The following is a 72,089-nucleotide window of genomic DNA, read 5'->3' as shown; positions in this document are numbered from 1 at the left end:
ACCAACATTTGTTATTGAAGTAGAAGTCCTGGGAGTGCATTCTGACGAAGAACAGCAAAGGTAATAACATTTTTCTTATAGTAAATCTGACTTTGGTGAGTGCTAAACTTGCTGGGTGTCTAAATAGCTAGCCCTGTGATGCCGGGCTATCTACTGAGAATATTGCAAAATGTGCTTTCACCGAAAAGCTATTTTAAAATCGGACATAGCGAGTGCATAGAGGAGTTCTGTATCTATAATTCTTAAAATAATTGTTATGTTTTTTGTGAACGTTTATCGTGAGTAATTTAGTAAATTCACCGGAAGTTTGCGGGGGTATGCTAGTTCTGAACGTCACATGCTAATGTAAAAAGCTGGTTTTTGATATAAATATGAACTTGATTGAACAAAACATGCATGTATTGTATAACATAATGTCCTAGGAGTGTCATCTGATGAAGATCATCAAAGGTTAGTGCTGCATTTAGCTGTGGTTTGGGTTTATGTGACATTATATGCTAGCTTCAAAAATGGGTGTCTGATTATTTCTGGCTGGGTACTCTGCTGACATAATCTAATGTTTTGCTTTCGTTGTAAAGCCTTTTTGAAATCGGACAGTGTGGTTAGATTAACGAGAGACTTGTCTTTAAAATGGTGTAAAATAGTCATATGTTTGACAAATTGCAGTAATAGCATTTCTAAGGTATTTGAATAACGCGCCACGGGATTCCACTGGCTGTTACGTAGGTGGGACGAAATCGTCCCACTGGCCCTAGAGAAGCTAAGTATTCAAACCCTTTGCCATGAGACTAGAAATTGACCTCAGGTGCATCTGTTTCCATTGATCATCCTTGAGATGTTTCTACAACTTGATTGTAGTCCACCCATGATAAATTCAATTCATTGGACATGATTTGGAAAGGCACACACAGCTGTCTCTATAAGGTCCCACAGTTGACAGTGCATGTCAGAGCAAAAGCCAAGCCATGAGGTCGAAGGAATTGTCCGTAGAGCGCCGAGATAGGATTGTGTCGAGGCACAGATCTGGGGAAGGGTAACAAAACATTTCTCCAACATTGAAGGTCCCCAAGAACACAGTGGCCTCCATCATTCTTAACTGGAAGAAGTTTGAAACCACCAAGACTCTTCCTAGCGCTGGCCGCCCAGCCAAACTGAGCAATCGGGGGAGAAGGGCCTTGGTCAGGGAGGTGACCAAGAACTGATGGTCAGTCTGACATAGCTCCAGAGTTCCTATGTGGAGATGGGAGAACCTTCCAGAAGGACAACCATCTCTGCAGCACTCCACCAATCAGGCTTTTTTGGAAGAGTGGCCAGAAGGAAACCACTTCTCAGTAAAAGGCACATGATAGCCTGCTTGGAGTTTGCCAAAAGGCACCTAAGGACTCTCAGACCATGAGAAACAAGATTCTCAGTTCTGATGAAACCAAGATTGAACTCTTTGGCCTGAATGCCAAGTGTCACATCTGGAGGAAACCTGGCACCATCCCTACGGTAAAGCATGGTGGTGAAAGCATCATGCTGTGGGGATGTTTTGCAGTGGCAGGGACTGGGAGACGAGTCAGGATCAAGGCAAAGATGAACAAAGTATAGCGAGCTCCTTGATGAAAACCTCCTCCAGTGTACTCAGGACCTCAGACTGGGGTGAAGGTTCACCTTCCATCAGGACAACAAACCTAAGCACACAGTCAAGACAATGCAGAATTGGCTTCGGGACAAGTCTCTGAATGTCCTTGATTGGCCCAGCCAGAGCCAGACTTGAACCCGATTGAACATCTCTGGAGAAACCTGAAAATAGCTGTGCAGAGACGCTCCCCATCCAACCTGACAGAGCTCGAGAGGATCTGCAGAGAAGAATGGGAGAAACACCCAAAATACAGGTGCGCTAAGCTTGTAGTGTCATACCCAAGAAGACTCGAGAGTGTAATGGGTTTCAAAGGTGCTTCAACAAAGTACTGAGTAAAGGGTCTGAATACTTATGTACATGTGATATTTACTGAGTTACAGTTCATAAGGGGAAAAAAATAATTCAGTCCTATTCTATAGATTTCACATAACTGGGTAGGGGTGCAGCCATGTTAGGGGTGCAGCCCTTGGAAGGCCCACCCAATTGGCAGCCAGGCCCACCCATTGGGGAGCCAGCCCCAGCCAATCAGAATGAGTTTCTCTCCCACATCTATTTACAGTGCATTCAGAAAGTATTCAGACCCCTTGAAATTTTCCACATTTTGTTACGCTACAGCGTTATTCTAAAACGAAATAGTTTTTTCCCCCTCAATCTAGACACAATACCGCATAATGACAAAGTGGAAACAGGTTTTTAGAAATGTTAGCAAATTTATAAAATAAACAGAAACCTGGCACCATCCCAAAGGTGAAGCATGGTGGTGGCAGCATCATGCTGTGGGGATGTTTTTCCAGTGGCAGGGACTTGGGAGACTAGTCAGGATCGAGGGAAAGCTGAACGGAGCAAAGTACAGAGAAATCCTGCTCCAGAGTACTCAGGACCTCAGACTGGGGTGAAGGTTCACCTTCCAACAGGACAACAATGCAGATTTAGTTTCGGGACAAGTCTCTGAATGTCCCTGTCACTGTAATCAGTGCCAAATGTGCTTCAACAAAGAACTGAGTAAAGGGTCTGAATACTTAACTAAATGTGATATTTCTGTTTTAAATTTGCAAACATTTCTAAAAACCTGTTTTTGCTTTGTCATTATTGGGTGTTGTGTGAAGAATGATGATGAAAAAAAAAAACGTTTTGAATAAGGCTGTAACGTAACATAAGGTTACGGGGTCTGAATACACTGTGTGTGGATTTATTTATTAACTTATTTCTAATTACAGGAGCTTTGGTCCTCCACACCTACAAGCCTTTCATTGTAATAGTAATATATACTGCTCAACAAAATAAAGGGAACACTTAAACAACACATCCTAGATCTGAATGAAAGAAATAATCTTATTAAATACTTTTTTCTTTACATAGTTGAATGTGCTGACAACAAAATCACACAAAAATCAATGCAAATCCAAATTATCAACCCATGGAGGTCTGGATTTGGAGTCACACTCAAAATTAAAGTGGAAAACCACACTACAGGCTGATCCAACTTTGATGTAATGTCCTTAAAACAAGTCAAAATGAGGCTCAGTAGTGTGTGTGGCCTCCACGTGCCTGTATGACCTCCCCTACAACGCCTGGGCATGCTCCTGATGAGGTGGCGGATGGTCTCCTGAGGGATCTCCTCCCAGACGGGCGGGCCAGTCCATAGCATCAATGCCTTCCTCTTGCAGGAACTGCTGACACACTCCAGCCACATGAGGTCTAGCATCGTCTTGCATTAGGAGGAACCCAGGGCCAACCGCACCAGCATATGGTCTCACAAGGGGTCTGAGGATCTCATCTCGGTACCTAATGGCAGTCAGGCTACCTCTGGCGAGCACATGGAGGGCTGTGCGGCCCCCAAAGAAATGCCACCCTACACCATGACTGACCCACCGCCAAACCGGTCATGCTGGAGGATGTTGCAGGCAGCAGAACGTTCTCCACAGCGTCTCCAGACTCTGTCACGTCTGTCACATGTGCTCAGTGTGAACCTGCTTTCATCTGTGAAGAGCACAGGGCGCCAGTGGCGAATTTGCCAATCTTGGTGTTCTCTGGCAAATGCCAAACGTCCTGCACAGTGTTGGGCTGTAAGCACAACCCCCACCTGTGGACGTCGGGCGCTCATACCACCCTCACGGAGTCTGTTTCTGACCGTTTGAGCAGACACATGCACATTTGTGGCCTGCTGGAGGTGATTTTGCAGGGCTCTGGCAGTGCTTCTCCTGCTCCTGCTTGCACAAAGGCGGAGGTAGCGGTCCTGCAGCTGGGTTGTTGCCCTCCTACGGCCTCCTCCACGTCTCCTGATGTACTGGCCTTTCTCCTGGTAGCACTTCCATGCTCTGGACACTACGCTGACAGACACAGCAAACCTTCTTGCCACAGCTCGCATTGATGTGCCATCCTGGAGGAGCTGCACTACCTGAGCCACTTGTGTGGGTTTTAGACTCCGTCTCATGCTACCACTAGAGTGAAAGCACCGCCAGCATTCAAAAGTGACCAAAACATCAGCCAGGAAGCATAGGAACTAAGAAGTGGTCTGTGGTCCCCACCTGCAGAACCACTACTTTATTGGGGGTGTCTTGCTGATTGATTAATAATAATTTCCACCTGTTGTCTATTCCATTTGCACAACAGCATGTGAAATTTATTGTCAATCAGTGTTGCTTCCTAAGTGGACAGTGTGATTTCACAGAAGTGTGATTGACTTGGAGTTACATTGTGTTGTTTAAGTGTTCCCTTTATTTTTTTGAGCAGTGTATATGTAAACTTCTGACCCACTGGAATTGTGATACAGTGAGTTATAAGTGAAATCTGTCTAAACAATGTTTGGAAAAATGGCTTGTGTCATGCGCAAAGTAGAAGTCCTAACCTACTTGCAAAAACTATAGTTTGTTAACAAGAAATTTGTGGAGTTGTTGGAGTGACCGCAACCATGTGATTGCCTTTCCCCTTACTTAGCAACATTCCAAGACCCTGGCACATATCCAACCTCCACTGACCCCACCATATACAGTTGAAATCGGAAGTTTACATGCACTTAGGTTGGAGTCATTAAAATTCGTTTTTCAACAACTCCACAAATTTCCACTTTAATTTTGAGTGTGACTCCAAATCCAGACCTCCATGGGTTGATAAATTGGATTTCCATTGATTATTTTTGTGTGATTTTGTTGTCAGCACATTCAACTATGTAAAGAAAAAAGTATTTAATAGGATTATTTCTTTCATTCAGATCTAGGATGTGATGTTTAAGTGTTCCCTTTATTTTTTTGAGCAGTATACTAAGTTGACTGTGCCTTTAAAAAGCTTGGAAAATTCCAGAAAATGTCATGGCTTTAGAAGCTTCTGATTCACTCAAATGATGTCAATTAGCCTATTGGAGGTGTACCTGTGGATGTATTTCAAGGCCTACCTTCAAACTCAGTGTCTCTTTGCTTGACATCATGGGAAAATCTAAAGAAATCAGCCAAGACATCAATTTTTTTTTGTAGACCTCCACAAGTCTGGTTCATCCTTGGGAGCAATTTCCAAACGCCTGAAGGTACCACATTCATCTGTACAAACAATAGTATTCAAGTATAAACACCATGGGACCACGCAGCCGTCATACCGCTCAGGAAGGAGACGCATTCTGTCTCCTAGAGATGAACGTACTTTGGTGCAAAAAGTGCAAATCAATCCCAGAACAACAGCAAAGGACCATGTGAAGATGCTCGAGGAAAAAGGTACAAAAGTATCTATATCCTCAGTAAAACAAGTCCTTTGTCGACATTACCTGTAAGGCCACTCAGCAAGGAAGAAGCAAGCCACTGCTCCAAAACCTCCATAAAAAAAGCCAGACTACGGTTTGCAACTGCACTTGGGGACAAAGTTCATACTTTTTGGAGAAATGTCCTCTGGTCTGATGAAACAAAAATAGAACTGTTTGGCCATAATGACCATCGTTATGTTTGGAGGAAAAAGGGATTGGGAGTCTGGTTCATCCTTGGGAGCAACCTTTTTTCCTCGGCTTGCAAGCCGAAGAACACCATCCCAACCGCAAGCACGGGGGCGGCAGCATCATGTTGTGGGTGTGCTTTGCTGCAGGATGGACTGGTGCACTTCACAAAATAGATGGCTTCATGAGGTAGAAAATGACCGCAAGCATACTTCCAAAGTTGTGGCAAAATGGCTGAAGGACAACAAAGTCAAGGTATTGGAGTGGCCATCACAAAGCCCTGACCTCAATCCCATAGTAAACTTGTGGGCAGAACTGAAAAAGCGTGTGACTCAGTTACACCAGCTCTGTCAGGAGGAATGGGCCAAAATTCACCCAACTTATTGTGGGAAGCTTGTGGAAGGCTACCCAAAACATTTGACACAAGTTAAACAATTTAAAGGCAATGCTACCAAATACTAATTGGGTGCATGTAAACTTCTGCCCCACTGGGAATGTGATGAAATAAATCATTCTCTCTACTATTATGACATTTCAGATTCTTAAAATAAAAGTGGTGATCCTAACTGACCTAAGACAGGGAATTTTTACTAGGATTAATGTCAGGAATTGTGAAAAACTGAGTTAATGTATTTTGCTAAAGTGTATGTAAACTTCCGACTTCAACTGTACATTGCTCCTACACATAACCATTAACTTCTGGTGTAGCAAGTATTTCAAATTTACAACCCAACAACTGAAACCAGACTGTGGCCCTTCTCTCCATTGGATACCTAATAACTAACAATAACATGTTCTGACAGAACGTAAACTCTCTGCATTCTCCTCTCTCCCTCTATAACATGAATAAGGATACCAGCTGTCAGAGCAGCTCAGATCACTGCACCTGTACATAGCCCATCTGTAAATATCCCATCCAACTACCTCATCCCAATTCTGTATTTATTTATCTTGCTCCTTTGCACCCCAGTATCTACTTGCACATTCATCTTTTGCACATCTATCACTCCAGTGTTTAATTGCTATATTGTAATTACTTCACCACCATGGCCTATTTATTCCCTTACCTCCCTTATCTTACCTCATTTGCACACACTGTATATAGACTTTTTCTATTGTATTATTGACTGTATGTTTGTTTACTCCATGTGTAACTCTGTTGTTGTATGTGTCGAACAGCTTTGCTTCGTCTTGGCCAGGTCTCAGTTGTAAATGAGAACTTGTTCAACTAGCTCAACTAGCCTACCTGGTTAAATAAAGGTGAAATAAAAAATATTTCAAGTTTAGAAGTCAGAACATTAACTCCATACTGTTCAACATTATATAAACTTGGAAATGACTTATAATTGAAAAAATATTCACAGTTGATTATTAGGTTTACACTTCCGAAACTTATGGCCTCTGATCTATTATTACACTATGCACACTTATTTCCACCTCTGACAACCGATAATGATATTTCAGCTGGAGCTTTTGACTTAATTTTCATCTTCTGGTTCCTAAGGGAGTGATAACACAAGACTTTAAAAGCAAAGAGAAACACAAAACATATGTATTAATAATGTGTTAAGCTATACATATGCAAAGAAAAACTGTTTGTCAACATGATGATTCCCAATCTCTCCTGATTCTATGCCTTCGGGATACTTTTTCTGCTGGGTTCCACAAAAATGAAGGCCCCAAAAAACCTCCTGCTTTCATCCAGTCTTCCCCCGTCCGGCCATAGGTTCCAAAAAGGTGTTCCCAAGCCATGTTATTTTATCTTCACTCCTCCTCTCCTATTGCCTTCATGGTTTACTGATAGATCTAGGACTGAACCTTTCCTACCCGTCTCCCTACTCATACCCGGTTCCCTAGCCCCCAACATCTCCAATGGCATCCTATGTACTGCTACAGTCAGAACCTGTGGATAATATTTTCCTGTGCTCAGTTTAGGTACAACACTATCTCTGCTACTCCCACCATGATCTGGGTATGTGTGACATTCAATTTAACTTCATAGTACTCGACGAGGAATATTAAACTACCAACAGGATATTAAAAACTAATATATTATGCTTCACGGGTCGTGGCTGAACGACGACACTATCAACATACAGCTGGCTGGTTACACGCTGTATCGGCAGGATAGAACAGCGGCATCTGGTAAGACCGGGGGTGGTGGACAATGCATATTTGTAAACAGCTGGTGCACGATATCTAAGGACGTCTCAAGGTTTTGCTCACCTGAGGTAGAGAATCTCATAAGCTGTAGACCACACTATCTACCTAGAGAGTTTATCTGTATTTTTCGTAGCCGTCTACATACCACCACAGACCGATGCTGGCATTAAGACCGCACTCAATGGGCTGTACTCCGCCACAAGCAAACAGGAAAACACTCACCCAGAGGCGGCGCTCCTAGTAGCCGGGGACTTTAATGCAGGGAAACTTAAATCTGTTTTACCAAATTTCTAATCAGCATGTTAAATGTTAAACCAGAGGGGAGAAAAAAATAAATAAAAATAAAATAAAATAAAATAAAAACTCGGGACCTCCTTTAGTCCACACACAGAGACGCGCACAAAGCTCACCCTCCAAATCTAACCATAAGTCTATCCTCCTGATTCCTGCTTACAAGCAAAGTTAAAGCAGGAAGCACCAGTGACTTGGTCAATAAAAAAAGTGGTTAGATGAAGCAGATGCTAAGCTACAGGACATTTGCTAGCACAGACTGGAATATGTTATGGGATTCTTCCTATGGCATTGAGGAGTACACCACATCAGTCATTGGCTTCATCAATAAGTGCATCGATGATGTCGTCCCCACAGTGATCGTACATACATACCCCAACCAGAAGACATGAATTACAGGCAACATCCGCACTGAGCTAAAGGATAGAGCTGCCGCTTTCAAAGAGCGGGACTCTAACCCGGAAGCTTATAAGATATCCCGCTATGCCCTCCAACGAACCATCAAACAGGCAAAGCGTACATACAGGACTCAGATCGAATCGTACTACACCGGCGCCAACGCTTGTTGGATGTGGCAGGGCTTGCAAATCATTACAGACTACAAAAAGGGAATCACAGCCGAGAGCTGCACAGTGACACAGGCCTACCAGAAGAGCTAAACTACTTATATGCTTGCGTCGAGGCAAATAACACTGAAACAAGCATGAGAGCACCAGCTGTTCCGGAAGACTGTGTGATCACGTTCTCCGCAGCTGATGTAAGACCTTTAAACAGTTCAACATTCACAAGGCCGCAGGGCCAGACCAGGGGCGGAAATCCCGGGGGGGGGGACACGACCCCCCCCCCCCATCCTGGGAAAAATATGATTTGTCCCCCCCAATATATCACTGAAACATAACTATGTAATTTAAATAATAATAATAATAATAATAATAAATAATAATACGCAATGAAAGCAATTGTGCTGATTATAGACACTTAATAGCGCGTTTAAGTTTCAAAAGATTGCGACCCCCCACCCTTTGCCTCACAATGGTTTGATCCACTGCCAGTTCCTTAGTTGGCAAGGTAACAGAGGGGTCGTGTCTACTGTCTGAAAGGCACTCAATGAACGTAACTGACGTGAGGTTAATCCAGTCAATCGCGCACACACACTAGCTGAATATGCAGAGCTAGCGCGCAAATATTAACTATTAAGCTAGCTAGTACCTATTCCATTTATTTGGCGTCGTCAAAGATGGAATCTTTGCTATCGTCAATTTATTCCAAGATCAGCATGCAGATGATGCAAGTTAGTGCTTCAAAGTCCCTGTGATAAGGTTAGCAATAAACTGAAGTCCAAACTGAACAGAACTACACTCTTCTACCATTGTCTTAAATATATTTAATGGTCTCGTTGCAAAAGCTAAATTGTCGCAAGGGAACTTTTATTTATTTTATTTCACCTTTATTTAACCCGGTAGCAAAGATTTATAGCAAACACCACTGAAACGGAATTGGTGCTCGCTAGCTTTGCAAATTCAGCTATTGTTGGAAGCCAGCCAATATGAAACAAACTTAAAATTACAAAAGGTTGCAGCATATGTTGTGTAAATGGTGAACTCATACAGCTGTCAACTCGTCATTTTAATCCGTTTCACATTTGCTAGCTACCTTTTAGATCGAAGCCCAAATAGAATGATAGAAGATAAGATGATAGAAGCCCATCTCCTACTGTAAATAACCTACACACTGTGCGTGTGTGTAGCCAGCCAGCCAGCCAGGTAGAAAAATGGCAGAAAAATAAAAGACGGACATCAGAGTATTTTGCAGTACACCAAAACGCAAAGTAAGAACACTAGTAGCCTAATATCTCAAAGACTAGTTGATAAAATGTTCATAAGAAAGAAATGAAATTCTAATGGAAATGTTTCACAATGATGTCATTAGGCAGAGCAGGCAACAGATGGCACACAGACAGCAGAGTTGGGGACAGATATGCAGGGACAGACTGGCAGAGACAGGGAGTCTCAGGTAAGTTTGTTGAGTCTGTTTGGCAACATTATGAAAGGTTATCAATTTTCTTGACTTGTAAAATAGGAACATAATTGGAAAATGCCGTGGATACCCCCACTCTCAACTTAAACTGGTGACTGAACTAAGATTTGTTAAAGGCAATGGTATTGCTGTTATGATTAGTTGTGTAGTTTTGGGTACCAGTAGTTAGGAGTACGGCAAACACCTTATTTCTTTGGTTCCTCAATATACATTTACCATATTACAATGTAGGTTATGTGTTACAGCACTACTTTTGGTGTCCCCCTCAGGAATTGCTCTTGAGAAAATGTTATGTAATTGTCCCCTCCAAAGTTGATATCAGATGTTTGCCCCTGGGCCAGACGGATTACCAGGACATATACTGCGAGAATGCGCTGACCAACTGGCAAGTGTCTTTACTGACATTTTCAACCTCTCCCCTGTCCGAGTCTGTAATACCAACATGTTTCAAGCAGACCACCATAGTGTTTTTGGGCACAGGGACTAAGGTAAACTGCCAAAAATGACCACCCGACCCCGTAGCACTCACGTCTATAGCCATGAAGTGCTTTGAAAGGCTGGTAATGGCTTACAACACCATTACCCCAGAAAACCTAGACCCACTCCAATTTGCATACCACCCTAACAGATCCACTGTTGATGCACTCCACACTGCCCTTTCCCACCTGGACAAAAGGAACACCTATGTGAGAATGCTATTCATTGACTACAGCTCAGCATTCAACACCATAGTGCCCTCAAAGCTCATCAATAAGCTAAGGACCCTGGGACTAAACACCCCTCTCTGCAACTGGATCCTGGACTTCCTGATGGGCCGCCCCCGGGTGGTAAGGGTAGGTAACACATCCATCCTCAACATAGGGGTGAGTGCTCAGTTCCCTCCTGTACTCCCTGTTCCCTCATGACTGCATGGCCAGCACCATCATTAAGTTTGCCGATGACACAACAGTGGTAGGCCTAATCACCAACAATGATGAGACAGCCTATAGGGAGGAGGTCAGAGATCTGGCCGTGTGGTGCCAGGACAACAACCTCTCCCTCAACGTGATCAAGACAAAGGAGATGATTGTGGACTACAGGAAAAGGAGTACCGAGCACGCCCCCATTCTCATCGACGGGGCTGTAGTGGAGCAGGTTGAGAGCTTCAAGTTCCTTGGTGTCCATATCACCAACAAACTAACATGGTCCAAGCACACCAATACAAGTTGTGAAGAGGACAAGACAAAACCTACTCCCCCTCACGAGACTGAAAAGATTTGGCATGGGTCCTCAGATACTCAAAAGGTTCTACAGCTGCACCATCGAGAGCATCCTGACTGGTTGCATCACTGCCTGATATGGCAACAGCTCGGCCTCCGACCGCAAGGCACTACAGAGGGTAGTGCGTACGGCCCAGTACATCACTGGGGCCAAGCTTCCTGCTATCCAGTACCGCTTATACCAGGCGGTGTCAGAGGAAGGCCCTAAAAATTGTCAAAGCCTCAAGCCACCCTTGTCATAGACTGTTCTCTCTGCTACCGCACGGCAAGCGGTACCAGAGCGCCAAGTCTAGATCCAAGAGGCTTCTAAACAGCTTCTACCCCCAAGCCATAAGACTCCTGAATATCTAATCAAATGGCTACCCAGACTATTTGCATTGCCTGCCCCCCTTTACACCGCTGCTACTCTTATTATCTATGCATAGTCACTTTAATAACTCTACCTACATGTACATATTACCTCGACTAACCGGTGCTACCGCACATTGACTCTGTACCGGTACATGTATATAGTTAGTTATTTTACTGCTGTTCTTTTACTACTTATTACTTTTATTTCTTATTCTTTAAACTGCATTGTTGGTTAGAGGCCTGTAAGTAAGCATTTCACTGCAAGGTCTACACCTGTTGTATTCAGCGCATGTGACTAATAAAATTTGATCTGATATATTGTGCAGTTATCCGTCCTTCCTCTCCTACGAGCTATTCAATGATATCACTATACACAGCGTAGTGGTATTGTTCCCCAGATTCTACTAACCACTTAATTTATGAGCCACACAGATCTCTGGCCCACTCACATTCCATCCCACTCTCCCAATACCCTGTAATGTTAATACCTTGGTTTTTGGGACTCCACAGAATACACTGATATCGGTCCTGCCAGACTTTGCAATTAACACCCTTACGCAAACATCTGGTCTGCAACATGTACCTTACTTCCGGCCACAAATACATATGCACATAAATCATTCCATCTAACCCGTAACACATTAGTTACCACTATTAATCCACTTCTATACATACAAAAACATTCTCAAGTCAATTAGTCAATTTCCAACAATCCCTTTTAATATATTTGTTTTAGAATATAAAGTCATAATGTTAACATTTTACATTTAGTGTACATTTGTTACTATGTTATTACATATCTTTAGTTTACCTGTCAAAACAACATTGCAGTTACACTGGAACAGCTATGTAATTGCAGTAGAAGTTATAGGTAGATAGACGGTAAGGACTGAGTATAATCCGATTGGTGCATTGGGAGCTGTTGTGCCTCACATTTATTCAAATTGGACATGGATAGTTTTCCAGGTGATATTGTCTGGACCTGGGGGCTAGCAATCATGTGTACTTTCGTGAGTAATCGACTCAAACACTAGTGTGAAGGTGTCAGGTTTCACAGTAGAACTGTGGGGATTGTGTGTGGAGACCTGTGCCCCGTCACTCTTCTGATTAATTGTCCTGGATGCCTGGAGAGCCACTAAAGCCAGTTGTTTTTCTGTGTGTGTCTTGGGGTCACCTACATCACACGTGCTAACCCAACAGATAGGTTAATACATAGCAATTCCATCTACAATTTTGTTACTACAGGTGTTGATATATACTTACAGCATAGCTAAAACACACTTAATGTAAAGTGTGTTCAATGTTTCAAGGTCACGCAGCCATTTGAACTACTTGGGATGGACCTTATCGGCAAACTGGACAGACAGACAGCGGACACCAGTATATCTGTGTTATGATTGACTACCTCACTAAATGGCCACAGACATACCCCCTCCGCACAAAGTCTGCTAAGGAGGTCACAGACTGCATAATCAAATTTTTCTATCAGTTTGAGGCACCCAAACATACAGTTGAAGTCAGAAGTTTACATACACCTTAGCCAAAAGCATTTAAACTCAGTTTTTCACAATTCCTGACATTTAATCCTAGTAAAAATTCCCTGTCTTAGGTCAGTTAGGATCACCAATTTATTTTAAGAATGTGAAATGTCAGAATAATAGTAATGAAATGATTTATTTCAGCTTTCATTTCTTTCATCACATTCCCAGTGGGTCAGAAGTTTACATACACGCAATTGGTATTTGGGAGCATTGCCTTTAAATTGTTTAACTTGGGTCAAACGTTTTGGGTAGCCTTCCACAAGCTTCCCACAATAAGTTGGGTGAATTTTGTCCCATTCCTCCTGACAGAGCTGGTGTAACTGAGTCAGGTTTGTAGGCCTCCTTGCACACACACACACACACACACTTTTTCAGTTCTGCCCACAAATGTTCTATAGGATTGAAGTCAGGGCTTTGTGGTGGCCACTCCAATACCTTGACTGTTGTCCTTAAGCCATTTTGCCACAACTTGTGAAGTATTCTTGGGGTCATTGTCCTTGGAAGACCCATTGTCCATTTGGAAGACCCATTTGTGACCAAGCTTTAACGTCTTGACTGATGTCTTGAGATGTTGCTTCAATATATCCACATAATTGCCCCTCCTCATGATGCCATCTATTTTGTGAAGTGCACCAGTCCCTCCTGCAGCAAAGCAACCCCACAACATGATGCTGCCACCCCCACAACATGATGCTGCCACCCCCGTGCTTCACGGTTGGGATGGTGTTCTTCGGCTTGCAAGCATCCCCCTTTTCCTCCATACATAACGATGGTCATTATGGCCAAACAGTTCTATTTTTGTTTCATCAGACCAGAGGACATTTCCCCCGAAAAGTACGATCTTCATCCCCATGTGCAGTTGCAAACCGTAGTCTGTCTTTGATGGTTTTGGAGGAGTGGCTTCTTCCTTGCTTTTCAGGTTATGTTGATATAGGACTCATTTTACTGTGGATATAGATACTTTTGTACCAGTTTCCCCCAGCATCTTCACAAGGTCCTTTGCTGTTGCTCTGGGATTGATTTGCGCTTTTCGCACCAAAGTACGTTAATCTCTAGGAGACAGAACGCGTCTCCTTCCTGAGCAGTATGGCGGCTGCGTGGTCCCATGGTGCTTATACTTGAATACTATTGTTTGTACAGATGAACGTGGTACCTTCTGGCATTTGGAAATTGCTCCCAAGGATGAACTAGACTTGTGAAGGCCTACAATTTTTGTTGGCTGATATCTTTTGATTTTCCCATTATGTTAAGGAAAGAGGAACTGAGTTTGAAGGTAGGCCTTGAAATACATCCACAGGTACACCTCCAATTGACTCAAATGATGTCAATTAGCCTATCAGACACTTCTAAAGCCATGACATTTTCTGGAATTTTCCAAGCTGTTTAAAGGCAGTCGATTTAGTATATGCAATCTTGACACACTGGAATTGTGAGATTAATTCACTGTCTAAACAATTGCTGGAAATATTACTTGTGTCATGCACAAAGTAGATGTCCTAACCGACTTGCCAAAACTATAGTTTGTTAAGAAATTTGTTTTAATGACACCAACCTAAGTGTATGTAAACTTCCAACTTCAAACTACAGATACTTAAGACTCCAACCCCCAACCTATTAAGGGGGCTAAACCCTCCTGAACACATTGTGCTCCAGTCTAACCTAGTATATACAGTAGGCCTACTAAACAAACTCAGGCTTTTCTAGGTCCGTATCCTTTAATTGTTCCATCTACGATTCTCATCTCCCCAAGATGTCAGAATGAGTGGTATCTTTGCCTACCTTGTTTCTGGTGCTAGCTCCTTTTTCACTGATTCGGACTCCATAGTTCCACTGTAAATCGTGGTGAACCCTGCTCACAGCACCAACTGTTAGGTTCTAAATAAACATAGTAAAAACTCAGACAACTAGTAAAGCTCAAACCAAGTTTATTCACCCACTGGGTCACACAGCTGCATAAGAAAAACATGTTTACACAAGCACATATATTTATAACTTCCTCCTATGCTGAGTCTCCTCACACATCTGGACAGCCAATACATCTGTTGCTAGGCAGGAAGTTAAGTGATATGGGTAATAAACTGTTCCTTCTCCCTTCATGTGACCTGACTTCGGCCCCATTACTCACTAATCAACAGCTATCCACCCTTAGTGACCGGAAGCATGCGATTGGATATGGGCCAGGGTCTTGGAATGTTACTAAGGGGAAAGCAACCTCCACTGACCCCACCATATGCATTCCTCCTACACATAACCACTAACTTCTGGTGTAGCAAGTATTTCAAATTACAACCAAACAACTGAAACCAGACTGTGGCCCTTCTCTCCATTGGATGCCTAATATCTACAATAACATGTTCTGACAATGTAAATTCTGCATTCTCCTCAGTAACAATATTTCATATTCATGTTTATAAGTCAGAACACAAAGTTCTTGAAATCAGCCTAAAATATGCCAATTTCAAAACTTTAAATTTCTGTGAAACTGTGTACACTGTGGTATTTTTCAAATGAAAAATCAAGATATCAGTTCGTCTCAATGCCATTTTAAAAACAATGCAGCTATTGGAGGAAACCCATTTTGGGTTAAGACAAGTAACTATAGCATGAGTAAGGGCAAACTTCATGTTAAGCTTGCACACTTTAATTGAACAAGACAAAATAAATGCATGTCATATCAACCCCGGCAATTACAGTCGTGGCCAAAAGTTCTGAGAATGTGGAAATTAATATTTGTGTCAAAGTTTGCTGCTTCAGTGTCTTTAGATATTTTTGTCAGATGTTACTATGGAATACTGAAGTATAATTACAAGCATTTCATAAGTATCAAAGGCTTTTATTGGCAATTACATGAAGTTGATGCTAAGAGTCAATATTTGCAGTGTTGACCCTTCTTTTTCAAGACCTCTGCAATCCGCCCTGGCATGCTGTCAATTAACTTCTGGGTGGGCCACATCCTGACTGATGGCAGCCCATTCTTGCATAATCAATGCTTCGAGTTTGTCAGAATTTGTGGGTTTGTTTGTCCACCCGCCTCGAGGATTGACCACAAGTTCTCAATGGTATTAAGATCTGGGGAGTTTCCTGGCCAAACAACCGTTGTTTTGTTTCCCGAGCCACTTAGTTATCACTTTTGCCTTACGGCAAGGTGCTCCATCATGCTGGAAAAGGCATTGTTCGTCACCAAACTCTTCCTGGATGGTTGGGAGAAGTTGCTCTCGGAGGATGTGTTGGTACCATTCTTTATTCATGGCGGCGATCTTAGGCAAAATTGTGAGTGAGCCTACTCCCTTGGCTGAGAAGCAACCCCACACATGAATGGTCTCAGGATGCTTTACTGTTGGCATGACACAGGACTGATGGTAGCGCTCACCGTGTCTTCTCCGGACAAGTTTTTTTCCCGGATGCCCCAAACAATCGGAAAGGGGATTCAGAGAAAATGACTACCCCAGTCCTCAGCAGTCCAATCCCTGTACCTTTTGCAGAATATCAGTCTGTCCCTGATGTTTTTCCTGGATAAAAGTGGCTTCTTTTCTGCCCTTGACACCAGGCCATCTTCCAAAAGTCTTTGCCTCACTGTGCGTGCAGAATGCACTCACACCTGCCTGCTGCCATTCCTGAGCAAGCTCTGTACTGGTGGTGCCCTGATTCCACAGCTGAATCAACATTAGGAGACGGTCCTGGCACTTTTGCTGGACTTTCTTGGGCGCCCTGAAGCCTTCTTCACAACAATTGAACCGTTCTCCTTGAAGTTCTTGATCCGATAAATGATTCATTTAGGTGCAATCTTACCGGCAGCAATATCCTTGCCCTTTCTGTGCAAAGCAATGACGGCACGTTTCCTTGCAGGTAACCATGATTGACAGAGGAAGAACAATGATTCCAAGCACCACCTTCCTTTTGAAGCTTCCAGTCTGTTAACAAGAGAAATCACTGACATGTCAGCTGGTCCTTTTGTGGCAGGGCTGAAATGCAGTGGAAATGTTTTTGGGGATTCAGTTCATTATCATGGCAAAGAGGGACTTTGCAATTAATCTGATCACCCTTCATAACATTCTGGAGTATATGCAAATTGCCATCATACAAACTGAGACAGGAGACTGAAAATTTATATTTGTGTCATTCTCAACTTTTGGCCACGATTGTAGGTCGGCATACGCATCATCACACTCCATAATCTGATTGGTTGAGTATGCGTACACTATGATTTTGTGGCTGTGGTAATTAGTAACGATCCCATTTCAGGGGGTCATAGGTACAAGTGAAAATGGCAGAGTAAAATGTTGAGCTTCATTTGAGATACCTGTATCGGTTTAAAAACGGCATGATTGTGGAAATTAATACACCCACTATAATACATTGCTTGCAACATTCTAAATATTTAAAACATTCATGGATTTAAATTTGGACAATTCAGTAGGAATATATCCTGTTCTACAACAATGCTCTTGCTAACCCAAAAGTCCCAAAATAATTAAGTGTAGGCCTCTGAGGTGAACTCAGGACTGTAATCATGTAACACTGCCGTTACATCGCTCAGGCCTGTTTCAAGTGAGCCCTACTCTGTTGGATCTTGGATGCCCATTTATTAAAAAAAAAAAAAAAATTAAATAATAAATAAAAATAAAAATAGTCCCCTACCCCCTATGCATGTGTAGATTATATCATTTTTTACCTGCAATATAGCAATACTAGGATTCAGAACAGTGGACAGCATATAACCAATTTACACGATTGGTTAATCATGAACTGGACCACCATGTAGGAGAATCTAGATGCTCTTTAACACACGCTGGTCCCCCCCCCCCCAAAATGAATAATCGCTCCAAGTCAAGTCACTTAATATTTGCAGATCTGTAAGGTCTGGATAGCTATAAGCAGTGCAGTGGTAAAGCTCTCACCATATTGCTTTACACCTTACAGATCTGCAGAAACAAAGGGTTACAGAGCGATTTGGGAACATCCACTGATTACATCTCCATTCTCCAGCTTCCTTTTGTAGACACCATTGAGTTATCATAACTCAACCAAACCTCACTACATTGTAGTCTATGACCTACAGGTAGTGGACAAAAAAACGGAATAAATTGGGGACAGTAAGTATGCCAGCAAGATTCAATCAAAAAGCTGATTGATTTACTCATGAAAGAGGTGCATTCCTCCAACAGTATTCCAGACTATTCAACCGTGCATAATTTATAGACCCTGAAATTCTCCACTTATTTTAGTACCAAGAGGTAAAGCATGGCCTCTACATTGCAGTCTCCTTCCAGAAATCACAACGCCTGGATAAGGGTTTACATATTAGCTAACCACATATGATAGCAATCTCATGCCTGACTGTGTACATTCACAACGTTGCATGCAACCTTAGGTTGCTTCATGCAGCAGGACTGAAAAATAAAAATCAGCCTGGAACGAGACCAGTATATTCACAAGCTACTTGTCACAATCACCACACCTTGCTAATAACCACTGGTGGTCCAGTTTGGGGTAATCAGTAGTCCAAACTGGTTAGATGTCCATGGAGCTGAACCTCCATTTAACTACTAGAAAACACTTATGGGACGGTTTCGGAGACTCATTTATTTGTTTAATATTTTTTTTTTACCTTGATTTAACTAGGCAAGTCAGTTAAGAACAAATTCTGATTTACAATGAACGCCTAGGAACAGTGGGTTAAATGCCTTGTTCAGGAGCAGAATGACAGATTTTTACCTTGTCACCTCGGGAATTCGATCTAGCAACCTTCTGGTTACTGGCCCAATGCTCTAACCACTAGGCTACCTGCCACCCCCTCATTAAGCCTAGTCCTGGACTAACAAGCACTCGCAATGGAAATTCTCCACTGAAATCACTTATTCCAGGACTAAGCTTTATCTGGGTCTGGAAAACCGGCAATATACACTGAGTGTACGAAACATTAAAGGCACCTGCTCTTTCCATGACAGAGTGACCAGGTGAAAGCTATGATCCCTTATTGATGTCACTTGTTTCATCCACTTTAAAATCAGTGTAGATGAAGGGGAGAAGACCAGTTAAAGAAGGATGTTTAAGTATTGAGACATGGATTGTGTGTGAGGGTGAATAGGCAAGAAAAAAAGATTCAAGTGCTTTTTAACAGGGTATGTGAGTAGGTGCCAGGTGCACCGTTTTGTGTCAAAACGCTGCTGGGTTTTTCACGCGCAACCATGCGTATCAACAACAGTACACCAGCCAAAGGACATTCAGCCAACCTGACAACTGTGGGAAGCATTGGAGTTAACATGGGCCAGCATCCCTGTGAAACACTTGACACCTTGTGGAGTCCATTCACCGACAAATTGACGGTGGAGGCCGACTCAATATTAGGACAGTGGTCCTAATGTTTGGTATACTCAGTGTATGTCCTCTTCTAAACCTAAAAGAAAAAAAACAACCAATAGGCATATCAAATCTTTATTAAATCTTAACAAAAAGTTAAACAATTTCATTTGAATCTGTTACTTATTCCATTTATCTGTGAAATCCCATTCCATTTGTGTCTTCCTTTACAAATCTATCCCGTCACGATTACGTAGCTCTGGAATAAATTTTTGTCAAAGTCAAAAAGTTAGATTAAATTACCTGAAATGAGACTTCAATACAATTTACAGCCATTAGCAATGTGACATCAAAACACTTGCTCCACATCCTGACTTCCAGACTAAATGGAATTGTAGTCCTGCAGGAGGACATACCAGTTAGCAATTATTATTCCAAATGATCTGAGAATCCAGATTTTTATATGTTTACCTCTAAAGAGTATGGCCACACAGACACATGAACACATATTAATATGATGTAGTACATCATTGTTCGTCATAAATGTATTGGGATTTTGTGTCCGAGTATTTTGGATGCAGCCAATGCTTTCTCAATGGGAGTCATCTGTTCCCAAATGAATAACAACAGAGATGATTGTCTGCCCCAAAAAATAATTGAACACAACTTTACGATGAACTCAGTAATCAGGGTTCCCGCCGTTCAACTGTAGGCTATAACCCCCCCAAAAAAATAAACATGATAGAAATGTTCTATTTGAATAATATCTGCTCGCAGTCTCATTTTCTTGACGACACATCTCCAGTTTTTGCTGAAGTAGCAGAGTTTGGACACCCTGCAAGAAAATCAAGAAAAATATTGATCATTTTGTGACTACTTGTGGGCAGAACTGAAAAAGTGAGTGCGAGCAAGGAGGCCTACAGACCTGACTATTACACCAGCTCTGTCAGGAGGAATGGGCCAACATTCACCCAACTTATTGTGGGAAGCTTGTGGAAGGCTACTCAAAACACTTGACCCAAGTCAAACAATTTAAAGGCGTATTTAAACTTCTGACCCACTGGGAATGTGATGAAAGAAATAAAAGCTGAAATAAAATCAATCACTATTATTCTGACATTTCACATTCTTAAAATAAAGTGGTGATCCTAACTGACCTAAGACAAGGAATTTTTACTAGGATTAAATGTCAGGAATTGTGAAAAACTGAGTTTAAATGTATTTGGCTAAGGTGTATGTAAACTTTGACTTCAACTCTATATAAATAAAGATATGGATGATACGGTGCTTGTGGAAAGCTATGGCTGGCAACAACACCTGACTCGGACTTCAGGCCGCTACCACAGATCAAGCAGTACCAGCACTTCTTTGGCCTGAATGCCAGCGTCACATCTGGAGGAAACCTGGCACCACCACTACGGTGAAGCATGGTGGTGGGGATGGTTTTCAGCAGCAGGAACTGGTAGACTAGTCCGGATCGAGGAAAAGATTAACGGAGCAAAGTACAGCGAGATCCTTGATGAAAACCTTCTCCAGAGTGCTCAGGACCTCAGACTGGGGAGAAGGTTCACCTTCCAACAAGACAACGACCCTACACAGCCAAGACAACACAGGAGTGGCTTCGGGACAAGTCTCTGAATGTCCTTGAGTGGTCCAGCCAGAGCCCGGACTTGAACCTGATCGAACATCTCTGGAGAGACCTGAAAATAGCTGTGCAGCAACGCGCCCCAGCCAACCTGACAGAGCTTGAGAGGATCTGCAGAGAAGAATGGGAGAAACTCCCCAAATACAGGTGTGCCAAGCTTGTAGCGTCATACCGAAGAAGACACAAATCAAAGTTTGTCACGTGCGCTGAATACAACAGGTGTAGACCTTACAGTGAAATGCTTACTTACAGGCTCTAACCAAGTGCAAAAAAGGTATTAAGTGAACAACAGGTAAAGAAATAAAAAACAGTAAAAAAGACAGTGAAAAATAACAGTAGCGAGGCTATATACAGTAGCGAGGCTACATACAGACACCGGTTAGTCGGGCTGATTGAGGTAGTATGTACATGTAGATATGGTTAAAATGCATATGTGATGAACAGAGAGTAGCAGAAGCGTAAAAGACGGGGTGGTGGGTTGCGGGACACAAATGCAGATGGCCTGGTTAGCCAATGTGCGGGAGCACTGGTTGGTCAGGTCAATTGAGGTATGTACATGAATGTATAGTTAAAGTGACTATGCATATATGATGAATAGAGAGTAGCAGCAGCGTAAAAGAGAGGTTGGGGGGCACACAATGCAAATAGTCCGGGTAGCCATTTCATTACCTGTTCGGGAGTCTTATGGCTTGGGGGTAAAAACTGTTGAGAAGCCTTTTTGTCCTAGACTTGGCACTCCGGTACCGCTTGCCATGCGGTAGTAGAGAAAACAGTCTATGACTGGGGTCTTTGACAATTTTTAGGGCCTTCCTCTGACACCGCCTGGTTAGAGGTCCTGCATGGCAGGCAGCTTAGCCCCAGTGATGTACTGGGCCGTACGCACTACCCTCTAGTGCCTTGCGGTCGGAGGCCGAGCAATTGCCGTACCAGGCAGTGATGCAACCAGTCAGGATGCCCTCGATGTTGCAGCTGTAGAACCTTTTGAGGATCGCAGGACACATTCCAAATCTTTTTAGTTTCCTGAGGGGGAAATAGGCTTTGTCGTGCCCTCTTCACGACTGTCTTGGTGTGTTTGGACCATTCTAGTTTGTTGTCGATGTGGACACCAAGGAACTTGAAGCTCTCAACCTGCTCGAGGCTATAATCGTTGCCAAAGGTGCTTCAACAAAGTACAGAGTAAAATGGTTGATGATAGAGAGAAAGACTGCGAATTCACTGATTTAAAGCATCAATATTCGAGTGATGGGCTGTTTTAAAACGCTTACCATGATGATAAGTAGGTCTACATGCATTGTGAACTGCACTCCATATTGAGATGGGCTGTCTTTCCCCAACTTGAGCGTTGATTTAACAGTTCCATTTCTCGCCATGCTGTTCAAGTAAAGGTATTATAATTTACTAGTTTCTCGCAGCCATTTATCCCGGGAAAAGGGAGTGGTTTTGGGTGGAAAATCTCAGTAATCAGGGTTCCCGCCATTCAACCGTAGGCTGTAACTCCCCCCACCAAAAAAAAAATTAGAAATGTTCTATTTGAATAATACCTGCTTGCAGCCTCTCATTTTCTTGACGACACATCTCCAGTTCTTGCTGAAGTAGCACACACTTTGGACACCCTGCAAGAAAATCAAGAGAAAGATTGATCATTCTGTGACTACTTGACCAGTGGTTACAGAGTGCATTGATGGCTTTTTGGGAATAAACTTAGTCTTCCCATCTGTGGTGTAAGGCCGGTAGAGTGACCCTGAGGGACCAGTACCAACAACCAACGTGTTTCAGATGGGCTCGGTCTCAAAAAAGTGCATGGAAAGTGAATATGGAAGGTGCGTCACAATTGCTAAATGTAAAACACCTGGAGACAAATATTGATACGGCAGCATTGCTATTGTAAAATAATGCTAGAAGCAAGAGTAGCATCTCCTGCTTGTTCAGAGTGAGCGGTCGGTCTACCAGAAGATGGTTGATGACTGCAAGACCACCTGTCAAGATCTGCAGTTGTCTCTGGGGGGCCCTACTGAACCAGCAAGCAAAGACATCAGGATGCATTACAGCTTTGATTTTGCTCAACAAGCAAGCAACATTTCCTCCTTTATACTGATTAATGACAGGTGGCTAGACACAGTTGAAGTCAGAAGTTTACATACACTTTGGTTGGAGTCATTAAAACTCGTTTTCAACCACTCCACAAATTTCTTGTTAACAAACTATAGTTTTTGCAAGTAGGTTAGGACATCTACTTTGTGCGTGACAAGTCATTTTTCCCAAAATTGTTTACAGACAGATTATTTCACTGTATCACAATTCCAGTGGGTCAGAAGTTTACATGCACTAAGTTGACTACCTTTAAACAGCATGGAAAATTCCAGAAAATTATGTCCAGGCCTTAGAAGCTTCTGATGGGCTAATTGACATCATTTGAGTCAATTGGAGGTGTACCTGTGAAGATAGGCTTGAAATGCATCCAAACTCGGTGCCTCTTTGCTTGACACCATGGGAAAATCTAAAGAAATCAGCCAGGACCTCAGGAGAAAAAAATGTGTAGACCTTCACAAGTCTGGTTCATCCTTGGGAGCAAATTCCAAACGCCTGAAGGTATCACGTACATCAGTACAAACAATAGTATGCAAGTATAAACACCATGGGACCACGCAGCCGTCATACCGCTCAGGAAGGAGATGCATTCGATCTCCTAGAGATGAACGTACTTTGGTGCGAAAAGTGCAAATCAATCCCAGAACAGCAGCAAAGGACCATGTGAAGATGCTGGAGGAAATGGGTACAAAAGTACCTATATCCACAGTAAAACAAGTCTTTTGTCAACATAACCTGAAAGGCCACTCGGCAAGGAAGAAGCAAGCCACTGCTCCAAAACCGCCATAAAAAAAGCCAGACTACGATTTGCAACTGCACATGGGGACAAAGACCGTACTTTTTGGAGAAATGTCCTCTGGTCTGATGAAACAAAAATAGAACTGTTTGGCCATAATGACTACCGTTTTGTCTGGAGGAAAAAGGGGGAAGCTTGCAAGCCGAAGAACACCATCTCAACCGTGAAGCATGGGGGTAGCAGCGTCATGTTGTGGGGGTGCTTTGCTGCAGGAGGGACTGGTGCACATCAAAATATATGGCATCATGAGGAAGGGAAATTATGTGGATTACATTTTTACATTTTAGTCATTTAGCAGACGCTCTTATCCAGAGCGAATTACAGTAGTGAATGCATACATTTATTTTCCTCCGTACTGGTCCCGTACTGGTCCCACGTGGGAATCGAACCCACAACCCTGGCGTTGCAAACACCATGCTCTACCAACTGAGCCACACGGGACCTGGATATATTGAAGCAACATCTCAAGACATCAGTCAGGAAGTTAAAGCTTGGTTGCAAATGGGTCTTCCTAATGGACAATGGCCCCAAGCATAATTCCAAAGTTGTGGCAAAATGGCTTAAGGACAACAAAGTCAAGGTATTGGAGTGGCCATCACAATGCCTGACCTCAACCTTATAGAACATTTGTGGGCAGAACTGAAAAAGTGTGTGCGAGCAAGGAGGCCTACAGACCTGACTGTTACACCAGCTCTGTCAGGAGGAATGGGCCAAAATTCACCCAACTTATTGTGGGAAGCTTGTGGAAGGCTACCTGAAACGTTTGACCCAAGTTAAACAATTTAAAGGCGTATTTAAACTTCTGACCCACTGGGAATGTGATGAAAGAAATAAAAGCTGAAATAAATCAATCACTACTATTATTCTGACATTTCACATTCTTAAAATAAAGTGGTGATCCTAACTGAACTAAGACAGGGAATTTTTACTAGGATTAAATGTCAGGAAATGTGAAAAACTGAGTTGAAATGCTTTTGGCTAAGGTATATGTAAACTTCCGACTTCAACTGTATACGTCCTGGATGTCAGGAAGCTTGGCCCCAGTGATGTAATGAGCCGTACGCACTACCCTCTGTAGCGCCTTACGGTCAGATGACGAGCAGTTTCCATACCAGGCGGTGATGCAACTGGTCAGGATGCCATCGATGGTGCAGCTTTAGAACTGAGGATCCATGCCAAATCTTTTCAGTCTCCTGAGGGGGAAAAAGTGTTGTCCTGCCCTCTTTACAACAGTCTTGGTGTGTTTGGAACATGATAGTTCGTTGGTGATGTGGACACCAAAGAACTTGAAACTCTCGTCCTGCTCCACTTCAGCACTGTCGATGTTAATGTGGGCCTAGTCCACGATCAGCTCCTTTGTCTTGCTCACATTGAGGGAGAGGTTGTTGACCTGGTACCACACAAGGTCTCTGACCTCCTCCCTATAGGCTGTCTCATCATTTTCGGTGATCAGGCCCACTGTTGTGTAGTCAGCAAACTTAATGGTGTTGGAGTCGTGCTTGGCCACGCAGTTGTGGTTGAACAGGGAGTACAGGAAGGGTATAAGCATGCACCCCTGAGAGGTCCCAGTGTTGAGGATCAGTGTGGCAGATGTGTTGCCTACCCTTACCACCAGGGGCAGCCCGTCAGGAAGTGCAGGATCCAGTTGCAGAGGGAGGTGTTTAGTCCCAGGGTCCTTAGCTTAGTGGGTACTATGACTACAGCTCAGTATTCAACACCAGTTCCTTTTGTCCAGGTGGGGAAGGGCAGTGTGACAGATTGCGTCATCTGCGGATCTGTTGGGGTGGTATGCGAATTGGAGTGGGTCTAGGGTTTCCGGGATGTTGGTGTTGATGTGAGCCAATGCTAGCCTTTCAAAGTACTTCATGGCTACCGATGTGAGTTCTACAGGGCAGTAATTATTTAGGCAGTTTACCTTTGCATTCTTGGGCACAGGGACTATGGTGGTCCGCTTAACCTGTTAGGGCTAGGGGGCAGTATTTGCACGGCTGGATAAAAAAAATGTACCCGATTTAATCTGGTTACTAATCCTACCCAGTAACTAGAATATGCATATACTTATTATATATGGATAGAAAACACTCTAAAGTTTCTAAAACTGTTTGAATGGTGTCTATGAGTATAACAGAACTCATTTGGCAGGCAAAACCCTGAGACATTTTCTGACAGGAAGTGGATACCTGATGTGTTGTATTACCTTTAAACCTATGCCATTGAAAAACACAGGGGCTGAGGAATATTTTGGCATTTCCTATTGCTTCCACTAGATGTCACCAGCCTTTACAAAGTGTTTTGAGTCTTCTGGAGGGAGATCTGACCGAACAAGAGCCATGGAACGATGATGGCCCATTAGACACCTGGCGCGCGAGTTCATGTTGGGTACCCTCGTTCCAATACGTTATAAAAGAGAATGCATTCGTCCACCTTGAATATTATTCATGTTCTGGTTAAAAAAGGCCCTAATGATTTATGCTATACAACGTTTGACATGTTTGAACGAACGTAAATATATTTTTTCCCCTCGTTCATGACGAAAGTCCGGCTGGCTTAGATCATGTGCTAACAAGACATAAATGATGAGCTTTTTTGAACAAAACTACATTCGTTATGGACCTGTGATACCTGGAAGTGACATCTGATGAAGATTATCAAAGGTAATGGATTATTTACAGAGTATTTTCGATCTCTCCAACATGACGTCTAGTCTGTATCGCAACGCGTATTTTTCTGGGCGCAGTGCTCAGATTATTGCAAAGTGTGATTTCCCAGTAAGGTTATTTTTAAATCTGGCAAGTTGATTGCGTTCAAGAGATGTAAATCTATAATTCTTTAAATGACAATATAATATTTTACCAATGTTTTCTAATTTTAATTATTTAATTTGTGGTACTGACTTGACTGCCGGTTATTGGAGGGAAACGATTTCCTCAACATCAATGCCATAGTAAAACGCTGTTTTTGGATATAAATATGAACTTGATAGAACTAAAAATGCATGCATTGTCTAACATAATGTCCTAGGAGTGTCATCTGATGGAGATTGTAAAAGGTTAGTGCATCATTTTAGCTGGTTTTATGGTTTTGGTGACCCTGTCTTTGAATTGACAAAACATTACACACAACTCTTGTAAATGTACTGTCCTAACATACTCTAAATTTATGCTTTCGCCGTAAAACCTTTTTGAAATCGTAAAACGTGGTTAGATTAAGATGTTTATCTTTCAAAAGGTGTAAAATAGTTGTATGTTTGAAAAATTTGAATTTTGACATTTATTTGGATTCAAATTTGCCGCTCTTGAAATGCACCTGCTGTTGATGGAGTGCACCACGGGTGGGACGCTTGCGTCCCACCTAGCCCATAGAGGTTAAAACATGTTGGTATTACAGACTCAGTCAGGGAGAGGTTAAAAATGTCAGTGAAGACACTTGCCAGTTGGTCCACGCATGCTTGGAATAGACGTCCTGGTAATTCGTCTGGCCCGCGGCTTTGTGAATGTTGACCTGTTTATAAAGGTCTTGCTCACATCAGCTATGGAGAGCGTGCTCTCATGCATGCTTCAGTGTTGCTTGCCTCGAAGCAAACATTAAAAAAGGCATTTAGCTCATCTGGTAGGCTCACGTCACTTCGCAGCTCGGTTTCCCTTGGTAGTCCGCTATAGTTTAAGCCCTGCCACGTCGGATTCAATCTTTGTCCTGTATTGCCCCTCTGCCCGTTTGATGGTTCGTCTGGGGGCATAGCGGGATATCTTATAAGTGTCTGGAATAGTGTGCCACTCATTGAAAGCGGCAGCTCTAGCCTTTAGCTTGGTGCAGATATTGCCTGTAATCCATGGCTTCTGGTTGGGATATCTATGTACGGTAACTAAAGGGACAACTTAGTCGTCGATGCACTTATTGATGAAGCCAATGACTGATGTGGTGTACTCAATGGCATAGGAAGAATCCCGGAACATATTCCAGTCTGTGCTAGCAAAACAGTCCTGTAGCATAGCAGCCATGTCATCTGACCACTTACGTATTGAGCAAGTCACTGGTACTTCCTGCTTTAGTTTTTGCTTGTAAGGAAGAATCATGCGTATGGAATTATGGTCAGATTTGCCAGATGGAGGGCGAGGGAGAGCTTTGAATGAGTCTGTGCGTGGAGTAAAGGTGGTCTAGAGTTTTTTTTTCTCCATCTGGTTGCACATGTGGCTTGCTGGTAGAAATGAGGTAAAACAAATTTAAGGTCGCATGCATTAAAGTCACCGGCCACTAGAGGCACCTCTTCTGGATGAGCATTTTCTTGTTTGCTTATACAGCTCATTGAGTGCGGTCTTCGTGCCAGCATCAGTTTGGTGGTAAATAGACGGATACAAATAATATAGACGAGAAACCTCCTGGTAAATAGTGTGGTCTACAGCTTATCATGAGGTATTCTACCTCAGGGAAGCAATACCTCGACTTCTTTAATATTAGACAAGCAGTTATTGACAAGTAGGCACACCCACACTCATCTTAACAGACGTAGCTGCTCTGTCCTGCCGATGCACGGAGAAGACAGCCAGCTTTATATTATCTGTGTCGTCGTTTAACCACGTTTCGGTATAACATAAGACATTACCTTTTTTTTACTTTTAACAATGTGAAGAAACTTTGTTGCTCCTTGCTGAAACAAGCAAACAAGTCTTCAGTTGCCTAGGCAACTGTCCCCACAATGCAGCACACAGAAATAGAATGAATTGAATGGGACTGGAACCTCTAACGGTGGCAATTTGACTGGTAAATTCATGGGTACAATTGCCATCTGGTATTGTGATTGAATAATTTCAATGGTAATGTAGAATGTTCATTCAAATGTTACCTGATGTGAGGCTCCTGGAATGGAATGTATTTTTTGTAATGTCAGTTGAATCAACAAATCACAGCACATATTTTACTTCCTGCTTTGCTCCTATGGGTACAATTGCAATGGAAGCTACTCCACCCATTATGCCATAATCAACTTCAATGGGGATGCCCGTTCTATTTCAATTGCAGCACATGCAGTCAGGAGCAGAGGACAAAAGATGCATATAAAAACTTGTTTTTTTGCTATATGAATGGTTATTACGGTGATCACGGTCATTAGGCTGGCCAATCACCGTCATTTCAAATTCCATGACCTGCACTGTTATTCCTTAATTAACATCCACACCACACACTATATCAACAATGCAAGTCCATCTAGCTCACAGAATAATTACCCATTTTTTTCCTCTTTGCTACAGGAAAAGCATCACTGCTGGTTGGCAAGTGCTTCTGGCCTTGGTTGGGTGCTTGTAGATTCCTTCCATTTAAACCTGTGATGAAATGGAACATTTGTTATACAAATTAAGGAAAATTACCAAAACTAAGGATTTCAGTCTATTTTCAAATGTTTGACAAAAACAACCTTGTCAGGGATTTGTCTGATAAAGAAACATGGAAAACAAATAACTGGGTTAACACTTACAGGTGGAATATTCATAAGTAATTAATGTACTGTTTAGGTTATACAATTCAGACATGCATGACAGAAAAACACAGTACCATTACATTAACAGATCATATGGCAACTTACAGCACGTTCGGAAAGTATTCAGACCCCTTGACTTTTTCCAGTCTTATTCTAAAATGTATTAAATCTCCCCCCCCCCCCCCCCCCTAAATCTACACACAATACCCCATAATGACAAAGCAAAAACAGGTTGACATTTTTGCAAATTTATAAAAAACGGGGGAAAAATAATCACATTTACATAAGTATTCAGACCCATTACTCACTCCTTTGTTGAACTACTCCAATTTGCATACCGGACCAACGGATCCACAGATGACACAATCTATTGCACACCACACTGCCATTACCCACCTGGACAAAAAGTCAAAATGCTGTTCATTGACTACAGCTCAGCATTCAACAACATGGTGCCCTTCAAGCTCAGGACCCTGGCACTGAACACCTTCCACTGTAACTGGATCCTGGATTTCCTGACGGGCCGCCCCCCAGTTGGTGAGGGTAGGCAACATCCGCCACGCTGACAATCAGCACAGGGCCCTTCAGGGGTGTGTGCTTAGTCCCCTCCTGTACTGTTCACCCACAACAAACAACAACAAAAAAAATATCACAAGTATTCAGACCCTTACTCAGTACTCTGTTGAAGCACCTTTGGCAGCGATTACAGCCTCGAGTCTTCTTGGATATGACGCTACAAGCTTGGCACACCTGTATTTGGGGAGTTTCTCCCATTCTTCTCTGCAGATCGTCTCAAGCTCTGTCAGGTTGGATGAGGAGCGTTACTGCACAGCCATTTTCAGGTCTCTCCAGAAACGTTTGATCAGGTTCAAGTCCGGGCTCTGGCTGGGCCACTCAAGGACATTCAAAGACTTGTCCCGAAGCCACTCCTGCGTTGTCTTGGCTATGTGTTTATGGTCATTGTCCTGTTGGAAGGTGAACCGTCGCCCCAGTTGGAGGTCCTGAGCGCTCTGGAGCAGGTTTTCATTAAGGATCTCTGCTCTCTTCATCTTTCCCCACAATCCGGACTAGTCTCCCTGCAGCTGAAAAACATCCCCACAGCATGATGCTGCCACCACCATGCTTCACTGTAGGGATGGTGTCAGGTTTCCTCCAGATGTGACGCTTAGCATTCAGGCCAAAGAGTTCAACCTTGATTTCATCAGACCAGAGAATCTTGTTTCTCATGGTCTGAGTCCTTTAGGTGCCTTTTGGAAAACTCCAAGCGGGCTGTCATGTGCCTTTTAATAAAGAGTGGCTTCTGTCTGGCCACTCTACCATATAGGCCTGATTGGTGGAGTGCTGCAGGGTCAACTGTGGGACCTTCTATAGACAGGTGTGTTCCTTTCCAAATCAAGTCCAATCAATTGAATTTACCACAGGTGGACTGGAATCAAGTTGTAGAAACATCAAGGATGATCAATAGAAACAGGATGCACCTGAGCTCAATTTTGAGTCTCATAGCAAAGGGTCTGAATACTTACGTAAATAAGGTATCTGCTTATTCTTTATAAATTTGGAAAAATTGATGAACTTTTTTTTCACATTGTCATTATCTTTTGTGTTGTGTGTAAAAATATTTAATTTTAGAACCCAACAAAATCTGGAAAAAGTCAAGGGGTCTGAATATTTTCCAAATGCACTGTACATGAAGTTGTGGGATCAAGCTTGTAAGATTCTCATAATGGGCAGTTAGGTTTAATTCCAACACTCTCACACAATGCTGTTCATACCTGAAGCGAGGCTGGGGTTTTCAGTGGAGCGGGTTGCCATAGCTCTTACTGCAGGATGCCTGAGGCTAGCTATGGATCTCTGAGTGCCATAGGATTGAGGTTTCCTCAGGCCAGTGCTCGTCAGTTTCGATTCTATAAATTCAACAAATAAACAATTAGAGGTGATGACTGAGGGAATCAAACATAAAAGTATCACATGCTTTGTAAACAGGTGTAGAGTAACAGTGAAATGCTTTATTCCTGGCCCTTCCCAACAATGCAGAGAAAGAAAATAGAACAATAATAGAAAAGTAAAACATGTAATAAATACACAACGAATAACAATAACTTGGCAGTGCTTTTAGAAAGTATTCGGACTGCTTCCCTTATTTCACATTTTGTTACGTTACAGCCTTATAAAAAACAGAAATACCTTATTTACAACAGGTCCAATGAAGTTGTAGAAACATCTCATAGATGAGTGTCAACAATGGTGCCGGAGAAAGATGACCTTTACGCGTCCCCAACCGATTGTGTTTTTTGTAACTTATTTTGTATTTAATGTTGCCGCTACCATCTCTTATGACCAAAAATAACTTCTGGACATCAGGACTGCGATTACTCACCACGGAGTGACAGAATCCTTTTTCCCCCTTTAACGAGTCTGACGAGCCCAACGCGAATGAAATACTGCTTTCTCGGGAACAGGCCCAGATCCCCGTGATTTGCGTGAAGAGGCGGCGGAGAAAAGGGGCCAGAGGGCAGGCTGCCTTCTGAGAATTCGTATGCGATCGAATACAGCCCCACTTCCTTCCATTCTGCTAGCAAACATGCAATCTTTGGAGAATAAAGAAGATTAAACTACCAACAGGACATTCAAAACTGTAATATCTTATGCTCCACGGAGTCATGGCTGAACGACGACACAATCAATTATATGCTGTACCGGCAGGATAGAACAGCGGCGTCTGGTAAGACAAGGGGCGGCAGACTGTATATTTCTGTAAATAACAGCTGGTGCACGATATCTAAGGAAGTCTCGAGCTATTGCTCGCCTGAGGTAGAGTATCTCATGATAAGCGGTAGATCACACTATCTACCTAGAGAGTACATCTGTATTTTTCAGAGCTGTCTACATACCACCACAGATTGAGGCTGGCACAAAGACAGCATTGAACAAGCCGTATTCCGCCATAAGAAAACACTCACCCAGAGGCGGAGCTCCAAGTAGCCTGGGCCTTTAATGCAGGGAAACTGTTTAATTAAACAGTTTAAAAACAGATTAAAAATCAGTTTAATCAAATTTATATCAGCATGTTAAATGTGCAACCAGAGGGACAAAAACTCTAGACAGCCTTCACTCCACACACAGAGAGTAGAGGTCGACCGATTAATCGGAATGGCCGATTAATTAGGGCAGATTTCAAGTTCACATAACAAATCGGTATTTTTGGCCACCGATTTGCCGTTTTTTTTTTTGTTTATCTAGGAAAGTCAGTTAATCTAACCACGTTTTACGATTTCAAAAAGGTTTTACGGCGAAAGCATAAATTTAGAGTATGTTAGGACAGTACATTTACAAGAGTTGTGTGTAATGTTTTGTCAATTCAAAGACAGGGTCACCAAAACCATAAAACCAGCTAAAATGATGCACTAACCTTTTACAATCTCCATCAGATGACACTCCTAGGACATTATGTTAGACAATGCATGCATTTTTAGTTCTATCAAGTTCATATTTATATCCAAAAACAGCGTTTTACTATGGCATTGATGTTGAGGAAATCGTTTAACTCCAATAACCGGCAGTCAAGTCAGCGTCACAAATTAAATAATTAAAATTAGAAAACATTGGTAAAATATTATATTGTCATTTAAAGAATTATAGATTTACATCTCTTGAACCCAATCAATCTGCATTTTTTTGTGAAAATGGTTTTAAAATGTTTTTTTTAGGCCTGTCCAGAATGTCGATAGTTCGGCATGACCGGGGTCACTGTTTTTGTGTCAAAAAATGAAAAAAAGAATTCTGAGCTTTTTTTTTGAAAATGGTTCTAAAATGCTTTTTTTTTAGGCCTGTCCAGAATGTCGCTTTTTCGGCATGATCGGAGTCATCGTTTTTAGGGACAAAATAGAAATCTGCAATTTTTTGTGAAAATGGTTTTAAAATGTTATTTTAGGCCTGTCCAGAATGTCGCTTTTCGGCATGATCGGAGTCATCGTTTTTAGGGACAAAATAGAAATCTGCAATTTTTTGTGAAAATGGTTTTAAAATGTTTTTTTAGGCCTGTCCAGAATGTCGCTAGTTCGGCATGATCGGAGTCATCGTTTTTATGGACAAAATAGAAATCTGGAATTTTTTGTGAAAATGTTTTTAAAATGTTTTTTTTAGGCCTGTCCAGAATGTCGCTAGTTCGGCATGACCGGGGTCACTGTTTTTGTGTCACGAAAATGAAAAAAAAATATCTGCAATTTTTTGTGAAAATGGTTTAACATTTTTTTTTTTGGCCTGTCCAGAATGTCACTTTTTCGGCATGATCGGAGTCATCGTTTTTAGGGAGAATATAGAAATCTGCAATTTTTTGTGAAAATGGTTTTAAAATGTTTTTTTTTGGCCTGTCCAAAATATCGCTAGTTCGGCATGATCGGAGTCATCGTTTTTGGTGACAAAAATAGAAACTGCAATTTTTTGTGGAAATGGTTTTAATTTTTTTTTTTGGCCAGTCCAGAATGTCGCTAGTTCGGCATGACCGGGGTCACTGTTTTTGTGTCACGAAAATGAAAAAAAGATATCTGCAATTTTTTGTGAAAATGGTTCTAAAATGGGTTTTTATAGGCCTGTCCAAAAATAGAAATCTGCAATTTTTTGTGGAAATGTTTTTAAAATGTTTTTTTAGGCCTGTCCAGAATGTCGATAGTTCGGCATGAGCGGGGTCACTGTTTTTGTGTCACGAAAATGAAAAAAAAATATCTGCAATTTTTTGTGAAAATGGTTCTAAAATGGGTTTTTATAGGCCTGTCCAAAAATAGAAATCTGCAATTTTTTGTGGAAATGGTTTTAATTTTATTTTTTAGGCCTGTCCAGAATGTCGCTAGTTCGGCATGGCCTGGGTCACTGTTTTTGTGTCAAAAAATGAAAAAAAAAATCTGAGCTTTTTTTGTGAAAATGGTTCTAAAATGTTTTTTTTTGGCCTGTCCAAAATATCGCTAGTTCGGCATAATCGGAGTCATCGTTTTTGGTGACAAAAATAGAAACTGCAATTTTTTGTGGAAATGGTCTTAATATTTTTTTTTAGGCCTGTCCAGAATGTCGCTAGTTCGGTTAAGCCAGGGTCACTGTTTTTGTGTCACGAAAATGAAAAAAAAAAATCCTGGCTTTTTTGGGTGAAAATGGTTAAAAATGTTTTTTTAGGCCTGTCCAGAATGTCGCTAGTTCGGCATGACCGGGGTCACTGTTTTTGTGTCACGAAAATGAAAAAAAAATATCTGCAATTTTTTGTGAAAATGGTTTTAAAATGTTTTTTTAGGCCTGTCCAGAATGTTGCTTTTTCGGCATGATCGGAGTCATCGTTTTTAGGGACAAAATAGAAATCTGCAATTTTTTGTGAAAATGGTTTTAAAATGGTTTTTTAGGCCTGTCCAGAATGTCGATAGTTCGGCATGACCGGGGTCACTGTTTTTGTGTCACGAAAATGAAAAAAAAATATCTGCAATTTTTTGTGAAAATGGTTCTAAAATGGGTTTTTATAGGCCTGTCCAAAAATAGAAATCTGCAATTTTTTGTGAAAATGGTTTTAATTTTATTTTTTAGGCCTGTCCAGAATGTCGCTAGTTCGGCATGACCGGGGTCATCGTTTTTGGTAACAAAAATAAAAATCTACAATTTTTTGTGAAAATGGTTTAAAAATGTTTTTTTAGGCCTGTCGCTAGTTCGGCATGACCAGGGTCACTGTTTTTGTGTCACGAAAATGAAAAAAAAAAATCTGCAATTTTTTGTGAAAATGGTTTTAAAATTTTTTATTAGGCCTGTCCAGAATGTCACTTTTTCGGCATGATCGGAGTCATCGTTTTTAGGGAAAAAATAGAAATCTGCAATTTTTTGTGAAAATGGTTTTAAAATGTTTTTTTAGGCCTGTCCAGAATGTCGATAGTTCGGCATGACCGGGGTCACTGTTTTTGTGTCAAAAGATGAAAAAAAAAATCTGAGCTTTTTTTGTGAAAATGGTTCTAAAATGATTTTTTTAGGCCTGTCCAAAATGTCGCTAGTTCGGCATGATCGGAGTCATCATTTTTGGTAACAAAAATAAAAATCTACAATTTTTTGTGAAAATGGTTTAAAAATGTTTTTTTAGGCCTGTCCAGAATGTCGATAGTTCGGCATGACCGGGGTCACTGTTTTTGTGTCACGAAAATGAAGAAGAAAAAATCTGCAATTTTTTGTAAAAATGGTTTTAAAATGGTTTTTTAGGCCTGTCCAGAATGTCGATAGTTCGGCATGACCGGGGTCACTGTTTTTGTGTCACGAAAATGAAAAAAAAATATCTGCAATTTTTTGTGAAAATGGTTCTAAAATGGGTTTTTATAGGCCTGTCCAAAAATAGAAATCTGCAATTTTTTGTGAAAATGGTTTTAATTTTATTTTTTAGGCCTGTCCAGAATGTCGCTAGTTCGGCATGACCGGGGTCATCGTTTTTGGTAACAAAAATAAAAATCTACAATTTTTTGTGAAAATGGTTTAAAAATGTTTTTTTAGGCCTGTCGCTAGTTCGGCATGACCAGGGTCACTGTTTTTGTGTCACGAAAATGAAAAAAAAAAATCTGCAATTTTTTGTGAAAATGGTTTTAAAATTTTTTATTAGGCCTGTCCAGAATGTCACTTTTTCGGCATGATCGGAGTCATCGTTTTTAGGGAAAAAATAGAAATCTGCAATTTTTTGTGAAAATGGTTTTAAAATGTTTTTTTAGGCCTGTCCAGAATGTCGATAGTTCGGCATGACCGGGGTCACTGTTTTTGTGTCACGAAAATGAAAAAAAAATATCTGCAATTTTTTGTGAAAATGGTTCTAAAATGGGTTTTTATAGGCCTGTCCAAAAATAGAAATCTGCAATTTTTTGTGAAAATGGTTTTAATTTTATTTTTTAGGCCTGTCCAGAATGTCGCTAGTTCGGCATGATCGGAGTCATCGTTTTTGGTAACAAAAATAAAAATCTACAATTTTTTGTGAAAATGGTTTAAAAATGTTTTTTTAGGCCTGTCCAGAATGTCGATAGTTCGGCATGACCGGGGTCACTGTTTTTGTGTCACGAAAATGAAAAAAAAATATTTGCAATTTTTTGTGAAAATCGTTTTAAAATGTTTTTTTAGGCCTGTCCAGAATGTCGCTTTTTCGGCATGATCGGAGTCATCGTTTTTAGGGACAAAATAGAAATCTGCAATTTTTTGTGAAAATGGTTTTAAAATGTTTTTTTAGGCCTGTCCAAAATGTCGCTAGTTCGGCATGATCGGAGTCATCGTTTTTATGGACAAAATAGAAATCTGCAATTTTTTGTGAAAATGTTTTTAAAATGTTTTTTTAGGCCTGTCCAGAATGTCGCTAGTTCGGCATGATCGGAGTCATCGTTTTTATGGACAAAATCGAAATCTGCAATTTTTTGTGAAAATGTTTTTAAAATGTTTTTTTTAGGCCTGTCCAGAATGTCGCTAGTTCGGCATGGCCTGGGTCACTGTTTTTGTGTCACGAAAATGAAAAAAAAATGTCTGCAATTTTTTGTGAAAATGGTTTTAAAATGTTTTTTTAGGCCTGTCCAGAATGTCGATAGTTCGGCATGACCGGGGTCACTGTTTTTGTGTCACGAAAATGAAAAAAAAATATCTGCAATTTTTTGTGAAAATGGTTCTAAAATGGGTTTTTATAGGCCTGTCCAAAAATAGAAATCTGCAATTTTTTGTGAAAATGGTTTTAATTTTATTTTTTAGGCCTGTCCAGAATGTCGCTAGTTCGGCATGACCGGGGTCACTGTTTTTGTGTCAAAAAATGAAAAAAAAAATCTGAGCTTTTTTTGTGAAAATGGTTCTAAAATGATTTTTTTAGGCCTGTCCAAAATGTCGCTAGTTCGGCATGATCGGAGTCATCGTTTTTGGTAACAAAAATAAAAATCTACAATTTTTTGTGAAAATGGTTTAAAAATGTTTTTTTAGGCCTGTCCAGAATGTCGATAGTTCGGCATGACCGGGGTCACTGTTTTTGTGTCACGAAAATGAAGAAGAAAAAATCTGCAATTTTTTGTGAAAATGGTTTGAAAATATTTTTTTAGGCCTGTCCAGAATGTCGCTAGTTCGGCATGATCGGAGTCATCGTTTTTATGGACAAAATAGAAATCTGCAATTTTTTGTGAAAATGTTTTTAAAATGTTTTTTTAGGCCTGTCCAGAATGTCGCTAGTTCGGCATGATCGGAGTCATCGTTTTTATGGACAAAATCGAAATCTGCAATTTTTTGTGAAAATGTTTTTAAAATGTTTTTTTTAGGCCTGTCCAGAATGTCGCTAGTTCGGCATGGCCTGGGTCACTGTTTTTGTGTCACGAAAATGAAAAAAAAATGTCTGCAATTTTTTGTGAAAATGGTTTTAAAATGTTTTTTTAGGCCTGTCCAGAATGTCGATAGTTCGGTATGACCGGGGTCACTGTTTTTGTGTCACGAAAATGAAAAAAAAATATTTGCAATTTTTTGTGAAAATCGTTTTAAAATGTTTTTTTAGGCCTGTCCAGAATGTCGCTTTTTCGGCATGATCGGAGTCATCGTTTTTAGGGACAAAATAGAAATCTGCAATTTTTTGTGAAAATGGTTTTAAAAGTTTTTTTTAGGCCTGTCCAGAATGTCGATAGTTCGGCATGACCGGGGTCACTGTTTTTGTGTCACGAAAATGAAAAAAAAATATCTGCAATTTTTTGTGAAAATGGTTCTAAAATGGGTTTGTATAGGCCTGTCCAAAAATAGAAATCTGCAATTTTTTGTGAAAATGGTTTTAAAAGGTTTTTTTAGGCCTGTCCAAAATGTCGCTAGTTCGGCATGACCGGGGTCACTGTTTTTGTGTCAAAAAATGAAAAAAAAAATCTGAGCTTTTTTTGTGAAAATGGTTCTAAAATGGGTTTTTTTAGGCCTGTCCAAAATGTCGCTAGTTCGGCATGATCGGAGTCATCGTTTTTGGTAACAAAAATAGAAATCTACAATTTTTTGTGAAAATGGTTTTAAAATGTTTTTTTAGGCCTGTCCAGAATGTCGATAGTTCGGCATGACCGGGGTCACTGTTTTTGTGTCACGAAAATGAAAAAAAAATATCTGCAATTTTTTGTGAAAATGGTTTTTAAATGTTTTTTTAGGCCTGTCCAGAATGTCGCTAGTTCGGCATGACCGGGGTCACTGTTTTTGTGTCACGAAAATGAAGAAGAAAAAATCTGCAATTTTTTGTGAAAATGTTTTTAAAATGTTTTTTTTAGGCCTGTCCAGAATGTCGCTAGTTCGGCATGGCCTGGGTCACTGTTTTTGTGTCACGAAAATGAAAAAAAAATGTCTGCAATTTTTTGTGAAAATGGTTTTAAAATGTTTTTTTAGGCCTGTCCAGAATGTCGATAGTTCGGTATGACCGGGGTCACTGTTTTTGTGTCACGAAAATGAAAAAAAAATATTTGCAATTTTTTGTGAAAATCGTTTTAAAATGTTTTTTAGGCCTGTCCAGAATGTCGCTTTTCGGCATGATCGGAGTCATCGTTTTTAGGGACAAAATAGAAATCTGCAATTTTTTGTGAAAATGGTTTTAAAAGTTTTTTTAGGCCTGTCCAGAATGTCGATAGTTCGGCATGACCGGGGTCACTGTTTTTGTGTCACGAAAATGAAAAAAAATATCTGCAATTTTTTGTGAAAATGGTTCTAAAATGGGTTTGTATAGGCCTGTCCAAAAATAGAAATCTGCAATTTTTGTGAAAATGGTTTTAAAAGGTTTTTTAGGCCTGTCCAAAATGTCGCTAGTTCGGCATGACCGGGGTCACTGTTTTTGTGTCAAAAATGAAAAAAAAATCTGAGCTTTTTTGTGAAAATGGTTCTAAAATGGTTTTTTTAGGCCTGTCCAAAATGTCGCTAGTTTGGCATGATCGGAGTCATCGTTTTTGGTAACAAAAATAGAAATCTACAATTTTTTGTGAAAATGGTTTTAAAATGTTTTTTTAGGCCTGTCCAGAATGTCGATAGTTCGGCATGACCGGGGTCACTGTTTTTGTGTCACGAAAATGAAAAAAAAATATCTGCAATTTTTTGTGAAAATGGTTTTTAAATGTTTTTTTAGGCCTGTCCAGAATGTCGCTAGTTCGGCATGACCGGGGTCACTGTTTTTGTGTCACGAAAATGAAGAAGAAAAAATCTGCAATTTTTTGTGAAAATGGTTTGAAAATATTTTTTTAGGCCTGTCCAGAATGTCGCTAGTTCGGCATGATCGGAGTCATCGTTTTTATGGACAAAATAGAAATCTGCAATTTTTTGTGAAAATGTTTTTAAAATGTTTTTTTTAGGCCTGTCCAGAATGTCGCTAGTTCGGCATGATCGGAGTCATCGTTTTTATGGACAAAATCGAAATCTGCAATTTTTTGTGAAAATGTTTTTAAAATGTTTTTTTTAGGCCTGTCCAGAATGTCGCTAGTTCGGCATGGCCTGGGTCACTGTTTTTGTGTCACGAAAATGAAAAAAATGTCTGCAATTTTTTGTGAAAATTGTTTTAAAATGTTTTTTAGGCCTGTCCAGAATGTCGATAGTTCGGTATGACCGGGGTCACTGTTTTTGTGTCACGAAAATGAAAAAAAAATATTTGCAATTTTTTGTGAAAATCGTTTTAAAATGTTTTTTTAGGCCTGTCCAGAATGTCGCTTTTTCGGCATGATCGGAGTCATCGTTTTTAGGGACAAAATAGAAATCTGCAATTTTTTGTGAAAATGGTTTTAAAAGTTTTTTTTAGGCCTGTCCAGAATGTCGATAGTTCGGCATGACCGGGGTCACTGTTTTTGTGTCACGAAAATGAAAAAAAAATATCTGCAATTTTTTGTGAAAATGGTTCTAAAATGGGTTTGTATAGGCCTGTCCAAAAATAGAAATCTGCAATTTTTTGTGAAAATGGTTTTAAAAGGTTTTTTTAGGCCTGTCCAAAATGTCGCTAGTTCGGCATGACCGGGGTCACTGTTTTTGTGTCAAAAAATGAAAAAAAAATCTGAGCTTTTTTTGTGAAAATGGTTCTAAAATGGTTTTTTTTAGGCCTGTCCAAAATGTCGCTAGTTCGGCATGATCGGAGTCATCGTTTTTGGTAACAAAAATAGAAATCTACAATTTTTTGTGAAAATGGTTTTAAAATGTTTTTTTAGGCCTGTCCAGAATGTCGATAGTTCGGCATGACCGGGGTCACTGTTTTTGTGTCACGAAAATGAAAAAAAAATATCTGCAATTTTTTGTGAAAATGGTTTTTAAATGTTTTTTTAGGCCTGTCCAGAATGTCGCTAGTTCGGCATGACCGGGGTCACTGTTTTTGTGTCACGAAAATGAAGAAGAAAAAATCTGCAATTTTTTGTGAAAATGGTTTGAAAATATTTTTTTAGGCCTGTCCAGAATGTCGCTTTTTCGGCATGATCGGAGTCATATTTTTTGGTGACAAAAATAGAAATCTGCAATTTTTTGTGAAAATGGTTTTAAAATGTTTTTTTTAGGCCTGTCCAGAATGTCGCTAGGTCAGCATGACCGGGGTCACTGTTTTTGTGTCACGAAAATGAAAAAAAAAAATCTGCAATTTTTTGTGAAAATGGTTTTTCATTTTTTTTTTAGGCCTGTCCAGAATGTCACTTTTTCGGCATGATCGGAGTCATCGTTTTTAGGGACAATATAGAAATCTGCAATTTTTTGTGAAAATGGTTTTAACCTGTTGGGTCTAGGGGGCAGCATTTGCACGTCTGGATAAAAAAAATGTACCCGATTTAATCTGGTTACTAATCCTACCCAGTAACTAGAATATGCATATACTTATTATATATGGATAGAAAACACTCTAAAGTTTCCAAAACTGTTTGAATGGTGTCTGTGAGTATAACAGAACTCATTTGGCAGGCAAAACCCTGAGACATTTTCTGACAGGAAGTGGATACCTGATGTGTTGTATTGACTTTAAACCTATCCCATTGAAAAACACAGGGGTTTAGGAATATTTTGGCACTTCCTATTGCTTCCACTAGATGTCACCAGCCTTTACAAAGTGTTTTGAGTCTTCTGGAGGGAGATCTGACCGAACAAGAGCCATGGAACGGTGATGTCCCATTAGACACCTGGCGCGCTACTTCATGTTGGGTACCCTCGTTCCAATACGTTATAAAAGGCTATGCATTCGTCCACCTTGAATATTATTCATGTTCTGGTTAAAAAGGCCCTACTGATTTATGCTATACAACGTTTGACATGTTTGAACGAACGGAAATATATTTTTTCCCCTCGTTCATGACGAGAAGTCCGGCTGGCTTACATCATGTGCTAACGAGACGGAGATTTTTGGACATAAATGATGAGCTTTTTTGAACAAAACTACATTCGTTATGGACCTGTGATACCTGGAAGTGACATCTGATGAAGAGAATCAAAGGTAATGGATTATTTACATAGTATTTTCGATTTTAGATCTCCCCAACATGACGTCTAGTCTGTATCGCAACGCGTATTTTTCTGGGCACAGTGCTCAGATTATTGCAAAGTGTGATTTCCCAGTAAGGTTATTTTTAAATCTGGCAAGTTGATTGCGTTCAAAAGATGTAAATCTATAATTCTTTAAATGACAATATAATATTTTACCAATGTTTTCTAATTTTAATTATTTAATTTGTGACGCTGACTTGACTGCCGGTTATTGGAGGGAAACGATTTCCTCAACATCAATGCCATAGTAAAACGCTGTTTTTGTATATAAATATGAACTTGATAGAACTAAAAATGCATGCATTGTCTAACATAATGTCCTAGGAGTGTCATCTGATGGAGATTGTAAAAGGTTAGTGTATCATTTTAGCTGGTTTTATGGTTTTGGTGACCCTGTCTTTGACTTGACAAAACATTACACACAACTCTTGTAAATGTACTGTCCTAACATACTCTAAATTTATGCTTTCGCCGTAAAACCTTTTTGAAATCGTAAAACGTGGTTAGATTAAGGAGATGTTTATCTTTCAAATGGTGTAACATAGTTGTATTTTTGAAAAATTTGAATTTTGACATTTATTTGGATTCAAATTTGCCGCTCTTGAAATGCACCTGCTGTTGATGGAGTGCACCACAGGTGGCACGCTAGCGTCCCACCTAGCCCCAAGAGGTTAAAATGTTTTTTTTAGGCCTGTCCAGAATGTCGCTAGTTCGGCATGACCGGGGTCACTGTTTTTGTGTCACGAAAATGGAAAAAAAAATCTGAGCTTTTTTTGTGAAAATGGTTCTAAAATGTTTTTTTTTAGGCCTGTCCAAAATGTCGCTAGTTCGGCATGATCGGAGTCATATTTTTTGGTGACAAAAATAGAAATCTGCAATTTTTTGTGAAAATGGTTTTAAAATGTTTTTTTAGGCCTGTCCAGAATGTCGCTAGGTCAGCATGACCGGGGTCACTGTTTTTGTGTCACGAAAATGAAAAAAAAAATCTGCAATTTTTTGTGAAAATGGTTTTAAAATGTTTTTTTAGGCCTGTCCAGAATGTCGATAGTTCGGCATGACCTGGGTCACTGTTTTTGTGTCATAAAATGAAAAAAAAAATCAGAGCTTTTTTTGTGAAAATGGTTTTAAAATGTTTTTTTTAGGCCTGTCCAGAATGTCGCTAGTTCGGCATGACCGGGGTCACTCTTTTTGTGTCATAAAATGACCAAAAAAAATCTGAGCTTTTTTTGTGAAAATGGTTCTAAAATGTTTTTTTTTGGCCTGTCCAAAATATCGCTATTTCGGCATGATTGGAGTCATCATTTTTGGTGACAAAAATAGAAACTGCAATTTTTTGTGGAAATGGTTGAAAAATTTTTTTTTAGGCCTGTCCAGAATGTCGCTAGTTCAGCATGACTGGGGTCACTGTTTTTGTGTCACGAAAATGAAAAAAAAATATCTGCAATTTTTTGTGAAAATGGTTTTAAAATGTTTTTTTAGGCCTGTCCAGAATGTTGCTTTTTCGGCATGATCGGAGTCATCGTTTTTAGGGACAAAATAGAAATCTGCTAAATTTTGTGAAAATGGTTTTAAAATGTTTTTTTAGGCCTGTCCAGAATGTCGCTTTTTCGGCATGATCGGAGTCATCGTTTTTAGGGACAAAATAGAAATCTGCAATTTTTTGTGAAAATGGTTTTAAAATGTTTTTTTAGGCCTGTCCAGAATGTCGCTAGTTCGGCATGATCGGAGTCATCGTTTTTATGGACAAAATAGAAATCTGCAATTTTTTGTGAAAATGGTTTTAAAATGTTTTTTTAGGCCTGTCCACAATGTCGCTTTTTCGGCATGATCGGAGTCATCGTTTTTAGGGACAAAATAGAAATCTGCAATTTTTGGTGAAAATGGTTTTAAAATGTTTTTTTAGGCCTATCCAGAATGTCGCTAGTTCGGCATGACTGGGGTCACTGTTTTTGTGTCACGAAAATGAAAAAAAAATATCTGAATTTTTTTGTGAAAATGGTTTTAAAATGTTTTTTTTTGGCCTGTCCAGAATATCGCTAGTTCGGCATGATCGGAGTCATCGTTTTTGGTGACAAAAATAGAAACTGCAATTTTTTGTGGAAATGGTTCTAAAATGGGTTTTTATAGGCCTGTCCAAAAATAGAAATCTGCAATTTTTTGTGAAAATGGTTTTAAATTTTTTTATTAGGCCTGTCCAGAATGTCACTTTTTCGGCATGATCGGAGTCATCGTTTTTAGGGAAAAAATAGAAATCTGCAATTTTTTGTGAAAATGATTTTAAAATGTTTTTTTAGGCCTGTCCAGAATGTCGATAGTTCGGCATGACCGGGGTCACTGTTTTTGTGTCACGAAAATGAAAAAAAAATATCTGCAATTTTTTGTGAAAATGGTTCTAAAATGGGTTTTTATAGGCCTGTCCAAAAATAGAAATCTGCAATTTTTTGTGAAAATGGTTTTAATTTTATTTTTTAAGCCTGTCCAGAATGTCGCTAGTTCGGCATGACCGGGGTCACTGTTTTTGTGTCAAAAAATGAAGAAAAAAAATCTGAGCTTTTTTTGTGAAAATGGTTCTAAAATGGGTTTTTTTAGGCCTGTCCAAAATGTCGCTAGTTCGGCATGATCGGAGTCATCGTTTTTGGTAACAAAAATAGAAATCTACAATTTTTTGTGAAAATGGTTTTAAAATGTTTTTTTAGGCCTGTCCAGAATGTCGATAGTTCGGCATGACCGGGGTCACTGTTTTTGTGTCATGAAAATGAAAAAAAAATATCTGCAATTTTTTGTGAAAATGGTTTTTAAATGTTTTTTTAGGCCTGTCCAGAATGTCGCTAGTTCGGCATGACCGGGGTCACTGTTTTTGTGTCACGAAAATGAAGAACAAAAAATCTGCAATTTTTTGTGAAAATGGTTTGAAAATATTTTTTTAGTCCTGTCCAGAATGTCGCTTTTTCGGCATGATCGGAGTCATATTTTTTGGTGACAAAAATAGAAATCTGCAAATTTTTGTGAAAATGGTTTTAAAATGTTTTTTAGGCCTGTCCAGAATGTCGCTAGGTTAGCATGACCGGGGTCACTGTTTTTGTGTCACGAAAATGAAAAAAAAAAATCTGCAATTTTTTGTGAAAATGCTTTTTCATTTTTTTTTTAGGCCTGTCCAGAATGTCGCTAGTTCGGCATGACCGGGGTCACTGTTTTTGTGTCACGAAAATGGAAAAAAAAAATCTGAGCTTTTTTTGTGAAAATGGTTCTAAAATGTTTTTTTTTAGGCCTGTCCAAAATGTCGCTAGTTCGGCATGATCGGAGTCATATTTTTTGGTGACAAAAATAGAAATCTGCAATTTTTTGTGAAAATGGTTTTAAAATGTTTTTTAGGCCTGTCCAGAATGTCGATAGTTCGGCATGACCTGGGTCACTGTTTTTGTGTCATAAAATGAAAAAAAAAATCTGAGCTTTTTTTGTGAAAATGGTTCTAAAATGTTGTTTTTTTGGCCTGTCCAGAATGTCTCTAGTTCGGCATGACCGGGGTCACTGTTTTTGTGTCACGAAAATGCAAAAAAAAAATCTGCAATTTTTTGTGAAAATGGTTTAAAAAATTTTTTTAGGCCTGTCCAGAATGTCGCTAGTTCGGCATGACCGGGGTCACTGTTTTTGTGTCATAAAATGACAAAAAAAAATCTGAGCTTTTTTTGTGAAAATGGTTCTAAAATGTTTTTTTGTGGCCTGTCCAAAATATCGCTATTTCGGCATGATCGGAGTCATCGTTTTTGTTGACAAAAATAGAAACTGCAATTTTTTGTGGAAATGGTTTAAAAAATTTTTTTGGGTCATGTCCAGAATGTCGCTAGTTCGGCATGACCGGGGTCACTGTTTTTGTGTCACGAAAATGAAAAAAAAAATCCTGGCTGTTTTTGGTGAAAATGGTTTTAAAATGTTTTTTTTAGGCCTGTCCAGAATGTCGCTAGTTCGGCATGACCGGGGTCACTGTTTTTGTGTCACGAAAATGAAAAAAAAAAATCCTGGCTTTTTTTGGTGAAAATGGTTTTAAAATGTTTTTTTTAGGCCTGTCCAGAATGTCGCTAGTTCGGCATGACCGGGGTCACTGTTTTTGTGTCACGAAAATGAAAAAAAAATATCTGCAATTTTTTGTGAAAATGGTTTTAATTTTATTTTTTAGGCCTGTCCAGAATGTCGCTAGTTCGGCATGACCGGGGTCACTGTTTTTGTGTCAAAAAATGAAAAAAAAAATCTGAGCTTTTTTTGTGAAAATGGTTCTAAAATGATTTTTTTAGACCTGTCCAAAATGTCGCTAGTTCGGCATAATCGGAGTCATCGTTTTTGGTAACAAAAATAGAAATCTACAATTTTTTGTGAAAATGGTTTTAAAATGTTTTTTTAGGCCTGTCCAGAATGTCGATAGTTCGGCATGACCGGGGTCACTGTTTTTGTGTCACGAAAATGAAAAAAAATATCTGCAATTTTTTGTGAAAATGGTTTTAAAATGTTTTTTTAGGCCTGTCCAGAATGTTGCTTTTTCGGCATGATCGGAGTCATCGTTTTTAGGGACAAAATAGAAATCTGCAATTTTTTGTGAAAATGGTTTTAAAATGTTTTTTTAGGCCTGTCCAGAATGTCGCTTTTTCGGCATGATCGGAGTCATCGTTTTTAGGGACAAAATAGAAATCTGCAATTTTTTGTGAAAATGGTTTTAAAATGTTTTTTAGGCCTGTCCAGAATGTCGCTTTTTCGGCATGATCGGAGTCATCGTTTTTAGGGACAAAATAGAAATCTGCAATTTTTTGTGAAAATGGTTTTAAAATGTTTTTTTAGGCCTGTCCAGAATGTCGATAGTTCGGCATGACCGGGGTCACTGTTTTTGTGTCACGAAAATGAAAAAAAATATCTGCAATTTTTTGTGAAAATGGTTTTAAAATGTTTTTTAGGCCTGTCCAGAATGTCGCTAGGTTAGCATGACCGGGGTCACTGTTTTTGTGTCACGAAAATGAAAAAAAAAAATCTGCAATTTTTTGTGAAAATGCTTTTTCATTTTTTTTTTAGGCCTGTCCAGAATGTCGCTAGTTCGGCATGACCGGGGTCACTGTTTTTGTGTCACGAAAATGGAAAAAAAAAATCTGAGCTTTTTTTGTGAAAATGGTTCTAAAATGTTTTTTTTTAGGCCTGTCCAAAATGTCGCTAGTTCGGCATGATCGGAGTCATATTTTTTGGTGACAAAAATAGAAATCTGCAATTTTTTGTGAAAATGGTTTTAAAATGTTTTTTTAGGCCTGTCCAGAATGTCGATAGTTCGGCATGACCTGGGTCACTGTTTTTGTGTCATAAAATGAAAAAAAAAATCTGAGCTTTTTTTGTGAAAATGGTTCTAAAATGTTGTTTTTTTTGGCCTGTCCAGAATGTCTCTAGTTCGGCATGACCGGGGTCACTGTTTTTGTGTCACGAAAATGAAAAAAAAAAATCCTGGCTGTTTTTGGTGAAAATGGTTTTAAAATGTTTTTTTTAGGCCTGTCCAGAATGTCGCTAGTTCGGCATGACCGGGGTCACTGTTTTTGTGTCACGAAAATGAAAAAAAAAATCCTGGCTTTTTTTGGTGAAAATGGTTTTAAAATGTTTTTTTTAGGCCTGTCCAGAATGTCGCTAGTTCGGCATGACCGGGGTCACTGTTTTTGTGTCACGAAAATGAAAAAAAAATATCTGCAATTTTTTGTGAAAATGGTTTTAATTTTATTTTTTAGGCCTGTCCAGAATGTCGCTAGTTCGGCATGACCGGGGTCACTGTTTTTGTGTCAAAAAATGAAAAAAAAAATCTGAGCTTTTTTTGTGAAAATGGTTCTAAAATGATTTTTTTAGACCTGTCCAAAATGTCGCTAGTTCGGCATAATCGGAGTCATCGTTTTTGGTAACAAAAATAGAAATCTACAATTTTTTGTGAAAATGGTTTTAAAATGTTTTTTAGGCCTGTCCAGAATGTCGATAGTTCGGCATGACCGGGGTCACTGTTTTTGTGTCACGAAAATGAAAAAAATATCTGCAATTTTTTGTGAAAATGGTTTTAAAATGTTTTTTTAGGCCTGTCCAGAATGTTGCTTTTTCGGCATGATCGGAGTCATCGTTTTTAGGGACAAAATAGAAATCTGCAATTTTTTGTGAAAATGGTTTTAAAATGTTTTTTTAGGCCTGTCCAGAATGTCGCTTTTTCGGCATGATCGGAGTCATCGTTTTTAGGGACAAAATAGAAATCTGCAATTTTTTGTGAAAATGGTTTTAAAATGTTTTTTTAGGCCTGTCCAAAATGTCGCTAGTTCGGCATGATCGGAGTCATCGTTTTTGGTGACAAAAATAGAAATCTGCAATTTTTTGTGAAAATGGTTTTAAAATGTTTTTTTAGGCCTGTCCAGAATGTCGATAGTTCGGCATGACCTGGGTCACTGTTTTTGTGTCACGAAAATGCAAAAAAAAAATCTGCAATTTTTTGTGAAAATGGTTTAAAAAAAATTTTAGGCCTGTCCAGAATGTCGCTAGTTCGGCATGACCGGGGTCACTGTTTTTGTGTCATAAAATGACAAAAAAAAATCTGAGCTTTTTTTGTGAAAATGGTTCTAAAATGTTTTTTTGTGGCCTGTCCAAAATATCGCTATTTCGGCATGATCTGAGTCATCGTTTTTGTTGACAAAAATAGAAACTGCAATTTTTTGTGGAAATGGTTTAAAAAATTTTTTGGGTCATGTCCAGAATGTCGCTAGTTCGGCATGACCGGGGTCACTGTTTTTGTGTCACGAAAATGAAAAAAAAAAATCCTGGCTGTTTTTGGTGAAAATGGTTTTAAAATGTTTTTTTTAGGCCTGTCCAGAATGTCGCTAGTTCGGCATGACCGGGGTCACTGTTTTTGTGTCACGAAAATGAAAAAAAAAAATCCTGGCTTTTTTTGGTGAAAATGGTTTTAAAATGTTTTTTTTAGGCCTGTCCAGAATGTCGCTAGTTCGGCATGACCGGGGTCACTGTTTTTGTGTCACGAAAATGAAAAAAAAATATCTGCAATTTTTTGTGAAAATGGTTTTAATTTTATTTTTTAGGCCTGTCCAGAATGTCGCTAGTTCGGCATGACCGGGGTCACTGTTTTTGTGTCAAAAAATGAAAAAAAAAATCTGAGCTTTTTTTGTGAAAATGGTTCTAAAATGATTTTTTAGACCTGTCCAAAATGTCGCTAGTTCGGCATGATCGGAGTCATCGTTTTTGGTAACAAAAATAGAAATCTACAATTTTTTGTGAAAATGGTTTTAAAATGTTTTTTAGGCCTGTCCAGAATGTCGATAGTTCGGCATGACCGGGGTCACTGTTTTTGTGTCACGAAAATGAAAAAAATATCTGCAATTTTTTGTGAAAATGGTTTTAAAATGTTTTTTAGGCCTGTCCAGAATGTTGCTTTTTCGGCATGATCGGAGTCATCGTTTTTAGGGACAAAATAGAAATCTGCAATTTTTTGTGAAAATGGTTTTAAAATGTTTTTTAGGCCTGTCCAGAATGTCGCTTTTTCGGCATGATCGGAGTCATCGTTTTTAGGGACAAAATAGAAATCTGCAATTTTTGTGAAAATGGTTTTAAAATGTTTTTTAGGCCTGTCCAAAATGTCGCTAGTTCGGCATGATCGGAGTCATCGTTTTTATGGACAAAATAGAAATCTGCAATTTTTTGTGAAAATGGTTTTAAAATGTTTTTTTAGGCCTGTCCAGAATGTCGCTAGTTCGGCATGACCGGGGTCACTGTTTTTGTGTCACGAAAATGAAAAAAAAAAATCCTGGCTTTTTTTGGTGAAAATGGTTTTAAAATGTTTTTTAGGCCTGTCCAGAATGTCGCTAGTTCGGCATGACCGGGGTCACTGTTTTTGTGTCACGAAAATGAAGAAGAAAAAATCTGCAATTTTTTGTGAAAATGGTTTGAAAATATTTTTTTAGGCCTGTCCAGAATGTCGCTAGTTCGGCATAATCGGAGTCATCGTTTTTATGGACAAAATAGAAATCTGCAATTTTTTGTGAAAATGTTTTAAAATGTTTTTTTTAGGCCTGTCCAGAATGTCGCTAGTTCGGCATGGCCTGGGTCACTGTTTTTGTGTCACGAAAATGAAAAAAAAATATCTGCAATTTTTTGTGAAAATGGTTCTAAAATGTTGTTTTTTTTGGCCTGTCCAGAATGTCGCTAGTTCGGCATGACCGGGGTCACTGTTTTTGTGTCACGAAAATGAAGAAGAAAAAATCTGCAATTTTTTGTGAAAATGGTTTGAAAATATTTTTTTAGGCCTGTCCAGAATGTCGCTAGTTCGGCATAATCGGAGTCATCGTTTTTATGGACAAAATAGAAATCTGCAATTTTTGGTGAAAATGGTTTTAAAATGTTTTTTAGGCCTGTCCAGAATGTCGATAGTTCGGCATGACTGGGGTTACTGTTTTTGTGTCACGAAAATGAAAAAAAAATATCTGCTATTTTTTGTGAAAATGGTTTTAAAATGTTTTTTATAGGCCTGTCCAGAATGTCGCTAGTTCGGCATGACCGGGGTCACTGTTTTTGTGTCATAAAATGACCAAAAAAAATCAGAGCTTTTTTTGTGAAAATGTTTCTAAAATGTTTTTTTTTTGGCCTGTCCAAAATATCGCTATTTCGGCATGATCGGAGTCATCGTTTTTGGTGACAAAAATAGAAACTGCAATTTTTTGTGGAAATGGTTTTAAAATGTTTTTTTAGGCCTGTCCAGAATGTCGCTAGTTCGGCATGACCGGGGTCACTGTTTTTGTGTCACGAAAATGAAAAAAAAAAAAACTGGCTTTTTTTGGTGAAAATGGTTTTAAAATGTTTTTTAGGCCTGTCCAGAATGTCGCTAGTTCGGCATGACCGGGGTCACTGTTTTTGTGTCACGAAAATGAAAAAAAAAAAAACTGGCTTTTTTTGGTGAAAATGGTTTTAAAATGTTTTTTTAGGCCTGTCCAGAATGTCGCTAGTTCGGCATGACCGGGGTCACTGTTTTTGTGTCACGAAAATGAAAAAAAATAATCTGCAATTTTTTGTGAAAATGGTTCTAAAATGGGTTTTTATAGGCCTGTCCAAAAATAGAAATCTGCAATTTTTGTGAAAATGGTTTTAATTTTATTTTTTAGGCCTGTCCAGAATGTCGCTAGTTCGGCATGACCGGGGTCACTGTTTTTGTGTCAAAAAATGAAAAAAAAAATCTGAGCTTTTTTTGTGAAAATGGTTCTAAAATGATTTTTTTAGACCTGTCCAAAATGTCGCTAGTTCGGCATGATCGGAGTCATCGTTTTTGGTAACAAAAATAGAAATCTACAATTTTTGTGAAAATGGTTTTAAATTGTTTTTTTAGGCCTGTCCAGAATGTCGATAGTTCGGCATGACCGGGGTCACTGTTTTTGTGTCACGAAAATGAAGAAGAAAAAATCTGCAATTTTTTGTGAAAATGGTTTGAAAATATTTTTTTAGGCCTGTCCAGAATGTCGCTAGTTCGGCATGATCGGAGTCATCGTTTTTATGGACAAAATAGAAATCTGCAATTTTTTGTGAAAATGTTTTTAAAATGTTTTTTTTAGGCCTGTCCAGAATGTCGCTAGTTCGGCATGGCCTGGGTCACTGTTTTTGTGTCACGAAAATGAAAAAAAAATATCTGCAATTTTTTGTGAAAATGGTTTTAAAATGTTTTTTTAGGCCTGTTCAGAATGTCGATAGTTCGGTATGACCGGGGTCACTGTTTTTGTGTCACGAAAATGAAAAAAAAATATCTGCAATTTTTTGTGAAAATGATTTTAAAATGTTTTTTAGGCCTGTCCAGAATGTCGCTTTTTCGGCATGATCGGAGTCATCGTTTTTAGGGACAAAATAGAAATCTGCAATTTTTTGTGAAAATGGTTTTAAAATGTTTTTTAGACCTGTCCAGAATGTCGCTTTTTCAGCATGATCAGAGTCATCGTTTTTAGGGACAAAATAGAAATCTGCAATTTTTTGTGAAAATGGTTTTAAAATGTTTTTTAGGCCTGTCCAGAATGTCGCTAGTTCGGCATGATTGGAGTCATCGTTTTTATGGACAAAATAGAAATCTGCAATTTTTGTGAAAATGGTTTTAAAATGTTTTTTTAGGCCTGTCCAGAATGTCGCTTTTTCGGCATGATCGGAATCATCGTTTTTAGTGACAAAATAGAAATCTGCAATTTTTTGTGAAAATGGTTTTAAAATGTTTTTTTTAGGCCTGTCCAGAATGTCGCTAGTTCGGCATGACCGGGGTCACTGTTTTTGTGTCACGAAAATGGAAAAAAAATATCTGCAATTTTTTGTGAAAATGTTTTTAAAATGTTTTTTTTAGGCCTGTCCAGAATGTCGCTTTTTCGGCATGATCGGAATCATCGTTTTTAGGGACAAAATAGAAATCTGCAATTTTTGGTGAAAATGGTTTTAAATTATTTTTTTTAGGCCTGTCCAGAATGTCGCTAGTTCGGCATGACCAGGGTCACTGTTTTTGTGTCACGAAAATGAAAAAAAAAAATCTGCAATTTTTTGTGAAAATGGTTTTAAAAAATTTTATTAGGCCTGTCCAGAATGTCACTTTTTCGGCATGATCGGAGTCATCGTTTTTAGGGAAAAAATAGAAATCTGCAATTTTTTGTGAAAATGGTTTTAAAATGTTTTTTTAGGCCTGTCCAGAATGTCGCTAGGTCAGCATGACCGGGGTTACTGTTTTTGTGTCACGAAAATGAAAAAAAATATCTGCTATTTTTTGTGAAAATGGTTTTAAAATGTTTTTTTTAGGCCTGTCCAGAATGTCGCTAGTTCGGCATGACCGGGATCACTGTTTTTGTGTCATAAAATGACAAAAAAAATCGGAGCTTTTTTTGTGAAAATGGTTCTAAAATGTTTTTTTTGGCCTGTCCAAAATATCGCTATTTCGGCATGACCGGAGTCATCGTTTTTGTGTGACAAAAATAGAAAATTCTGCAATTTTTTGTGAAAATGGTTTTAAAATATTTTTTTAGGCCTGTCCAGAATGTCGCTAGTTCGGCATGACTGGGGTCACTGTTTTTGTGTCACGAAAATGAAAAAAAAAAATCCTGGCTTTTTTTGGTGAAAATGGTTTTAAAATGTTTTTTTAGGCCTGTCCAGAATGTCGCTAGTTCGGCATGACTGGGGTCACTGTTTTTGTGTCACGAAAATGAAAAAAAATATCTGCAATTTTTTGTGAAAATGGTTTTAAAATGTTTTTTTAGGCCTGTCCAGAATGTTGCTTTTTCGGCATGATCGGAGTCATCGTTTTTAGGGACAAAATAGAAATCTGCAATTTTTTGTGAAAATGGTTTTAAAATGTTTTTTTAGGCCTGTCCAGAATGTCGCTAGTTCGGCATGACCGGGGTCACTGTTTTTGTGTCACGAAAATGAAAAAAAAAATCCTGGCTTTTTTTGGTGAAAATGGTTTTAAAATGTTTTTTTAGGCCTGTCCAGAATGTCGCTAGTTCGGCATGACCAGGGTCACTGTTTTTGTGTCACGAAAATGAAAAAAAAAAATCTGCAATTTTTTGTGAAAATGGTTTTAAAATTTTTTATTAGGCCTGTCCAGAATGTCACTTTTTCGGCATGATCGGAGTCATCGTTTTTAGGGAAAAAATAGAAATCTGCAATTTTTGTGAAAATGATTTTAAAATGTTTTTTAGGCCTGTCCAGAATGTCGATAGTTCGGCATGACCGGGGTCACTGTTTTTGTGTCACGAAAATGAAAAAAAATATCTGCAATTTTTTGTGAAAATGGTTCTAAAATGGGTTTTTATAGGCCTGTCCAAAAATAGAAATCTGCAATTTTTGTGAAAATGGTTTTAATTTTATTTTTTAAGCCTGTCCAGAATGTCGCTAGTTCGGCATGACCGGGGTCACTGTTTTTGTGTCAAAAAATGAAGAAAAAAATCTGAGCTTTTTTTGTGAAAATGGTTCTAAAATGGGTTTTTTAGGCCTGTCCAAAATGTCGCTAGTTCGGCATGATCGGAGTCATCGTTTTTGGTAACAAAAATAGAAATCTACAATTTTTTGTGAAAATGGTTTTAAAATGTTTTTTTAGGCCTGTCCAGAATGTCGATAGTTCGGCATGACCGGGGTCACTGTTTTTGTGTCATGAAAATGAAAAAAAAATATCTGCAATTTTTTGTGAAAATGGTTTTTAAATGTTTTTTTAGGCCTGTCCAGAATGTTGCTTTTTCGGCATGATCGGAGTCATCGTTTTTAGGGACAAAATAGAAATCTGCAATTTTTTGTGAAAATGGTTTTAAAATGTTTTTTTTAGGCCTGTCCAGAATGTCGCTAGTTCGGAATGACCGGGGTCACTGTTTTTGTGTCACGAAAATGAAAAAAAAAAATCCTGGCTTTTTTTGGTGAAAATGGTTTTAAAATGTTTTTTTTAGGCCTGTCCAGAATGTCGCTAGTTCGGCATGACCAGGGTCACTGTTTTTGTGTCACGAAAATGAAAAAAAAAAATCTGCAATTTTTTGTGAAAATGGTTTTAAAATTTTTTATTAGGCCTGTCCAGAATGTCACTTTTTCGGCATGATCGGAGTCATCGTTTTTAGGGAAAAAATAGAAATCTGCAATTTTTTGTGAAAATGATTTTAAAATGTTTTTTTAGGCCTGTCCAGAATGTCGATAGTTCGGCATGACCGGGGTCACTGTTTTTGTGTCACGAAAATGAAAAAAAAATATCTGCAATTTTTTGTGAAAATGGTTCTAAAATGGGTTTTTATAGGCCTGTCCAAAAATAGAAATCTGCAATTTTTTGTGAAAATGGTTTTAATTTTATTTTTTAAGCCTGTCCAGAATGTCGCTAGTTCGGCATGACCGGGGTCACTGTTTTTGTGTCAAAAAATGAAGAAAAAAAATCTGAGCTTTTTTTGTGAAAATGGTTCTAAAATGGTTTTTTTTAGGCCTGTCCAAAATGTCGCTAGTTCGGCATGATCGGAGTCATCGTTTTTGGTAACAAAAATAGAAATCTACAATTTTTTGTGAAAATGGTTTTAAAATGTTTTTTTAGGCCTGTCCAGAATGTCGATAGTTCGGCATGACCGGGGTCACTGTTTTTGTGTCATGAAAATGAAAAAAAAATATCTGCAATTTTTTGTGAAAATGGTTTTTAAATGTTTTTTTAGGCCTGTCCAGAATGTCGCTAGTTCGGCATGACCGGGGTCACTGTTTTTGTGTCATGAAAATGAAAAAAAAATATCTGCAATTTTTTGTGAAAATGGTTTGAAAATATTTTTTTAGGCCTGTCCAGAATGTCGCTTTTTCGGCATGATCGGAGTCATATTTTTTGGTGACAAAAATAGAAATCTGCAAATTTTTGTGAAAATGGTTTTAAAATGTTTTTTAGGCCTGTCCAGAATGTCGCTAGGTTAGCATGACCGGGGTCACTGTTTTTGTGTCACGAAAATGAAAAAAAAAAATCTGCAATTTTTTGTGAAAATGCTTTTTCATTTTTTTTTAGGCCTGTCCAGAATGTCGCTAGTTCGGCATGACCGGGGTCACTGTTTTTGTGTCACGAAAATGGAAAAAAAAATCTGAGCTTTTTTGTGAAAATGGTTCTAAAATGTTTTTTTTTAGGCCTGTCCAAAATGTCGCTAGTTCGGCATGATCGGAGTCATATTTTTTGGTGACAAAAATAGAAATCTGCAATTTTTTGTGAAAATGGTTTTAAAATGTTTTTTTAGGCCTGTCCAGAATGTCGATAGTTCGGCATGACCTGGGTCACTGTTTTTGTGTCATAAAATGAAAAAAAAAAATCTGAGCTTTTTTTGTGAAAATGGTTCTAAAATGTTGTTTTTTTTGGCCTGTCCAGAATGTCTCTAGTTCGGCATGACCGGGGTCACTGTTTTTGTGTCACGAAAATGCAAAAAAAAAATCTGCAATTTTTTGTGAAAATGGTTTAAAAAAATTTTTTAGGCCTGTCCAGAATGTCGCTAGTTCGGCATGACCGGGGTCACTGTTTTTGTGTCATAAAATGACAAAAAAAAATCTGAGCTTTTTTTGTGAAAATGGTTCTAAAATGTTTTTTTGTGGCCTGTCCAAAATATCGCTATTTCGGCATGATCGGAGTCATCGTTTTTGTTGACAAAAATAGAAACTGCAATTTTTGTGGAAATGGTTTAAAAAATTTTTTTGGGTCATGTCCAGAATGTCGCTAGTTCGGCATGACCGGGGTCACTGTTTTTGTGTCACGAAAATGAAAAAAAAAAATCCTGGCTGTTTTTGGTGAAAATGGTTTTAAAATGTTTTTTTTAGGCCTGTCCAGAATGTCGCTAGTTCGGCATGACCGGGGTCACTGTTTTTGTGTCACGAAAATGAAAAAAAAATCCTGGCTTTTTTTGGTGAAAATGGTTTTAAAATGTTTTTTTTAGGCCTGTCCAGAATGTCGCTAGTTCGGCATGACCGGGGTCACTGTTTTTGTGTCACGAAAATGAAAAAAAAATATCTGCAATTTTTTGTGAAAATGGTTTTAATTTTATTTTTTAGGCCTGTCCAGAATGTCGCTAGTTCGGCATGACCGGGGTCACTGTTTTTGTGTCAAAAATAGAAATCTACAATTTTTTGTGAAAATGGTTTTAAAATGTTTTTTTAGGCCTGTCCAGAATGTCGATAGTTCGGCATGACCGGGGTCACTGTTTTTGTGTCACGAAAATGAAAAAAAATATCTGCAATTTTTTGTGAAAATGGTTTTAAAATGTTTTTTTAGGCCTGTCCAGAATGTTGCTTTTTCGGCATGATCGGAGTCATCGTTTTTAGGGACAAAATAGAAATCTGCAATTTTTTGTGAAAATGGTTTTAAAATGTTTTTTTAGGCCTGTCCAGAATGTCGCTTTTTCGGCATGATCGGAGTCATCGTTTTTAGGGACAAAATAGAAATCTGCAATTTTTTGTGAAAATGGTTTTAAAATGTTTTTTTAGGCCTGTCCAAAATGTCGCTAGTTCGGCATGATCGGAGTCATCGTTTTTATGGACAAAATAGAAATCTGCAATTTTTTGTGAAAATGGTTTTAAAATGTTTTTTAGGCCTGTCCAGAATGTCGCTAGTTCGGCATGACCGGGGTCACTGTTTTTGTGTCACGAAAATGAAAAAAAAAAATCCTGGCTTTTTTTGGTGAAAATGGTTTTAAAATGTTTTTTAGGCCTGTCCAGAATGTCGCTAGTTCGGCATGACCGGGGTCACTGTTTTTGTGTCACGAAAATGAAGAAGAAAAAATCTGCAATTTTTGTGAAAATGGTTTGAAAATATTTTTTAGGCCTGTCCAGAATGTCGCTAGTTCGGCATAATCGAGTCATCGTTTTTATACAAATGAATCTGCAATTTTTGTGAAAATGTTTTAAAATGTTTTTTTAGGCCTGTCCAGAATGTCGCTTAGTTCGGCATGGCCTGGGTCACTGTTTTTGTGTCACGAAAATGAAAAAAATATCTGCAATTTTTGTGAAAATGGTTCTAAAATGTTGTTTTTTTTGGCCTGTCCAGAATGTCGCTAGTTCGGCATGACCGGGGTCACTGTTTTTGTGTCACGAAAATGCAAAAAAAAAATCTGCAATTTTTTTTGAAAATGGTTTAAAAAAAAATTTTTAGGCCTGTCCAGAATGTCGCTTTTTCGGCATGATTGGAGTCATCGTTTTTAGGGACAAAATAGAAATCTGCAATTTTTGGTGAAAATGGTTTTAAAATGTTTTTTAGGCCTGTCCAGAATGTCGATAGTTCGGCATGACTGGGGTTACTGTTTTTGTGTCACGAAAATGAAAAAAAAATATCTGCTATTTTTTGTGAAAATGGTTTTAAAATGTTTTTTTTAGGCCTGTCCAGAATGTCGCTAGTTCGGCATGACCGGGGTCACTGTTTTTGTGTCATAAAATGACCAAAAAAAATCTGAGCTTTTTTTGTGAAAATGGTTCTAAAATGTGTTTTTTTTGGCCTGTCCAAAATATCGCTATTTCGGCATGATCGGAGTCATCGTTTTTGGTGACAAAAATAGAAACTGCAATTTTTGTGGAAATGGTTTTAAAATGTTTTTTAGGCCTGTCCAGAATGTCGCTAGTTCGGCATGACCGGGGTCACTGTTTTTGTGTCACGAAAATGAAAAAAAAAAAACTGGCTTTTTTTGGTGAAAATGGTTTTAAAATGTTTTTTTAGGCCTGTCCAGAATGTCGCTAGTTCGGCATGACCGGGGTCACTGTTTTTGTGTCACGAAAATGAAAAAAAATAATCTGCAATTTTTTGTGAAAATGGTTCTAAAATGGGTTTTTATAGGCCTGTCCAAAAATAGAAATCTGCAATTTTTTGTGAAAATGGTTTTAATTTTATTTTTTAGGCCTGTCCAGAATGTCGCTAGTTCGGCATGACCGGGGTCACTGTTTTTGTGTCAAAAAATGAAAAAAAAAATCTGAGCTTTTTTTGTGAAAATGGTTCTAAAATGATTTTTTAGACCTGTCCAAAATGTCGCTAGTTCGGCATGATCGGAGTCATCGTTTTTGGTAACAAAAATAGAAATCTACAATTTTTGTGAAAATGGTTTTAAATTGTTTTTTAGGCCTGTCCAGAATGTCGATAGTTCGGCATGACCGGGGTCACTGTTTTTGTGTCACGAAAATGAAGAAGAAAAAATCTGCAATTTTTTGTGAAAATGGTTTGAAAATATTTTTTTAGGCCTGTCCAGAATGTCGCTAGTTCGGCATGATCGGAGTCATCGTTTTTATGGACAAAATAGAAATCTGCAATTTTTTGTGAAAATGTTTTTTAAATGTTTTTTTTAGGCCTGTCCAGAATGTCGCTAGTTCGGCATGGCCTGGGTCACTGTTTTTGTGTCACGAAAATGAAAAAAAAATATCTGCAATTTTTTGTGAAAATGGTTTTAAAATGTTTTTTAGGCCTGTTCAGAATGTCGATAGTTCGGTATGACCGGGGTCACTGTTTTTGTGTCACGAAAATGAAAAAAAATATCTGCAATTTTTTGTGAAAATGATTTTAAAATGTTTTTTAGGCCTGTCCAGAATGTCGCTTTTCGGCATGATCGGAGTCATCGTTTTTAGGGACAAAATAGAAATCTGCAATTTTTTGTGAAAATGGTTTTAAAATGTTTTTTTAGACCTGTCCAGAATGTCGCTTTTTCAGCATGATCAGAGTCATCGTTTTTAGGGACAAAATAGAAATCTGCAATTTTTTGTGAAAATGGTTTTAAAATGTTTTTTTAGGCCTGTCCAGAATGTCGCTAGTTCGGCATGATTGGAGTCATCGTTTTTATGGACAAAATAGAAATCTGCAATTTTTTGTGAAAATGGTTTTAAAATGTTTTTTTTAGGCCTGTCCAGAATGTCGCTTTTTCGGCATGATCGGAATCATCGTTTTTAGTGACAAAATAGAAATCTGCAATTTTTTGTGAAAATGGTTTTAAAATGTTTTTTTTAGGCCTGTCCAGAATGTCGCTAGTTCGGCATGACCGGGGTCACTGTTTTTGTGTCACGAAAATGAAAAAAAAATATCTGCAATTTTTTGAGAAAATGTTTTTAAAATGTTTTTTTAGGCCTGTCCAGAATGTCGCTTTTTCGGCATGATCGGAATCATCGTTTTTAGGGACAAAATAGAAATCTGCAATTTTTTGTGAAAATGGTTTTAATTTTTTTTTTTAGGCCTGTCCAGAATGTCTCTTTTTCGGCATGATCGGAGTCATCGTTTTTAGGGACAAAATAGAAATCTGCAATTTTTGGTGAAAATGGTTTTAAATTATTTTTTTTAGGCCTGTCCAGAATGTCGCTAGTTCGGCATGACCAGGGTCACTGTTTTTGTGTCACGAAAATGAAAAAAAAAAATCTGCAATTTTTTGTGAAAATGGTTTTAAAATTTTTTATTAGGCCTGTCCAGAATGTCACTTTTTCGGCATGATCGGAGTCATCGTTTTTAGGGAAAAAATAGAAATCTGCAATTTTTTGTGAAAATGGTTTTAAAATGTTTTTTTAGGCCTGTCCAGAATGTCGCTAGGTCAGCATGACCGGGGTTACTGTTTTTGTGTCACGAAAATGAAAAAAAAATATCTGCTATTTTTTGTGAAAATGGTTTTAAAATGTTTTTTTTTAGGCCTGTCCAGAATGTCGCTAGTTCGGCATGACCGGGATCACTGTTTTTGTGTCATAAAATGACAAAAAAAAATCGGAGCTTTTTTTGTGAAAATGGTTCTAAAATGTTTTTTTTTGGCCTGTCCAAAATATCGCTATTTCGGCATGATCGGAGTCATCGTTTTTGGTGACAAAAATAGAAACTGCAATTTTTTGTGGAAATGGTTTAAAAACATTTTTTTAGGCCTGTCCAGAATGTCGCTAGTTCGGCATGACTGGGGTCACTGTTTTTGTGTCACGAAAATGAAAAAAAAATATCTGCAATTTTTTGTGAAAATGGTTTTAAAATGTTTTTTTAGGCCTGTCCAGAATGTTGCTTTTTCGGCATGATCGGAGTCATCGTTTTTAGGGACAAAATAGAAATCTGCAATTTTTTGTGAAAATGGTTTTAAAATGTTTTTTTAGGCCTGTCCAGAATGTCGCTAGTTCGTCATGACCGGGGTCACTGTTTTTGTGTCACGAAAATGGAAAAAAAAAATCTGAGCTTTTTTTGTGAAAATGGTTCTAAAATGTTGTTTTTTTTGGCCTTTCCAGAATGTCGCTAGTTCGGCATGACCGGGGTCACTGTTTTTGTGTCACGAAAATGCAAAAAAAATCTGCAATTTTTTTGAAAATGGTTTAAAAAAATTTTTAGGCCTGTCCAGAATGTCGCTTTTTCGGCATGATTGGAGTCATCGTTTTTAGGGACAAAATAGAAATCTGCAATTTTTTGTGAAAATGGTTTTAAAATGTTTTTTAGGCCTGTCCAGAATGTCGATAGTTCGGCATGACTGGGGTTACTGTTTTTGTGTCACGAAAATGAAAAAAAAATATCTGCTATTTTTTGTGAAAATGGTTTTAAAATGTTTTTTTTTAGGCCTGTCCAGAATGTCGCTAGTTCGGCATGACCGGGGTCACTGTTTTTGTGTCATAAAATGACAAAAAGAATTCTGAGATTTTTTTGTGAAAATGGTTCTAAAATGTTTTTTTTTTGGCCTGTCCAAAATATCGCTATTTCGGCATGATCGGAGTCATCGTTTTGGTGACAAAAATAGAAACTGCAATTTTTTGTGGAAATGGTTTAAAAAAATTTTTTTAGGCCTGTCCAGAATGTCGCTAGTTCGGCATGACCGGGGTCACTGTTTTTGTGTCACGAAAATGAAAAAAAAAAATCCTGGCTTTTTTTGGTGAAAATGGTTTTAAAATGTTTTTTTAGGCCTGTCCAGAATGTCGCTAGTTCGGCATGACCGGGGTCACTGTTTTTGTGTCACGAAAATGAAAAAAAATATCTGCAATTTTTTGTGAAAATGGTTCTAAAATGGGTTTTTATAGGCCTGTCCAAAAATAGAAATCTGCAATTTTTTGTGAAAATGGTTTTAATTTTTTTTTTTAGGCCTGTCCAGAATGTCGCTAGTTCGGCATGACCGGGGTCACTGTTTTTGTGTCAAAAATGAAAAAAAAATCGGAGCTTTTTTTGTGAAAATGGTTCTAAAATGATTTTTTTAGGCCTGTCCAAAATGTCGCTAGTTCGGCATGATCGGAGTCATAGTTTTTGGTAACAAAAATAGAAATCTACAATTTTTTGTGAAAATGGTTTTAAAATGTTTTTTTAGGCCTGTCCAGAATGTCGATAGTTCGGCATGACCGGGGTCACTGTTTTTGTGTCACGAAAATGAAGAAGAAAAAATCTGCAATTTTTTGTGAAAATGGTTTGAAAATATTTTTTTAGGCCTGTCCAGAATGTCGCTAGTTCGGCATGATCGGAGTCATCGTTTTTATGGACAAAATAGAAATCTGCAATTTTTTGTGAAAATGTTTTTAAAATGTTTTTTTTAGGCCTGTCCAGAATGTCGCTAGTTCGGCATGGCCTGGGTCACTGTTTTTGTGTCACGAAAATGAAAAAAAAATATCTGCAATTTTTTGTGAAAATGGTTTTAAAATGTTTTTTTAGGCCTGTCCAGAATGTCGATAGTTCGGTATGACCGGGGTCACTGTGTTTGTGTCACGAAAATGAAAAAAAAATATCAGCAATTTTTTGTGAAAATCGTTTTAAAATGTTTTTTTAGGCCTGTCCAGAATGTCGCTTTTTCGGCATGATCGGAGTCATCGTTTTTAGGGACAAAATAGAAATCTGCAATTTTTTGTGAAAATGGTTTTAAAATGTTTTTTTTAGGACTGTCCAGAATGTCGCTTTTTCGGCATGATCGGAATCATCGTTTTTAGGGACAAAATAGAAATCTGCAATTTTTTGTGAAAATGGTTTTAAAATGTTTTTTTTAGGCCTGTCCAGAATGTCGCTAGTTCGGCATGATCGGAGTCATCGTTTTTATGGACAAAATAGAAATCTGCAATTTTTTGTGAAAATGGTTTTAAAATGTTTTTTAGGCCTGTCCAGAATGTCGATAGTTCGGCATGACTGGGGTTACTGTTTTTGTGTCACGAAAATGAAAAAAAAATATCTGCTATTTTTTGTGAAAATGGTTTTAAAATGTTTTTTTTAGGCCTGTCCAGAATGTCGCTAGTTCGGCATGACCGGGGTCACTGTTTTTGTGTCATAAAATGACAAAAAGAATTCTGAGATTTTTTTGTGAAAATGGTTCTAAAATGTTGTTTTTTTGGCCTGTCCAAAATATCGCTATTTCGGCATGATCGGAGTCATCGTTTTTGGTGACAAAAATAGAAACTGCAATTTTTTGTGGAAATGGTTTAAAAACATTTTTTTAGGCCTGTCCAGAATGTCGCTAGTTCGGCATGACCGGGGTCACTGTTTTTGTGTCACGAAAATGAAAAAAAAAAATCCTGGCTTTTTTTGGTGAAAATTGTTTTAAAATGTTTTTTTAGGCCTGTCCAGAATGTCGCTAGTTCGGCATGACCGGGGTCACTGTTTTTGTGTCACGAAAATGAAAAAAAAATATCTGCAATTTTTTGTGAAAATGGTTCTAAAATGGGTTTTTATAGGCCTGTCCAAAAATAGAAATCTGCAATTTTTTGTGAAAATGGTTTTAATTTTATTTTTTAGGCCTGTCCAGAATGTCGCTAGTTCGGCATGACCGGGGTCACTGTTTTTGTGTCAAAAAATGAAAAAAAAAATCGGAGCTTTTTTTGTGAAAATGGTTCTAAAATGTTTTTTTTTGGCCTGTCCAAAATATCGCTATTTCGGCATGATCGGAGTCATCGTTTTTGGTGACAAAAATAGAAACTGCAATTTTTTGTGGAAATGGTTTTAAAATGTTTTTTTAGGCCTGTCCAGAATGTCGCTAGTTCGGCATGACCGGGGTCACTGTTTTTGTGTCACGAAAATGAAAAAAAAAAAAACTGGCTTTTTTTGGTGAAAATGGTTTTAAAATGTTTTTTTAGGCCTGTCCAGAATGTCGCTAGTTCGGCATGACCGGGGTCACTGTTTTTGTGTCACGAAAATGAAAAAAATAATCTGCAATTTTTTGTGAAAATGGTTCTAAAATGGGTTTTTATAGGCCTGTCCAAAAATAGAAATCTGCAATTTTTTGTGAAAATGGTTTTAATTTTATTTTTTAGGCCTGTCCAGAATGTCGCTAGTTCGGCATGACCGGGGTCACTGTTTTTGTGTCAAAAAATGAAAAAAAAAATCTGAGCTTTTTTTGTGAAAATGGTTCTAAAATGATTTTTTTAGACCTGTCCAAAATGTCGCTAGTTCGGCATGATCGGAGTCATCGTTTTTGGTAACAAAAATAGAAATCTACAATTTTTTGTGAAAATGGTTTTAAATTGTTTTTTTAGGCCTGTCCAGAATGTCGATAGTTCGGCATGACCGGGGTCACTGTTTTTGTGTCACGAAAATGAAGAAGAAAAAATCTGCAATTTTTTGTGAAAATGGTTTGAAAATATTTTTTTAGGCCTGTCCAGAATGTCGCTAGTTCGGCATGATCGGAGTCATCGTTTTTATGGACAAAATAGAAATCTGCAATTTTTTGTGAAAATGTTTTTAAAATGTTTTTTTTAGGCCTGTCCAGAATGTCGCTAGTTCGGCATGGCCTGGGTCACTGTTTTTGTGTCACGAAAATGAAAAAAATATCTGCAATTTTTTGTGAAAATGGTTTTAAAATGTTTTTTAGGCCTGTTCAGAATGTCGATAGTTCGGTATGACCGGGGTCACTGTTTTTGTGTCACGAAAATGAAAAAAAAATATCTGCAATTTTTTGTGAAAATGATTTTAAAATGTTTTTTTAGGCCTGTCCAGAATGTCGCTTTTTCGGCATGATCGGAGTCATCGTTTTTAGGGACAAAATAGAAATCTGCAATTTTTGTGAAAATGGTTTTAAAATGTTTTTTTAGACCTGTCCAGAATGTCGCTTTTTCAGCATGATCAGAGTCATCGTTTTTAGGGACAAAATAGAAATCTGCAATTTTTGTGAAAATGGTTTTAAAATGTTTTTTTAGGCCTGTCCAGAATGTCGCTAGTTCGGCATGATTGGAGTCATCGTTTTTATGGACAAAATAGAAATCTGCAATTTTTGTGAAAATGGTTTTAAAATGTTTTTTTAGGCCTGTCCAGAATGTCGCTTTTCGGCATGATCGGAATCATCGTTTTTAGTGACAAAATAGAAATCTGCAATTTTTTGTGAAAATGGTTTTAAAATGTTTTTTTAGGCCTGTCCAGAATGTCGCTAGTTCGGCATGACCGGGGTCACTGTTTTTGTGTCACGAAAATGAAAAAAAATATCTGCAATTTTTTGTGAAAATGTTTTTAAAATGTTTTTTTAGGCCTGTCCAGAATGTCGCTTTTTCGGCATGATCGGAATCATCGTTTTTAGGGACAAAATAGAAATCTGCAATTTTTTGTGAAAATGGTTTTAATTTTTTTTTTTAGGCCTGTCCAGAATGTCTCTTTTTCGGCATGATCGGAGTCATCGTTTTTAGGGACAAAATAGAAATCTGCAATTTTTGGTGAAAATGGTTTTAAATTATTTTTTTTAGGCCTGTCCAGAATGTCGCTAGTTCGGCATGACCAGGGTCACTGTTTTTGTGTCACGAAAATGAAAAAAAAAAATCTGCAATTTTTTGTGAAAATGGTTTTAAAAATTTTTATTAGGCCTGTCCAGAATGTCACTTTTTCGGCATGATCGGAGTCATCGTTTTTAGGGAAAAAATAGAAATCTGCAATTTTTTGTGAAAATGGTTTTAAAATGTTTTTTTAGGCCTGTCCAGAATGTCGCTAGGTCAGCATGACCGGGGTTACTGTTTTTGTGTCACGAAAATGAAAAAAAAATATCTGCTATTTTTTGTGAAAATGGTTTTAAAATGTTTTTTTTTAGGCCTGTCCAGAATGTCGCTAGTTCGGCATGACCGGGATCACTGTTTTTGTGTCATAAAATGACAAAAAAAAATCGGAGCTTTTTTTGTGAAAATGGTTCTAAAATGTTTTTTTTTGGCCTGTCCAAAATATCGCTATTTCGGCATGATCGGAGTCATCGTTTTTGGTGACAAAAATAGAAACTGCAATTTTTTGTGGAAATGGTTTTAAAATGTTGTTTTTTTTGGCCTTTCCAGAATGTCGCTAGTTCGGCATGACCGGGGTCACTGTTTTTGTGTCACGAAAATGGAAAAAAAAAATCTGAGCTTTTTTTGTGAAAATGGTTCTAAAATGTTGTTTTTTTTGGCCTTTCCAGAATGTCGCTAGTTCGGCATGACCGGGGTCACTGTTTTTGTGTCACGAAAATGCAAAAAAAAAATCTGCAATTTTTTTTGAAAATGGTTTAAAAAAAATTTTTAGGCCTGTCCAGAATGTCGCTTTTTCGGCATGATTGGAGTCATCGTTTTTAGGGACAAAATAGAAATCTGCAATTTTTTGTGAAAATGGTTTTAAAATGTTTTTTAGGCCTGTCCAGAATGTCGATAGTTCGGCATGACTGGGGTTACTGTTTTTGTGTCACGAAAATGAAAAAAAAATATCTGCTATTTTTTGTGAAAATGGTTTTAAAATGTTTTTTTTTAGGCCTGTCCAGAATGTCGCTAGTTCGGCATGACCGGGGTCACTGTTTTTGTGTCATAAAATGACAAAAAGAATTCTGAGATTTTTTTGTGAAAATGGTTCTAAAATGTTTTTTTTTTGGCCTGTCCAAAATATCGCTAGTTCGGCATGACCGGGGTCACTGTTTTTGTGTCACGAAAATGAAAAAAAAATATCTGCAATTTTTTGTGAAAATGGTTCTAAAATGGGTTTTTATAGGCCTGTCCAAAAATAGAAATCTGCAATTTTTTGTGAAAATGGTTTTAATTTTATTTTTTAGGCCTGTCCAGAATGTCGCTAGTTCGGCATGACCGGGGTCACTGTTTTTGTGTCAAAAAATGAAGAAAAAAAATCGGAGCTTTTTTTGTGAAAATGGTTCTAAAATGATTTTTTTAGGCCTGTCCAAAATGTCGCTAGTTCGGCATGATCGGAGTCATAGTTTTTGGTAACAAAAATAGAAATCTACAATTTTTTGTGAAAATGGTTTTAAAATGTTTTTTTAGGCCTGTCCAGAATGTCGATAGTTCGGCATGACCGGGGTCACTGTTTTTGTGTCACGAAAATGAAGAAGAAAAAATCTGCAATTTTTTGTGAAAATGGTTTGAAAATATTTTTTTAGGCCTGTCCAGAATGTCGCTAGTTCGGCATGATCGGAGTCATCGTTTTTATGGACAAAATAGAAATCTGCAATTTTTTGTGAAAATGTTTTTTAAATGTTTTTTTTAGGCCTGTCCAGAATGTCGCTAGTTCGGCATGGCCTGGGTCACTGTTTTTGTGTCACGAAAATGAAAAAAAAATATCTGCAATTTTTTGTGAAAATGGTGTTAAAATGTTTTTTTAGGCCTGTCCAGAATGTCGATAGTTCGGTATGACCGGGGTCACTGTGTTTATGTCACGAAAATGAAAAAAAAATATCTGCAATTTTTTGTGAAAATCGTTTTAAAATGTTTTTTTAGGCCTGTCCAGAATGTCGCTTTTTCGGCATGATCGGAGTCATCGTTTTTAGGGACAAAATAGAAATCTGCAATTTTTTGTGAAAATGGTTTTAAAATGTTTTTTTTAGGACTGTCCAGAATGTCGCTTTTTCGGCATGATCGGAATCATCGTTTTTAGGGACAAAATAGAAATCTGCAATTTTTTGTGAAAATGGTTTTAAAATGTTTTTTTAGGCCTGTCCAGAATGTCGCTAGTTCGGCATGATCGGAGTCATCGTTTTTATGGACAAAATAGAAATCTGCAATTTTTTGTGAAAATGGTTTTAAAATGTTTTTTAGGCCTGTCCAGAATGTCGATAGTTCGGCATGACTGGGGTTACTGTTTTTGTGTCACGAAAATGAAAAAAAAATATCTGCTATTTTTTGTGAAAATGGTTTTAAAATGTTTTTTTTAGGCCTGTCCAGAATGTCGCTAGTTCGGCATGACCTGTTTTTGTGTCATAAAATGACAAAAAGAATTCTGAGATTTTTTTGTGAAAATGGTTCTAAAATGTTGTTTTTTTTGGCCTGTCCAAAATATCGCTATTTCGGCATGATCGGAGTCATCGTTTTTGGTGACAAAAATAGAAACTGCAATTTTTGGTGGAAATGGTTTAAAAACATTTTTTTAGGCCTGTCCAGAATGTCGCTAGTTCGGCATGACCGGGGTCACTGTTTTTGTGTCACGAAAATGAAAAAAAAAAATCCTGGCTTTTTTTGGTGAAAATTGTTTTAAAATGTTTTTTTAGGCCTGTCCAGAATGTCGCTAGTTCGGCATGACCGGGGTCACTGTTTTTGTGTCACGAAAATGAAAAAAAAATATCTGCAATTTTTTGTGAAAATGGTTCTAAAATGGGTTTTTATAGGCCTGTCCAAAAATAGAAATCTGCAATTTTTTGTGAAAATGGTTTTAATTTTATTTTTTAGGCCTGTCCAGAATGTCGCTAGTTCGGCATGACCGGGGTCACTGTTTTTGTGTCAAAAAATGAAAAAAAAAATCGGAGCTTTTTTTGTGAAAATGGTTCTAAAATGATTTTTTAGGCCTGTCCAAAATGTCGCTAGTTCGGCATGATCGGAGTCATCGTTTTTGGTAACAAAAATAGAAATCTACAATTTTTGTGAAAATGGTTTTAAAATGTTTTTTAGGCCTGTCCAGAATGTCGCTTTTTCGGCATGATCGGAGTCATCGTTTTTAGGGACAAAATAGAAATCTGCAATTTTTTGTGAAAATGGTTTTAAAAGTTTTTTTAGGACTGTCCAGAATGTCGCTTTTTCGGCATGATCGGAATCATCGTTTTTAGGGACAAAATAGAAATCTGCAATTTTTTGTGAAAATGGTTTTAAAATGTTTTTTTTAGGCCTGTCCAGAATGTCGCTAGTTCGGCATGATCGGAGTCATCGTTTTTATGGACAAAATAGAAATCTGCAATTTTTTGTGAAAATGTTTTTAAAATGTTTTTTTAGGCCTGTCCAGAATGTCGCTTTTCGGCATGATCGGAATCATCGTTTTTAGTGACAAAATAGAAATCTGCAATTTTTTGTGAAAATGGTTTTAAAATGTTTTTTTAGGCCTGTCCAGAATGTCGCTAGTTCGGCATGACCGGGGTCACTGTTTTTGTGTCACGAAAATGAAAAAAAAAAATCCTGGCTTTTTTTGGTGAAAATGGTTTTAAAATGTTTTTTTAGGCCTGTCCAGAATGTCGCTAGTTCGGCATGACCGGGGTCACTGTTTTTGTGTCACGAAAATGAAAAAAAAAATCTGCAATTTTTTGTGAAAATGGTTTTAAAATTTTTATTAGGCCTGTCCAGAATGTCACTTTTTCGGCATGATCGGAGTCATCGTTTTTAGGGAAAAAATAGAAATCTGCAATTTTTTGTGAAAATGGTTTTAAAATGTTTTTTTTAGGCCTGTCCAGAATGTCGCTAGTTCGGCATGGCCTGGGTCACTGTTTTTGTGTCACGAAAATGAAAAAAAAATATCTGCAATTTTTTGTGAAAATGGTTTTAAAATGTTTTTTTAGGCCTGTTCAGAATGTCGATAGTTCGGTATGACCGGGGTCACTGTTTTTGTGTCACGAAAATGAAAAAAAAATATCTGCAATTTTTTGTGAAAATGATTTTAAAATGTTTTTTTAGGCCTGTCCAGAATGTCGCTTTTTCGGCATGATCGGAGTCATCGTTTTTAGGGACAAAATAGAAATCTGCAATTTTTTGTGAAAATGGTTTTAAAATGTTTTTTTAGACCTGTCCAGAATGTCGCTTTTTCAGCATGATCAGAGTCATCGTTTTTAGGGACAAAATAGAAATCTGCAATTTTTTGTGAAAATGGTTTTAAAATGTTTTTTTAGGCCTGTCCAGAATGTCGCTAGTTCGGCATGATTGGAGTCATCGTTTTTATGGACAAAATAGAAATCTGCAATTTTTTGTGAAAATGGTTTTAAAATGTTTTTTTTAGGCCTGTCCAGAATGTCGCTTTTTCGGCATGATCGGAATCATCGTTTTTAGTGACAAAATAGAAATCTGCAATTTTTTGTGAAAATGGTTTTAAAATGTTTTTTTTAGGCCTGTCCAGAATGTCGCTAGTTCGGCATGACCGGGGTCACTGTTTTTGTGTCACGAAAATGAAAAAAAAATATCTGCAATTTTTTGTGAAAATGTTTTTAAAATGTTTTTTTTAGGCCTGTCCAGAATGTCGCTTTTTCGGCATGATCGGAATCATCGTTTTTAGGGACAAAATAGAAATCTGCAATTTTTTGTGAAAATGGTTTTAATTTTTTTTTTTAGGCCTGTCCAGAATGTCTCTTTTTCGGCATGATCGGAGTCATCGTTTTTAGGGACAAAATAGAAATCTGCAATTTTTGGTGAAAATGGTTTTAAATTATTTTTTTTAGGCCTGTCCAGAATGTCGCTAGTTCGGCATGACCAGGGTCACTGTTTTTGTGTCACGAAAATGAAAAAAAAAAATCTGCAATTTTTTGTGAAAATGGTTTTAAAAATTTTTATTAGGCCTGTCCAGAATGTCACTTTTTCGGCATGATCGGAGTCATCGCTTTTAGGAAAAAATAGAAATCTGCAATTTTTTGTGAAAATGGTTTTAAAATGTTTTTTTAGGCCTGTCCAGAATGTCGCTAGGTCAGCATGACCGGGGTTACTGTTTTTGTGTCACGAAAATGAAAAAAAATATCTGCTATTTTTTGTGAAAATGGTTTTAAAATGTTTTTTTAGGCCTGTCCAGAATGTCGCTAGTTCGGCATGACCGGGATCACTGTTTTTGTGTCATAAAATGACAAAAAAAATCGGAGCTTTTTTGTGAAAATGGTTCTAAAATGTTTTTTTGGCCTGTCCAGAATATCGCTATTTCGGCATGATCGGAGTCATCGTTTTTGGTGACAAAAATAGAAACTGCAATTTTTTGTGGAAATGGTTTTAAAATGTTGTTTTTTTTGGCCTTTCCAGAATGTCGCTAGTTCGGCATGACCGGGGTCACTGTTTTTGTGTCACGAAAATGGAAAAAAAATCTGAGCTTTTTTTGTGAAAATGGTTCTAAAATGTTGTTTTTTTGGCCTTTCCAGAATGTCGCTAGTTCGGCATGACCGGGGTCACTGTTTTTGTGTCACGAAAATGCAAAAAAAAAATCTGCAATTTTTTTTGAAAATGGTTTAAAAAAAATTTTTTAGGCCTGTCCAGAATGTCGCTTTTTCGGCATGATTGGAGTCATCGTTTTTAGGGACAAAATAGAAATCTGCAATTTTTGTGAAAATGGTTTTAAAATGTTTTTTAGGCCTGTCCAGAATGTCGATAGTTCGGCATGACTGGGGTTACTGTTTTTGTGTCACGAAAATGAAAAAAAATATCTGCTATTTTTTGTGAAAATGGTTTTAAAATGTTTTTTTAGGCCTGTCCAGAATGTCGCTAGTTCGGCATGACCGGGGTCACTGTTTTTGTGTCATAAAATGACAAAAAGAATTCTGAGATTTTTTGTGAAAATGGTTCTAAAATGTTTTTTTTTGGCCTGTCCAAAATATCGCTAGTTCGGCATGACCGGGGTCACTGTTTTTGTGTCACGAAAATGAAAAAAAATATCTGCAATTTTTTGTGAAAATGGTTCTAAAATGGTTTTTATAGGCCTGTCCAAAAATAGAAATCTGCAATTTTTGTGAAAATGGTTTTAATTTTATTTTTTAGGCCTGTCCAGAATGTCGCTAGTTCGGCATGACCGGGGTCACTGTTTTTGTGTCAAAAAATGAAGAAAAAAATCGGAGCTTTTTTTGTGAAAATGGTTCTAAAATGATTTTTTTAGGCCTGTCCAAAATGTCGCTAGTTCGGCATGATCGGAGTCATAGTTTTTGGTAACAAAAATAGAAATCTACAATTTTTGTGAAAATGGTTTTAAAATGTTTTTTAGGCCTGTCCAGAATGTCGATAGTTCGGCATGACCGGGGTCACTGTTTTTGTGTCACGAAAATGAAGAAGAAAAAATCTGCAATTTTTTGTGAAAATGGTTTGAAAATATTTTTTTAGGCCTGTCCAGAATGTCGCTAGTTCGGCATGATCGGAGTCATCGTTTTTATGGACAAAATAGAAATCTGCAATTTTTTGTGAAAATGTTTTTTAAATGTTTTTTTAGGCCTGTCCAGAATGTCGCTAGTTCGGCATGGCCTGGGTCACTGTTTTTGTGTCACGAAAATGAAAAAAAATATCTGCAATTTTTGTGAAAATGGTGTTAAAATGTTTTTTAGGCCTGTCCAGAATGTCGATAGTTCGGTATGACCGGGGTCACTGTGTTTATGTCACGAAAATGAAAAAAAATATCTGCAATTTTTTGTGAAAATCGTTTTAAAATGTTTTTTTAGGCCTGTCCAGAATGTCGCTTTTTCGGCATGATCGGAGTCATCGTTTTTAGGGACAAAATAGAAATCTGCAATTTTTTGTGAAAATGGTTTTAAAATGTTTTTTTTAGGACTGTCCAGAATGTCGCTTTTTCGGCATGATCGGAATCATCGTTTTTAGGGACAAAATAGAAATCTGCA

General features: G+C 38.3%; 1 long non-coding RNA gene across 5 annotated transcripts; it reads right to left on the bottom strand.

Annotated features, from left to right (window-relative positions):
• Window positions 1–18,675: 18,675 nt before the first annotated feature.
• Window positions 18,676–31,661, bottom strand: LOC123732896 (uncharacterized). 5 transcript variants are annotated; one of them, XR_006763473.1, is made up of 5 exons: window positions 31,257–31,538; window positions 29,234–29,329; window positions 22,669–22,740; window positions 19,786–20,317; window positions 18,676–19,579 (listed from the first exon to the last, which is right to left on the bottom strand). It is a non-coding gene; the product is annotated as an uncharacterized lncRNA (long non-coding RNA). The 5 variants fall into 5 exon arrangements; XR_006763474.1 differs by lacking the exon at window positions 18,676–19,579 and adding an exon at window positions 22,393–22,498 and having other exon boundaries at window positions 19,602–20,317; window positions 31,257–31,661; XR_006763472.1 differs by lacking the exon at window positions 19,786–20,317 and having other exon boundaries at window positions 31,257–31,525.
• Window positions 31,662–72,089: the final 40,428 nt, after the last annotated feature.

This window comes from Salmo salar, unplaced genomic scaffold, assembly GCF_905237065.1.
Source record: "Salmo salar unplaced genomic scaffold, Ssal_v3.1, whole genome shotgun sequence".
Lineage (NCBI taxonomy): Eukaryota > Metazoa > Chordata > Actinopteri > Salmoniformes > Salmonidae > Salmo > Salmo salar.
The sequence above is the reverse complement of the archived record's forward strand: the minus strand, read 5'-3'. Positions and strand labels throughout refer to the sequence as shown.